Consider the following 59265-nt stretch of genomic DNA (forward strand, 5'->3'; position numbering starts at 1 on the left):
ACATAACACGCTGAGCAGCCTGTTTGCAGCAGAAAACGGCAGCACAAACATTTGTCAGCCGGCATCACACAATTCATCTGGTACATAAGCATGACTGGCAACTTGTGTTAGGCTGCATTTGTGATTGGTGAGTTGTTGCTGATACTGCAAATGAGTTGATGGGTTAACATGGAGTCAGCTTTGTAAAGTCTATATGGATAGGACTTACTCAATCTGCCCTGTTGTGTGTTTGCTTTCTTTGTCTTTCAGTGCTTAGATCTTCTTAGCAATGATAAAGCCGTTACATTACACACTTGCATTACACTATTTGCACTGCTGCTTTAGGCTGATGTTGGCCATATCTTTGTTCTCTTACAGCGTCTGAAGGCTGCGCTGTCCCAGCAGAGCCCATCAGGAAATGCTATGGGGCTCATGGCCATGGGCAGCAGCCCCATGGTACCTCAGAAGGCAGAGCAGAGCCAGCTGCTTGTCCAACAGCCAGACGCTCCATCACCTGCACAACCTCAGGTACGCTGTGTTGTCTATACTCGAGGACCTGACTGTGACAGTGTCACTTAAATGTAGAAAATCTAGGAAAAGACCAAAAGCAATGAGCTAAAGTATGTTTAACACATGGCATAATCACCTGTTTCAGTTACAGAAAACTGGGGCTGTACTTTTTGTAGTGAGATGACTATAATGTGGTCTGACTGAAATAATGAAACTATGACTCAAACTTCCCTTTTCTCTCTCGTCTCTCTTCTGCTCCCCTCCCATCCCCTGTCTGCTTCCTTCTCACCCGTTCCCCTGCTCTCCCTCTAGGTATCTCCAGCACAGCCTACAGGTGGGCGTCGGCGGCGGACGGTAGATGATGACCCAGATGAGCGAAGGCAGCGCTTCCTCGAGAGGAATCGGGCCGCGGCATCGCGCTGCAGACAGAAACGCAAACTGTGGGTCAGTTCCTTAGAGAAGAAGGCTGAGGAGCTCTGCACCCTGAACGTCTCACTGTCGGTGAGTAGGTTTGGAGTGGGTGGGCAGGGATGAAACGTGGCCTGTGGGAGGCGTGTGTTATTGTGACGATAGTCACACTGACTGCGATTGGTTGGCAGACTTTCAACTAGTTGTGGAAGTTTGTGAGGTGTTTTCCAGATAAGGAGTTTCAGGTTAATTTCAAAAAGTGGGTCAGGTTACATGACTTGTAACCATGGAACTCATTATAACTCGTTTCACATCTTGATTGTGTTTTTTGGTGGTTTCAGGTTATTTTTACATCATATGACCACTTTTCCACTGCCAGCTGTACTGTAGTGGAAGCCAGACTGTTCCCCCTTTGGAACATTTCTTAGTTGAAATCATTTTAAAAAAATCATTAGGGCAAAACATTTGGTCTCCCTGTTTTGAGTTATATGATGATTTTTAATTTTGGTGTACTGCATGTCTATACTAACTATGATATGAAATTCTCTATGCATTATTGAAAAATGTCCTTATTTTCTGATCCTTCAGAATGAAGTGTCTCTGTTGCGAAACGAGGTGGCTCATTTGAAGCAGCTGCTTCTGGCCCACAAGGACTGTCCTGTGACCACCCTACAAAAGAAAACTGCCTACTTAGGTAAGCATTTTAGAATTATGTCATGTCACCCACCTCCTATGTTTGTTTTCTCATTCATAATTATTCGGGACAGAATTGAGACACTGCTAAAACAACTGCTAAACAATGAAGATAACGTTCGTGAAAGGCTGAAGTGTGTTCAAGGTTAAAAGTGAAATGTTTTTGCCAGAGCAGGTATAAGTCTGTATTTGTATCATCTTTTTTTCTGTGTAGCTGCAGAAGAGAGCATGAAAGACACCTCAGAGACCACAGGTTCCCCTGCCCCGGTGATCCAGCACAGCTCTTTGGCGCCCAGCCCCTCTGCGGGCCAGAACGGCCTGAGCTCAAGGGCAGCAGCTGAAGCCATGGCTATGTCTGTGCTGGCAGGGATGGGCCAGCAGCAGAGGGCTGAGAGCGGACCCTCTCACATTATCATGGCTGCACAGTCTCAATCTGCTGCCAGATGATGAGCGATTCCACCACGGCCCAGAATTGGCTCACACTTGTCACCCAGGAGTGAAAAAGAGCAGCGGACCCCCACTCCAACTTCCCCAATCTAGAAGTCAAAATTTCTTATCTTCCTCTTCCCCATTCGCCATGTTCCTCTGCTCTCTCTGACCCTCCTGTAGAGCCATCGTGCTGTGGCCTGGAGCTCAGCAGCAGCCTTCTGGGAATGGACTGAGACTTTTGAGAGCGCTTCCTGTTCACTTTGCCATAGACTACAGGGGCTGGACTCCAACCTCCCATCCTCGTTTCCCCTCTGCTTCCCCGCTCATCTCTCCCCACCCTCAGACAAAACGACTTTTCACTGGACTGTAGGACTGCATTGCTCTGAGTGTACTGCCGCAATGAACCAGACACGTGCACAGTTTCTAACACGCAGGTGTTGCATAAATGTTCTTGATCAAATCATATACCAAACAACACGCAGGGCTTCACACTGTTTTCAGCAGGGAATAGTGCCTTGTGCTCCTCGACTTTTTAGCCATGCACACACCCACACACGCCATCACAGCACACGTCCCTATACATCCTTAGCTCCAAAGATGCAGTCGTTGTCTAGACGTCAGTGAGTCAGATCTCAAATATTCACCCAGAACCTTTTGTAAATGGCTCAACCTCAAGGTGATCTCAACATGGACCCAAAAACCTTACCTCATTTACACCCCTTTATGATAAGATTGATAACTGTGTGTGTGATTGGCTCTGTGTGTATATATTTATGTACATCAGAACATAGCAGTTTGCTTACTCCTGATCTGATACGTTAATAGCTGGATTGTTAGCATGTGACTTTTTCCGTTAGAGTGTTATGTTCTTGATACAGTATGTGCAGCTATATTTTTTTTATTAATTGGCACATCCTCCCTGATTAGTCCACAGAACCAAAATGCGTTGGATTGAGAGAGTTTTACCTTAAAATTAGTTTGTTTGAGCAATAGCTTTTTCTGACCTGAAGGGAATTGAACGTCTCCCCTCCTCCTCACTTCTCTCCTCTAAAACAGACAGTTTTGCTGTTTATTGGTTTGTAAGTGGATGCCTTTTCCATTTTACACGAAACTATTCTTGTGACTATTTTTCTTTGTGTGGGCTCTGGACTTACTGTAACTGTTATTTTCACACTTCTCAGGATGGTTGCACATCCTTGCTGCTCGTTGGAAGTGCGATGAACCCCTTGGTCTGTTTGCTCTTTACCAAACCTAAAGTAAGCCATAATGACAACAAATCAGATCTCTGAATCTCCAAAGACCACCTGGTACTTGTTCTTGGACAGGAAGTAAACAGCCTGACTGTTATTTAGTGATTCAGAGATCACGGTGACACAATCTACAGTTTATCACTGCTTGTTACTTGCACTCGCTTGTCACACACAGTCTCACACACAATGTCTGATAATTTTGCCTTAAGATCACATTGGTGCCTCCGGTATCCCAACTTAAATATACGCAGATATGCTCATGTGAAAAACAGAGGAGCCTTAGAAAAATACATTTGTCTTTCATCAAATAAACACAACCAATGAGGAACAAAAGGTTACTGGTTCCTCAAAGCCTTTAAAATGAATGGTTAATTGAACGTTAGTGTCTCTTCAGTCACATAGAATGATACAACACTTGTCTGTCATCTGGTGGAGAGACACAGCAAAGACATCTTCACTGGCGAGGGAGGAAAAAGTAAAGATGTCTTGTAACTGTTTCTGAATGACTCCAGCTTCTTTAGAAATCCCACCAAGGTATTTTACCAAGATAGCAGTATATTTGTACACCTTAACAAGCAGTTTGCTTTTCTTATTTTTCCCGTAAATCCCGCCCCCCTTGTCCCATGTGAGCAGATATTTGCAAGATGTGACATTTCAAAAACAAGATATCTGTCCATTAACACAAGGGCATGTCTTTATGCACTAAAATAATGCAAGTTTATTGTTGCTTTGTATTTCTGTTCATTTTTAGTTTGTGCAGTTCTCATGGTCTTTTTTCAGAGATATCAGATCCTTTTTTAAAAAATATTTTCTCTTATCTGTACTGTATACATGAATGGGAATTTTCTCAGCAACTTTAATACCTTTCACCTTTGACTGAACCTCTTGTCCTACAGTCCCAATGGCGACCCCAGCATTTAGTTGTACTTTGGAGCTGGCGCTATATTAGGCTGGCAGTCCCTTATAGACGATTGTTCGTATGAAATGAAAATTCAAACTATATTTAGCTTTCATGTCTTCATGTAATTCATGTCATTGGCACCTTTTCTGTCACTTCTTATTCTCTTTTGTTGTGTGCTATTTTCAGCACTACACAACCTTTTGTCATAACCTTTCTGACTGTACTGATTAATATAGAAACTAATTTCTTTAACTCACAGATTTCTTTTTTGTTTGTTCTCTCTACATAAAAATGCCATTAGTCCTTTTTCAAGAAGAGATTATATCCCATGTTATATCTTTCAAGATGAAAATTGCGATGTGTTTTGACTGCCCTTGTCTAACTTATTTTTTTTAATTGGTCAACTAACAATCGTTGTTATGGTCTTTGGCATATTAATGTTACCTAGAACTGTTGTGAAAAGAGCAATTTGATGAAAAATGCAACAATGTGAAAGTTGCACATAGTGTATTAATGGTTTTTCACACTCCCATTGTTGGACTGATGATTTCAAAAATTGTCCTTGTACTGTACATATCTGTACTATATGAATATATTTACTTTTCCATGCATGTCCAAGTGGAATACTATGAACACTTACAGTGCTGCAGTTTTAATTAAAGAAACTACATCTTAATGGACATTTATAAAGTTTTTGTGTGTTAGTTTTTATCTTAGAAGGATATGTTCTGTAAACTTGCTGTAATCTTAACAACTGAAGATTTGTGGTCAGTGGGTTCTTGGTAAAATGTCATATGAAATGCAGTGTATTGTACTCTGTTGCTAGTTGTCTATACCCAGTGTCCCCCCTCCCTTCAGTCAGTTGTGCTGTTACTAATGACCATGCAGACTGGACCAAAATTAACTAATTATAAGTACTCCAGTTCCTGTACTTAAATGTCTTTTTCACATACTTTTTAAGTACATTCCAAAACTTTGAAGCTGGGCCGTAGTTACTTTTGAGGACACTGAGGTCAGGTCCTCTGTATTTTTCTGGGCACATAGCAAGCTGAGGTTACATCCCACAATTAAAAATGTACACATCGTGAGCATTTTATAGACTGATTACTACTTTTGGATCAAAACAGACATAGATATATAATTCCATATCTTAAATTTAATTCCTGGTATTTTTAGACGAAGGCTTTGAAACAGCATTTAGACCCTTATATTGCGAAATAACATTTACAGAAGATATAATCAAACATTTAACCTTACTAAGTGCAACAGTTATATGCATTTAAGTACCTTCTGTTTGGTGTGATTTTCTGAGGAGGTGTGGTGCACATTGAGAGGCTGGACTCACGACCTCAGTATTTCAAAAATCCTTGCTGCGGCCCTGCTTTTAAGTCGATGTTTTTGTGCTACACGTTTGGAAAGACAAAAAGTGGCATAGTAGCCTACAATTATGTTGTTAAGTTTGCTTTGAAGCTCATTTTCTTGTGAGACAATGTCCATGTTTCTCATAAGGAAAACATGATCGTAACTTTTTGTAAGCGGCTTTAATTGCAGAGAGTGGTTGGAAGGATATATTTGTTTTTATGATGGTTACAGTCAGGATGTCACATTGGCCCTTTGAAGATGACCATGAGTAATGTGTTCAAAGGAGCATTTTGAAGTTATTCTAGAACAGCACAAGCATTTTACAGTATTATCCAAAATCAAGTACTTCATCTCAAGTAGTGTTGGGCCTGAATTAACCTACTATCCTGGGGTAAAAATGAGCTGGGGGTCCCTGCAGAGCCCCCATTCTTCCAAAATGCAATTAATTGAGAGTTAATAGGCAACTATTTTAATAATCGTTTTCATTTAGATCCTTTTTTAAGAATAAACTACAATCGTTGACTGAGTCCAGCTTCTCCGATGTGAGGCTGCTGTGTTCCTTTGTTTTATATAATTGTAAATTGAATATATTTGGCATTTGAACCATTGATTGGACACAATGAAGACAGTTGATGACATCGCCCTGATCATTATGGTCTTATGATGGACATTCCTCACTATTTTACACATTTCATTGTTCAAACGTTTAAATAAGAAATTCATTAAATTGTTCGTTGCAGCTCTCCACTTTATACATGCCAGTTTCATTATGTTGTTTTTGCCCTCAGCGGGCCTATTCCTATACTGTTATAAAACCCTGCTCCAGTTTTAATGGTGTCAATTGGTTTGTATGATCGCTTGTGTAGCTCACATTTATTTACACATTAATGTGCGATTAATCAAATTACCACACGGTGAACCTTTTGGGGCCCCTGGGCAGTTGCCTGCTCTGCCCTGTTCCTAATCCAGCTTTAAGTAGGATATCCTGCCACTTTTTTCCACCCTTCCCAGCCACAGTTAAGCTTTAGGTGAAAAGTCCTCAGACACACTCTCGCCTTGCCAAATAACAAAGCTCCTGGGATTCCCTGAAGGGCCCACTGGAAGTTTAATGTGTGTGCTTTGCTGGAAAATGACATGATGAAAGTGAACAGCGCTGTCCTCTGGTTTTAACAGGGTATGTGTGCGGTTCCTGCGGTCAGACGCCAGAGGGAGCAACAGTTCCGGTGAGCTCCTCGGCTGGGACGCGCTGAATTAACGTACAGGCGAGGTAAATGCAGTCACGTGACCGCTCGTTGCCGTTGGTGAGTTTTTCCCATTATGGCGGAGGGGCCAGCCGTGCGGATGGTCTGTCTCTCCCACTCTGATGCTTGTTTTGTGTCTTGAGGGAGGGCGTTTTATTTTTAAATTTTTTTAACATATCCGCGCGACAGCCTGGTTTCTTTTCAGCTAGACTGCACTCGCGTTTCTCGGCGAAGTCATGGCAGACCGCGGCGTGGATTTGTCCGCCCTGCCAAAAGAGGTTAGAGACCAATTGGCGGAGTTGGATCTGGAGCTGTCTGAAGGTAAAGGAGGGGAGGGGGCTGATGGGGAGCGGGTGGTGGGGGGGATGCTATAGCAGATTTTCAAGCTAGCTAGGTGTCTCAGCTGTCTGGGCTAACCAGCATTGGTTAAACCGGCAGTTTCCCTTCTGCTCTTCTACTTTACGTGTGTAATGAATTGAATGAGAGCACACCGGTGCTCAAGCTGTGCCAGCTAGTTAGCTTATTTTGTGCTAATACAGGATGTGGGCACGCGAGCTAGCAGTGCAAGACAGGCAGCAGCAGGAAGAGAAAGGCTTTCATCCAATTCTTCGTGTCTGCATTAACCATTTCAAACAAAACGTCGATTTAAAGACGTGTTTCTGGGACAAATCTCCCTGTTTGCTGTGTGATTGAATACCAAAGCCATAGCTCAGTATGTGTGTGTGTCTGTGTGTAGCTGTTTGACAGACTGGGATGGCCAGAGGCAAGGTCTGGCTATCAGGCTTTGACCCTTCTCCTGTCATCTTTGTTACACTACTTCTTGTGGCTGGACTTTAATTGGTCAGTGACCACATGGTTTTCCAGCATAGCATCATAGAAGCCTCGGACTTGGCATCTGCTTTTCAGGTTTCATCTAAAAAATGTTTTATTGCTGTCGAGTTGTGAGTCACTGTGACCAGTGTTGAGCTGTACTGGCAAGGCCCACGGTCATCATCTGCTCTGGTGTCATATGAAAATCCAGTCTGTCATGAATGTCAGTAATTATCAGACGTGGTACATGACCTCAGTGACGTTCACTGGGGCGGTCAGCAAGATGTGCACAGGGCCTTACACACCTGTGTAAACCTGCTTTTACTGGGAATTATAGGTTTACATACCTGTGCTGCTCACTGTGGGTTACACCACCCTGAGATCTGTGTCAGGTGGATGCATCCATGTGCATGTTTGTTCTCTTCTTGCGGATGTAGGTTGGTGATGGATGTGTCTGTTTATTGCAGTTTACAAATATCTCAACCATTCATTCATCCAAAGCATAGTGCAAATCAACCCCTCCCCCAGAGCAGCTGTGAGCCCCTTTACTGCTCTACACCCATTGACACACACTGTCACATCCCTGACAGTGAGTGACACACACACACACACTATCACATCCCTGACAGTGTCCCCGTCCCATGCCTCATGGGACCCAGGCTACATTCTTCCAGCTGAGGTGACTGAATCCATTTGTGCTGTGCAGTGACCACTCTCTGCCAACTTATCCATGCTGATTGACATTCGGTTTTTATAGGGGTGTGATATAGTTTTTGTAACTGATAACCAGTATTTGATCCTTGTGTTAGGCTGACACCAGTTTTTATAAGCCCTTTTGCAAGACTCTTAATACAAATGCCATCAATCATGCCTGTGATAAAGAAACATGATATCATAAAAGACTTTGACAATATGTTTCATTTGCATTTGGCAGTTATATTATGATATTACAATAAAAAAAATACAAATGCATACACACAAGCTAATGACTGTTAGTTATGAGAATCTTGATTTAGGACTGTCTGTGCCTTTTTATACCTCATATCGGCCAGTATTGAAAGTAAGCTGATATATTAGTGCATCTGCAGGTATTTTCAATGCTGACTGACCTCAAACGTTAATGTGCTAAACTTTCATACCAATAGAGCTTTTTGAATTTAGACTTCTTAAGTTGAATGGCCTGACATGTTAAAGGGCTAGACTGGTGGTTTTGAATGTTTTTGCCCATTCCTTACAAAAGGTTCATACTACACACTACATGCTAGCAATTAACCACAGTTACAGGTCATTTTGAGGGGTGGGTGATATGATGTTACATATACATGATTTGGATAGATAGATAGATAGATAGATAGATAGATAGATAGATAGATAGATAGATAGATAGATAGATGATATACATTTGTCATCTGTGATCTTGCCATATTATTTATCGATCATTTGTTCTGTGGTAACTATTCCTTCAGCATCTCTCAGTGTATTGTGGACAATCAATGATCAGGACTGGTTTATGGAATCTTTATATGATTTTTGCATCACTGTGATGACAGGGTACTTTCATATGTGTGTAAGGTATGGTAAGGTTTCCTTTGCTGAATTACCCAGAAATAAAAAAATAACATTATTTTGCACATTAATAATTTATTTCCAAGTAAATGTATTTCATCACAATCTACATAAATACAATGATATAAAATGACATCATGGATTTTGTCCATATGGCCGATCCCTTTGTCTTTTAGTTTATTTCAGATACCAGTCACTCATGCATTTTACTTCATATCAGAATCTAAATCACCTTTTCAAAACTCAAGACCTGCTCATGGTGACAGATTAAGGTGCGAAACATGTCACCTTTATTTTTGGTCAGTTACATGCGGTAATGCAGTTTCGAACAGTGGCTGTTCTTTCTGTTTGTGCACTAAGGTGCTGGAGAGAAACGTGAGACTTGAGATTTGGTTGGTGAACAATACAATTTCTTATTAAAGAAACAACCATAGTCACATGATCCTGATGGCCATGTTTGCTTATTGTATGTTTTCCACATGTTGACTGTCTGACAACATGTAGTGCGAGAATGTAGTGGGAGTAAAAAGAGGGAGTAAAATGTTTTCTCGATCAGACCTGATAGCTAAATATTTGAATGTCTGCAGTATTGTAGGTTCATGTGGATGCAAGCCAACTAGACTCATAATGACTGCATGCATGCGGCATGTCATCACCTTAAAGGCTATTTTTCTTGACTCCATTACAAGCCCTCCTCTGGACCAAGTGGAAATGCCTGTTCCTGCGTTGCTCGGATAAGAACACGGGCCTGCCAAATGGCCTCTTAAAAAACAACCCATTTCTGCTCGCCCCCTGTGACCATGGGGACACAATGAGGACCATTCAGCTGGTCTGAGCTGCCGTGGCCAGGAGTTTTGCTGCCATTTAGGCCATTCAGCTAAACCCAGCTTTTGTGTGCACGTTGGAATGAGCTGCCTCCATAGGAAGAGAAGGGAGGGGCTGGTGACTGGTCATACTTGAGGAGATGATGTAGTGTGTACTACTGAGGGGAGTGGTTCACCCCCTCTCACCCTACCATCTCTCAGCTGGGGCAGGGTTAAAAGGTCATGTCTGGTTCTTTCCTGCAACTAGCCTACCTGGTTGACGTCCCCCACCAACTGTCAAGCGTGTTTATTCTGATGTTGCTGACTCCACACAAATTCCACTCAGCTTAGTTTTTCGTCTGTGAATTGGTCCATGTGGAGGTGTCGTTTTGACATTTAAATACAACTTGAAATGATTGTTTTTAAACCAAGGGTGCTTATTGTCCACAGTCTTGTGTCTGTGTTTGTGTGGAGATATTCTTTCTCCCCATTTGCATCTGTGATCAGTATGTGCAGACAGAGACTCCAGATTATTGCCAGTTGCTTCCTTTCTAGGCCAATCATCCAGCTAACCAGCCAGCCAGCATTCAGATGCAGCCTTGGCGCGTTGTTGTATTGAGAGTGAGGGCCCTCAGCAGAGGATGACGGTGCTGATATGGGCCCAGTCTTTATCAGCCATCAGTGACTATGTGTAGGGCAAAGCTTGATGGATCATTGAGGAAGACTCCTCAACTGAGGAGGAGGTCTGTGAAAACAGATCTCTTTTCTCTATATATTATTTATGAATGGGATATGCAGCAAACTGTTGTTTTTGTAAGTAGTCAGGCAGATGGCTTATTTTGAGACGGATAACAGACGCGTGATAGACACTTCCTCAAACTCAAGCACATGTGGCGCAGAGCTCTTGTTTTTAAGGTGGAGGTCTGTGCTGGCAAACCAAAAGAGGAATAAGGGCCTCTCACACAATTGTAAAGCTGAAATCTCTCCCCAAAATCAAATCATTTCACAGCTTTTGTTTGCAGGCCTGATAACAACATGCTTTGTTAACGCTTCTACCAAATGTTAGTGCACTTGTCCTGCAAATAGGAGTCGACAGTATGTTCAGAATTGATAATGTTGTAATTGTCGCAGCTCTATTATTATGTCTTCAATATTTACTTTTCTTGTCTTTTTAGATACTATTAATTTGACTTTTTATTTTTTTAATTTTTGCACAAATGACAGTCTAGAGTGCCTGTGGGGGAGGGAGAGAGGGCATGATGACATGAAACAAATGTCCTCAGCCAAAATACACCAGGAACATTGCAATTACAGACTACTCCACTACCTCTCCCGATGCTATTTACAGTGCTCAAAATCACATGTTAAAAAGTTAAACTTGTCTTTATCTTATTGGGTCGAATGGTTTTAAAGTGTTTTTCTAGAATATAATACTATCATTTACAAAATAATATGTTCTTAGAGCTCCTGCTGTGACAGATTATGGTGAAATTTAACTGAGTAATGGCTGTGAACCATGATACCTTATAGTGATGGTTGTGTTGCCCATAAAGATGATGATTAATGCTTAAATTGATTTATTGCCCAGTCCTACTCGCAGAACAACTTCAAATCTGGAAACTAAAGAGTTTTCATACGAAGTGCTGTTTTCCTGTTTGGGTACTATATGCTTCTGTTAGCGCCCAATATGTCAGAATCCAAAAAGCACATCTTATCTTCCTCGTAGCATCAGAGCCAAGGCCTCAGGTCCAAGCAGATGGTTGGATACTCTTGGCAAAGGTCTTTCTTTATGTGTGTCAGAGTGTGTATGCAGTATGTTTGCACATCCAAATGTGTGTGTGCATGTGTCATAATACTGTTATAGTGTGAATAGTTAATGATGGCTTAAGTCCCTTTTCCTCCTCCAGACCTGTTGTAGGCTGAATTATTCACATGCTCTCATTAAATACCAGGACACCCTCACAGAGTGGTGTAGGTGTGGGTGGGTGTGTTGGTGTGTGTGGTTAGTGAGCGTGACTTCTTTGTGCTCCCTGAGGTAGAGGTTGAGGCATGCATAGAAAAAAAAAGCCAACCTGACTCCTTTGAGTTAGTGCCAGGAGTTATATTGACAACCCACTCGTCAGCCCTCCAGACCTGTACATCTCTGGTGTGGGAAACAGCAGAAGATGCTTAACTTGTTGAACAAGCTCACATGAGATGTCAGGTAGGGCTGGGCAAAATGGTGGAAATCCACAATATAAGTAAGAGTTGTTTTTTCTTATACATGATCACAGTGTGGTAAATGTATGGAGTTTTACATACAAAACATTTAGACTGACGTTCCATGTATTAATCTTCCAATACAAAAAAGCTGTTTAAAGCAATAACAACAGAATGCAGTCATTTGAAAATGAACTGTGTTGACCAACAACAGTTTGGTGTTTACAAAGTGGTGAACCTCGCTCCATCCTTGCTTGTGAACGACTGAACCTTTCGAGGATGCCCCCGTCATACCCAATCATGATATCACCTGTTACCAATCAACCTGTTTACCTGTGGAAGGATCCAAACAGGTGTTTTTGGAGCATTCCACAACTTTCCCAGTCTTTTGTTGCTCCTGTCCCAATTTGTTTGAAACATGTTGCTGGCATCAAATCCTGAATAAGTATATATTTACAGCAATGATGTTCATGATGATATGTTTAATTTCAAAAAGAATGAGCAAGTTATCACATTCTGGAATCATGTTTGTATGATCATATTGAATTACTACTGAGCCACAGTGTGTCACTGTGCAGTGTAAGTCTGAGACAACACACAGTATGGCAGCCTTGAATAGTGGAATAGTGTGTATAGAGTGTCATGAAGGACCCTGGTTGAAGTGCCTGTGCTAGCAAGCATCCTCTCCTCTGAGGTACCCTTAAGCAGGACTCACTGAAACTGTGCTCTTCTCTGTCTGACCTTGTGCTCTGGCCTTCCTTTGGAGGCAGGCGAGTTAATACACAAGTTCCCTTAAATTCCACAGTGAATTAAACTCTCATGTTCACTCATTGATGGGATACATATGGAGCCTTTATGTATCTCACAGTTCACAGAAACACAACAGCCTCCTGCTTGTCGCGAACCCTTGACTCACTGCAATTAGGCGTGTCCTCTTCTCTGGGGCACAACCATGAACCGCTGCAAAGTGAGAGAACCTGTTTCAGGCTTCTGTCTCACTGATCTGTTTACTGAGGTGATAGACGTGATGCCACTTATGACTCACCATATGGAAAGAATGAATGGGGATTTTGTGATATTGGACCCTTTTTCTCCCAGCCTGCAGAACACCCACCTTCATTCATTGCTTGACCAACCTGTAATCTCAACTGGGCTGAGGCGACAGTGAAGCACCTCTCTGACGTTGACGTTGCACAACCTTCCCACTCAGTGCTTTTTGCCTACAGTCATTCAATCAGGGGCCCAGGCTGTGACACACCAGACTATGTTGACTGATCTGATTTATACCTCATAGGCTAAATGAAGAACTCGTTAATGACAAAACAGAAATCAAGTCTGCTTGTGTTTTTTTGGTGTTGTTAGACTGAGGGAGCTGATGCAGAGCCCCTCCAATGTATCGCAAGGCCATATCCACTGCCCGGCGGGCCATGTGACTGTGCTAATGCTGAAGAATGCTCTTGTGAATATAAATAGACCTGGCTGGCAAGACAAATTCGCTTTCATGCCTGAGGAGGAGAAAACAAGCATCTCTTTGACACAAAAGCTCCGCCATTATTGCAGTAGAGGCCACCCTCTCAAAGTCCCAAGGAGTCAGTCCTAATTGTGTGTATTTCTTTCTCGCTGAGGCTAATGTTCCTGGCTAGTAGGCAAACACCTCCGCATCCAACCAGCTGGCTGGTTGGCTGCTACATGTGGGTCACTGTCACGCCCATGGGTTGTGTGTGAAATACCGCGGCCTGTTGAGAACTGCCCTTCTCAGGCATATCAGCCTGCTGTCTGACCCATCGAAGAAGGTTGCTATAGGTATGCTAATTGTTAAAGCATCATACCAGTGCTTTTAGCTGTTTGTAGCATGTTACCTCCAAACTGTGTGTACTCAACATTATTGCTGAGGAAGTTTAGACTGATTTCCTACCTTACAGGCAGCTATTGGTTTCGCTTTATGCCGATATGCCATAAAACATAACATAAAAGCTTCATCACAGTGAATATTTGGTCGACTTTATTAGTTGTCAAAGTCGTGTTATTATCATGTGACACAGGTGCTAGCAGGGAGGGGTTACAACCTTACCTGCAGGTGTGTCCAACTGTTTGAGAGAAACAAAGATCTGAGCAGCAGCTGTTGTGACGCAAGAAGCTACCAAATTTACGTTGTTCCTTTCACTTTGTTCATGTTTGCTTAATGGTGGGCTTCCAGATTTCACTTTTCAGGGAGCCTGTGGCCCCCGACAACATGGGAGATATCAGAGCGTCCTCTGATTCTTCCTGTCAAAACTTCCTTTAACAGATCTTGAAGGAATAGTTTCAAAATCAGTCCCATTTTATATTGGTTGGTCTGAGAAAGGCACCCTCTATATGTGCATATATCAGTAGGCATGCAGTCAAAATTATTTGATATACTGACAAACTGACAGCAGAACAGAAAGCACTAGTTTATGGTATATAGTCATAGATAAATATATAATAATGTGATCATTTTCCCTTCTTGTCTACTGTCATGGACACGTATCTTGTACTGCACCTTGGCTTGCTCGACAAACTTGGAAAGAAGCATCCATGACAGACAAGTCCTTCCACTAATGTCATTTTGCTGGTTAGATGGCTTGTTAACTGTCAGCAGCAGCGGTTTGAACAGTTCAAACATTGCTGCAAATGTCAGCATCGTTTGTATTACATTTAAAAGGGTGAGGTCCTTTTCTCCACACAATCCCCTAAGACTCAGAGGCCGAGGAGATATTTCTGATATTTGGATCCTTAAGACATTGTTTCTCCTTTTAGTAATAAGATAATGTTAACAATGAATTTAGAAATTGCTTCCATGTGGTTGTTTACTGCAAAAAGGGATAACATTTGTTATATGTCTCTCTGTCTCACTCTCTCTGTCTCTGTCTCTCTCTCTGGCTCTTCAGCTGATCAGCCACAGCTGATCACTACAGCCTTTGAAGAGGGTGTGGAGAACATGGGGTATTTTCTCAGCAGCTGGTCAGTTTCTATATATGAAAGGACAGGCCTGCGTCACAGGAAGGGCTGATGGGAAACCAGAGCTCAGGGGTAAAGCAGTCCTGCTGTATAATGTACAATGAAAATTTCCAAAAGGTCAACGGCTTTCTCTGCCGGTCACTCATTGGGTCATTTTTTGTTTTTGTTTTTTTTCCTTTTGGACTCGAGCCTTGCATTTGTGAAGGGTTATCGAAAATGTTCGGTGAGTAGAAGTCCTCAGGAAACCCCCTCAACAAGCTGATCTGTATCTCCCCTCTTGGCCCCTCAGAACACAATGTGCTAGAGCTTGGCTTTTAGACATGAACCCCTTTAATTCAACTCCCCAGAGAAATAGGTAAAACAAAGAACATGAAAACACATTGAATGGGTGGGGCTTCAACCTCTTAATCCTCAGCTGTCAATAACACAGGCTACAGGCTTCTAGGCTGGCGCGGGCCCACATATTGGATGCTCATTGTCTTGAATGGAAGCACTAGGTTAATATTTTGACACTACCGCCACAGGTCTGGCCAGGTTGGCCTATGTCATTTCTTGGAGATTAACTCAGAAAGCTATGCCACATACCACTGTGAGTAGTGCCAGTACATCAACACAGTATTTCTCACACTCCTGTACCAGTAGGAGGCCCTCATTCTGCAGCAGGTTTGTGACGTGCTACATGCTCCCACAGACAGTGACGGCACACCGATGACTGTAGTCTGGATGTTTTTCACATCAGTCAGCTGTGATTGTGGTGAAACAGCTACTAGAGTTAAAGTTATATCCCAAGATTATCCATCCGAACTTTCTCATGAGACTCAGACCATGTGCACTTGTTGAAATGTGCTGTACATCCACTTGGCAGGGAGTTTGTGAAAAGATAGGTCTTTGGTGGCTAACCTCTAGCCGTGTGGATTTCAAATGTGCCTGCATTAGCGTTTAAGCTGTCATCAGGATCAAACCAGTTATAATTGTCTCTCACCTTTCCTTCAGTCACTCCTTTCATCTAATTCCCTACCTGCCTGTGTTGTAGTGAGTAGCATGTTGCTCTCATTGCCTCACTACCACTCCCCTGTGACCTTGCACCTTCAGTTCCGCATGAGGTGAAATGTTTTCGCTGATGCAATTGTTTGTGTATTTTAAAACTTGACAGGCATTTATACAGCCTGGTTTCACGATGGTACATTTTTCTTTTACACTTTCCTCCAGTTGCACTTTCTTGAACGTCCCCACAGATTCAGAGCTATCGTTTTCAGACCAGCGATAGATTCCCATCCTGATGACAGGCTGTTTAATGACTGTGAGCAGTGGGTGGTGGGAGGTCAGGACCATGAGCTGTCCAGAGAGTGGAACGTAGGCAGGAAGGCCTGTGAGGTTTCAATGTTAGCTGTAGACTCAACACCAGGCATGTGAGTGTTTCTCAAAGGCCACTCATGGCTTGTTATGAGCTTATAATATTGATTTAATGAGTCAGCTGCCTGGTTAACATTCCTCCCTCTACATTAATGGCCGCTTTTAACCAATTATCCATGAGCATTTCAGCAGAGTCAGGGATCATCATTTATAAATATTGTCATCTAGGGATGGAACATGGGGACATTACAAGGTAAGTTCAGGCTCATATGGCTGGTGTCTGGCAATATTTTGTCTTGTGTACCCACTGACCCCATTTGTGTGTTGAAACTAATGGGAAAACGAAGCAGACAGATGACAGTTCAGTTGATGTACAGGGCTCAGTGAACCTCAGGTCAAGTCTGTCTCACACTTCTGACCCCTGTATCTCTTACCTACGACATCAGCACAGTGAAATCCGATGCCTTTCGCTCACTTTCTCTGCTCAATGCACTCTGGTTGCCCAGCAATGCTGAAACACGGCTCTGTCATGTTGTTAACAGGCCAGAATGACTTTGTTTTTAGCATTTCTTTACTGAGTGTGTGCTGAGTTCAGTCAGAGTCAACCTACTGACCTGGTTACACGGTTCAAATAAAAAGGGCTAGATGAGCAAGTGACAAGCAAACTCACGCAGGTCTATTTATACTGCGTAACAGACCTTTTTCTCTGCAGACATTTTAACATTTGACATTTAACATTTCAATATTTGAAGTCACAATACAAAAAAGCACTATGTTACTAACAGCGTAATGATGGCTCTTTTAACTGTGAGCTGTGACAGTGACAACATGAACAACACTACGGGCCAGTTTCAACCAATCATTGTGCATTTGCTCTTAGATTAATGTAAGACAGTTCCCCAAAACAAGAACTGATTTATTTTAATCCTAAATGGTTATCCACCCTACCACAAGCTTAACTCAGAGCCATGTTTTCATGGAAAAAGTCAGTTACACCTGGAAAAAAAGATGACACATGATTTGCAGGTTGTTAACAATGTTGTGGAGCGAGCAGCGAGAGTGGAAAGTGGCTTATTTGCCCAAGGAAACAAACCTGAGCTCGACTGACGAGTTAGTAGAAGTACTAAGCTCTACAGGTCTGCACTGCACTGAGATTTTATGCTTCTGAAAGATTTTTGTATTGTTACATGCGCAGCTGAACTTAAAATGTCCTTTAACTGTTGAATTCTTCCAGATGGAGCTCCTGTGAAAGGAGCTCAGCAGATTGACGCATGATGCAGTTGCTTGGTCAACCATTTTTTAAAGATCTTACGTAAAAAAATGTACCCAGAATTTGAATTAGTCCTACTTATGGTAGTCAAGAATAAGACATCTTTGTGCAACAGATGGATTTAGATGTCTGTCTGAAATTGGGTGGTTAATTAGATTTAAGACATCAGAGTCTACCCTGAAGACAAAGCTACATGGCATTTGATGGCTGCATCATTAATGTTAATATTTACACATGTGCTTTGCTGCTGTCACATGTGAAACTGTACAGTAAAGACCAATTGAGACATAAAAAAACATACTGCATACTGTAGCAGTAGTGTCCAGATTTGACTCATTACAGAAGATATTATTGACAACTGCTGCTCAAGTTATCATGTGTTTCGGCTTAGAGTTCTGTATTCATTGAAGGCTGGCAGCCTGCATACACCCAACACATTCTTGGTAATGACTAATCACTGATCCTTGGTCCAGTGTTTTTCTTTTCATTGCAATGCCACCATGTGTCTTGTGCTCCTGCTGCCTTAAGGCAGGTTTTGTTTTGTGTGGAAAAAGTTGAAACTTGTTTGGATGATGATTCTTAGTTAGGCTTATAAAAAAAAAAATAGTACAGTGAATAATGCTGATTCACTGTCTTGCCGAGGGTAAGGTGAGAAGATGGATACCGCTCGCATGTCTGTGTGTATCTGTATGTTAGGCTTAGCTAACTGCCTCCTGGCTGTGGGCAGGGAGAGAGAGCAGTATCGTTCTTCTCATCTAATTCTCAGCATTAGAACTAAAAAAGAGCATTTCCCAGAATGAAGTATTCCTTCAAGTTTAAAGAATGTAAGATGCAATCTTTTGTCACAGAAACAAATATATGTGTAGTAATTTGAACTGGCTTTCTGTCTGCATTCGTTGGCACCTTACAGACCTTATGACAGCACATATTTTGTCTCAACATAGCAGGGAAATAATAACATTAGCGATGGCTAACACGTAAACCTTTGACTCCACAAGCAGTGACTCTCTGGAACTGGCTGACATAAATTGAATGCAGCCATTAAAGCATTAATTAATAAGATTAATTACACCTGTGCTTTAACTACTATGACAAGTCAAAATGTCTCCTCAAAAAATGGTCTGTTAATAAATCATCTAATTGGTGTGATGCAGTAGCTCAAGGTGGCAGGTAATCCAGTACGTGGCAGGGTTGCTAACTAACCTCACCATAATTCAATCTGGGGTTTGGCCTCTCACCTCAGGTGGTCTCTCTCATCTGTGCACCTAATCCTGCGAAATCAGCTCGCTAGTTACCTAGCAGCCTGTTTCAGTAATGGCGTGCTTCAGGGCAGCCTGACATGAACAGCAAACTGCAATAACCTTGCTGCTTACTAACATGCAACCCACTTGTGCCTGTGTGACGTCAGTCGTCTGACTCAGCACTGAACCAGCTACAGTTGTTCACCCGCCTTATCGCTCTGATGAAGAAACGGGCTGACTTTACGAAACAGCTTGTCACTGCCAGGATTGTACAACATGCCTGTTACTGTCTTCGGGGGAAAATACTGCGAGCCACATTACTGAGTGAAAGCATATTAACAGAAGCGTAGATGAGAGGGGAGCAGGACATTTAGATGAAAGGTTAGTTAAGTCGGGGATCTGTGATATGGCTGATATTTTAGCTGTTTAAGTTGTCGACTTCTGGGTTGGTGAATGCACCCTCTCATTCAGTTTGGCTTTCTCAATGAGCCAAAAGTAGAAATAAGCTGTCAGTGCTGTAACTATCCCCGGCTTAAAACTCCACTGTACCCACACAGCTGGCTCAAGAGTGCTGCCTCTGCCAATATAAAATGCACAATGTAATAGAAGTAATGGAGGAAGTAGGGCAACACTTTGTCTGCACTCAGACAGAATCTGAATGCTTTAAAAGCTTCGAAGGAACATTAGTTTTATTCCTTTTGCAAAAATAACTTCAGGATGCTGATCATCCAGTGTGATTTCAATCTCAGTGGGGTCAACACCATCGAGCTCAAGTGTTTTTCGCCCGTACAGGAAGGCCTGATTGGACGGAACGGTTAGGTGGGGGTGGTTTAGTTGACAATTGGCCCGCATGTTTACGCGTGTGTAGGTGCGTTTGCTCATATGTGTGCACATGACTTGGATGTGAACATCATGAGTTGCCGCGTCTTTGTCTTTTTTGTGCGTCACTTTAGTTTCATTAGTTTCACTTTCATTTTCAATGCAACTGACACCTTACATTACGTCCCCTGTGCTGCTCACTCCCTTTGAGCACAGTATCTACACTTGTTTCCTTCCGTATGTTCCGCATATATCTTTGACCATAACCTGTAAGACCACATCAACAGTAAATAGAGTGATAAGATGAAGAGAAACAAGTTGTCTTGTCTTGATGACATACTGTACAACTGAATGTTAATCAGAATCAACTGGGACGTCACTGCCAGCCTCTTTATCAAGTACTTGAAGTATTTTTTTTAGAGAAAAGACTGCGATGAACCATTTTTTATACTGTTAAACAGAAACACACACATATTCTACAATGCTTGCACTTCTTATTGGCTGAAACTTAACCTTGGCCGTCCTATAAAATTTCAAAAAGAGCTTGATCAGTGTTGAGTTTTTATTGATTGACCTGCTATAGGGTCTGATTGAAGAGACCAAACTGAAATCTTACAGGCGATTACAATGAGAAATGATAACTAACCATCTTTTGACCCTGCCCTACTCAGGCGTGATTTGACGGTTCAGTTAACTGTCAAGACCTGCTGGTTCCACCCTTAAAGCAACCAAATGCAAACCGAGCCTCTGTTTCCAATGGAGATTCTGTGGAGAGAAACTACACTCCCCCAGCCTGTTTCTCAGCTGGCTGGCAGATTTCTTTAGTCATCCAGAGATCACTTCATCCTCCCTGTCTGCCTGAAAACCCCCACATGGAATAGCTGGCTCCCAGAGGAATTGTAGGCCTGCTTTTGGAGTGGAAAACATTGGCCCTGGAGGTGGGAGCCCTTTTGTACAAATGTTTCAATCACTCTCCAGACATGAACAAAATACTCCCTGAGTGTAATTCACTTATTATTATTATCTCTGATAATCAATTGTTTGGTCTATACTAAAATGTAAGTGTTGCAAAAAATGCCCACAGTTTAGTTCTAGTAGCTTGCTTGACTCCAAAACGCAAAGATTTACGATGAGATAAGACAAAGATGAGCAGCGAATCCTCACAATCTATAAGATGGAACAAGGGAATGTTTGACATTTTCTTCAAAAATTACTTCAACGACGAACCAATTTTCAAAATAGCTCCCATTTATTTTTCTGCCAGTTGACTAATTGGGTTAGACATTTTTTTAGCTCTAATTCACAGTATCAAAATGAAAAATGAAAGAATAAATCATACACCAGCATAGTTTCCTATTTGTCTTATCTAACTGCTTCCATTTTAGAGCGTGAACTTTGGAAATAAACTTCTAACATCTACTTAAAGTGGCGACCAGGTGGCATCAAATGGCCTTGGTGTCACACGCATTCATTTGCATTTCCTGTTGAGAGCTATTTACCCATGTTCTCAGCACAGTCCGCCTGTTGTTTTTGTGTTTCTGCTCAGAGTCTCTATAAATAAGATCCTGTGGGTGACGTTAGTTCCTCTCTCAGCCCCTGTGTTTATGTGTGTGTTTGCATGTAAATGTGCGTACTGTGGCTGTTTGTGCGAGTTTGGGCTCCGTGTGTCATCTGCTCACCAAGCCCCTACGGGAGACTATCTTTATTTTGTCCGTGTCTATTTCTTGGGAGATTGAGTTGTAAGAGTGTTGTGCGTTCGCACCGCATTTATCACAGACAATGAACCACTGATAAACAAAGACATCTCTGTGCGGATCTAACCAGCATCGCTGGCGAGAAGCCCGGCCATGATCTCACATGGTTAGAGGACAGTCCTAGACTACAGGCTAGCACAGTTCAGACATTTTTTGTCATCTATGTGTCCAGACGGAGCGATGTAATCTGTTAGGTTAGATGTAATCTCAGATTACAGATTAGGATAGAGCCAAAAATGCAAACGCTGGATGATTCTCATGATGTGAAAGCGAGGTTTTATTTATCACTATCTTCGTAAACTAGGCAGTTATACTGTTGAAGTGTGTGTGTCTGTGTATGGTCATGTAACCTGTGACATGTAGGTGCCTGTGTGCAAGCAGGGAGAGGAACCGATACTATGAGGTAAGAGGAAATTGTGGGCGGCAGAAACTGTCATGTCACTTCCTCCCAGAGCTGGATACGACCAGGCTAATCTGCCCACAGTAATTACAGGGCTATACCAGTGGGGGGGCTAAATACATGTGTGTGTGTGAGTAAGGGGGTCGCAGTGGTCTGTACATAGTAGGGATGTGTTACTGCAATCCCAACAGAAATTGACACACGCCGTATTTAATGAGGTGACATCGGTGTTGTTGCCACATCCTCGACTGAGAAGTGAAAAATGCCTTTTTGTTCATTTAACATGAAAATGGGTAAAGCCTGTTCATACGTGATGTTCGTGTCCTTGTGGTAAACTGGGAGTGCTGAGAAGCTAATCAGCTGATTCCCAAAGCCAATCAGTACCCCCACCAACACAAATCTTGTACCTCTGCCCTGTACTTTACTGACTTTAATCTTATTGTCCCCGTGTGTGTACTGCAGTCCAGACTCTCCTGTCTGCTAGCATCAACCATTAGCTCATCATTCAGTCTTGAGAGGAGACGTTAGCCCAGCAGTGACCTCTGACTGTTATTAATACCACCCAGAAACTGTACTGGCTCTGTGTTTTTATTGCTTTGCTACACTGTTGGTTCTGCTTGAGTGTTTTCATCATCTGATCCCATGTTCATGTACTATCAAATTCATCTCTAACCCAGGGTGCTTCCTCTATACTTTAAGAACAACTAAAGTCACTTTCACGCTCACTTTTTCAAATTGCCAGTGGCCTTTTCATTAAGAAAATGCGCTCTCACCACAAAACGGATGGAAAACTTTGGCATTTAAAAAGTGCTTCACTAAGCCTCTCAGGCAGAGAGGACCGTTTTCCAAAATTATGAACAGTTTTTCACGGGCCAGCCGACATCAATGAAGAAGAAGACAGTGTTGAAGTTGTTATTCTGATTGAAAGAATAGCCTGAGAGCACGCTAGCTTTGCTGCTGCAGTTTTATGGAAACGTCTGAGACTTGCACCAAAGTGCTGTTTGCTGTTTGCGGAAGCTGGAGTTAACCTGCTCGTTCAGACGAACGGAAAAAAAAAATCCTTTCAAGTCCTCTATTAATTCCAGTATTAATTTCACCCGTTGCTGAATGAGCTGCAGTCTTGCATAAGTTTTGGGTGCTTCCCGGTTCATTTGTGTTTCATTGTGCACCCCCCCCACTCAGTGTTCGCTTATAACCATAGCACACCTTTGTTTCCCAGCCCTCTCTGACTGTGTGCTGTTCTCATACCACCGTTTACTTACATTATTACTCATGTGGTATTAGTGTTCCTCTTTCAGTTTGTTTTAGAAACCAAATATTTAGTCCATTGTTGATAATGACCCAAGAAACAAGTGTCAGTTACAGTCAGATGACTCATTGTTTCAGATGCTTTGAAAACCAGATGGTAATGACTATCAAGGCATCATTGTTTAGTACTCTAAGCACTGTGGCATCTGGACATCTCGTGTTTTTCTTGGAGTCCTTTGGTGTAGACCATAATCTGAAAGTTGTTGGTTATTAGACCATTCCTCAAGAAGGATGCAAGAGCTAGAAATCTACTTCACGAAGCCACAGATATTAGAGGTCCATCACTCTGGACACCAAACACATCAGTTCACTGTATCATCTCAAAACCTTTTTACAAATTTGCAAAGTTTGGAAATTTAAGGCAAAGTTCAGATTTTATTTATTTATTTATTTAGTGTGTCAGCTCACACATAACTAATTGCAAATTGTTTAACCAGCATTTGGCAGTCTTGTACAAATCTGAAGACGTGTATTTGATGAATTCAATCATCATGGTGTGCATGAAATGATGCACAGCACACGGATGAGCTGCACAAACACAAAAGGCTCTCATGTGCTCAGTCAGACTGGAGAATGCCAGCGCAGATTAAAACTGAAGTGGTCACTAATGCCTGGATGCATGACTTGTACTGTAAAATCCCTTTATGTCCGAAAGCGCTTTAGCTCGCTATAATTATTGGTGTAACCGGGAATGCTGTTGGTGTGCGTGTCGATCCTCCCTGTGTGAACGTGCGCCGTCAGCTGTGAGAGGATCAGGCCCTCTATCTGACCCGCCCGTCGTCAGGTCGGAGGTCAACAGCAGCAGTTCAGAGGAAGCGTTAGAGAGGTCGCTGTCATCTCTTCTTGAATGAGATCTGAAGCAGCCGCAGTGGTCAGCCTGTTTACGCAAGCAGCTTGATGAAGACAAACTTAAAAAGCCTGGATGACTGGAGGAAGGATTATGATGATTGCTTACAGAAATTACACGACCTTTGTCACTGAATTTAAGAGACATTTTTACACACCTTCCACCAGGGCAGAACAGTTAATCAAAATGTTATCAAAATTGCAATATCCAAGTTGCAGGGGTTTTTTGTGATAAATGTAAATTTATCACAACATATTACCGGTAATATAAATGAAGCATTGTGATTCCACAGGGATGCCCCGACCCACAAATGAAGTTTCTCCAGACTTAAGGGAACAGGTTTGCAAATCACAGTAAAATTTTTTATTTTATTTTATTTTATTTTATGGGGGGGCATGTCCTTCAGCCCTACTTTCCACTAAACTATATAGGGCAGGTCCAGCATATGCCTGGACAACCAAACACACCTGGTCCTGGTTTGACACACTGACACACATCTCGCAGAGAAGTCCTGTAATGCCCACTCAGCTCCGGGCTCAGTCAGCATTCATTCCTCTGTGTACTGTAGCACCAGTTAACCTGCACCAGCTGTGTACACACACACACACACACACATACATTAACTTCCTGCACCTCCAGGGACTTTTTGGCCAGTGAGCTAGCTCTGCTGGCCAGTTGGCCCTCTCTGTTAGCGCCGTGTTCTCCAATCAGCACATTCCTCATTCTCTAGACAGACACAGGGAGACGATTTTGGCAGCACACACACAGGGTGGGGTAACGCTCATATCCTGTCCCCTGACCTCAGATTACACACGCATGCACACACAGTCACTGTACTGTTTGGTCATTCTCACAGTCAAAAAAAAAAAAAAAAACACATTCTTGCTCTCAAAATGTACAGCTTCTGCTCTGTTTTGAAACAGCTGTCACAGTCACCCTTTCAATCCAGAGCCCTCGGTGTCCCTCTGCCCACTGCCAGCCACAGAGCCAGTGTGGTCGTGCCAGTCCACGCCTGTTGTTATGCCCCCACACCAACACAGACTCTCCTCTGTCTGTGTTAATGACTGCCCTCCCTCCATCTTTCCATCCCTCCATTCCTCCCTCCGGGCACCACTCGGGTACCGGCGCTAGGCTCGACAGAACTCTGTCTCCAACAACAATGACGCTCCAGTCCACTACAATCAATTTGCTGCTGATTGCTGCGCTTGCATGTCTGTCTGTGAGTGTTTTCCTCTACATAAACAAGCCCGTGGCATGCCTGAGAGAGGGGGAAACAAAGAAAAAGAGACTGTTACGCGTATTTGCTGCTGCTGTATTTTTCATCCCAAGTAGATTTCGGGCCGCTGTGTGTACCCAGGCATGAAGTCAGAGCTGAATGCTGGCCGCCCCATTTGAGCTGTTTTACGCAGTGACTGACAAAGCGCTCGGCACTCAATCACACACTCTCTCTCACTAAAACAGTCTCTGACTTTGTTTTGCACTGTTTTTTTCCTCTGCAAATGCTGTGCACTCACTCTGCTCCCTCCTCCTTCCCTCATTTGTCAGGATTTCACAGTGTTGTGAAGCCTCAAGAGTTTTCTGCATGCGAAGGATCAGAAATCTGCACAACTCAAAATCAGCCCATACCAGCAATCTATGCACTCAGTCCTGAGGGGCACTGGCTTTCTCATTCTGTTGTTTTTTTTATATGCCACACACATGGGGATAGTGACCAGAGTGTGAGAAAGTTTAAAGACACAACATGCAGAATCTGAGTCTCACATGGGACCCCCCCTCCCACTGCCAGCTTATCCAGCCCACCACCCCTCAATCTACTGTTGAACCTTGGCTCCCTCTCTCCTCATTTTCTTTCCATTGTTGTTTCATACGCACACCGGGCTGTTCTTCCCTCTCGCCTCTGCCGGTGACTCTCACCATGTGTTTATCGCCTCACCCGGTCACAACCCTCTCCTCTCTGTTATCTTTGATTTTCTCCTTTTTTCTCCTCCTCTCAGTGGGTGACTTGTTGTCACCGGTTAGAGTAGGGAGGAGGTGTCGGGATTGAGGCTAAGCAGTCCTTTGGCAAGCCGCACTTGACGGTGTTATCACTGGACACAGAGGAAGGGGAATAACAGAGAGTTTGCAGTAGTGGGATTGTTTGTGTGTACAAAGCAAGTGTGTATATATGTTAGTTTACTGGATGGGGTGTGTCTTGCATGCATGTTTGCTACACAAGCAGACTGTGTGTTTTGGGGTCCCAGTGAAGTGGACTTTGTCACGCCTCCGTCGCTCTCCAGCAAACTCTGGAAGCGGTGGGAGTCCTGCCAGTCCAAGGCCGAATGAGGAAGGGAAGGGGTGGGGCTGGGTGTACAGTGGGAAAAGGGGAGGAGGGGGGTGAGATAAATCGTTTAGTCCCATGTGAAACTGGCTCACATGGCTTCCTTTTTTGCTCTGCTTACTATCCCAACTGTTCCAGATAGCCTTCAGTTTTTGCCATTGTTCTCTGCCTGGCGCAGTTATCTGCTAGTTGCCGTAATCATATTTGGGTTTCTTAGCCCAGAGGAGGTTTTTGTGCTCTCATCATGTTTGTTCACCGGGGCTGATGTAAGGCCAAACAATGGTGTTATCTCCTGGCCTGGTTGTAAATGGACGGGGCTGTCAACATGTGGAGTTCAGTTTAAAGAGGATTATTATGACTCAACCACTGCAAATGTATTAGCTAAAGCAGAGGCTGTGCGTTTGTGTGTACTTTATCTGGTTTATGTGCGTGTTTGTGTGCGCAGTTGTCTGGCGTTTGTGTGGTAACTCTGACTAACATGACAGTGTGGTGTCGCTGTCCTCTCTCCTAGGTGACATCACGCAGAAGGGCTATGAGAAGAAGAAAGCCAAGCTGCTGGCCTCCTACATCCAACATTTGCCAAGTGAGACACCTCTTCTTCTGATCTTTGTGTTTTCACTTCCAAGCACTGCTTCTCTCTTTCCCGCATAACTTTCACATAATCTCTCAGCATTCTTGTTGCTGGTCAGATGTCAGAGATGCAGAAAAAAAGTAACTTCACTGGCCACTGTGTTCACATGTCCAGTGTGACTGTAATTCTTTGTCCAAGCTGGCCAAAAGAATTTCTAGCTTTTTGTGGCACTCTAGTGGCCAAAGTATGAATTGCACAGAAGATAACCAAACACACAGTAACGTCCAACAACTTCTCTCATAACTGCATAGAAATAACAAAACCACTGCGCGCCTCAGAGTTTGTTCTGTCGGCTGTGAGTCTATGAGTGCAATTTGCATAAACCACAGTCGGTTTACAAGCAGTTGCAGAAATAGGGAAGTACCAGAGTTTCACTGTGCTACTATAAGCCAGTTACCTCTGTCCTCGCTGGTAAGCCGATCTGTTCAGTTTTTCTCCCTCAGCTGACTCGTATGAGGGTGTGGTGTTTCCTCAGGAAAAATTGCACCACATTAGCATTGGCATGAAAAATCCTTCCTGATGTGTCACTGTAAGCTAATTTAAAAAGCGGAATACCTAACTTCCTTCCCTGTTAGTTTAACCTTGGCCTGTTTTGGCTGGAGTACACAGGAAATTGAAAAGAACTGTAAGAATCTAAATCTCATATGAATAATTTCCATATATGATACTCAAAGTCCCATGGTTGTTAGTGGGTTCTGTTTTCAGTCGTGTTATAGGCAGCTTGGCCTGGATGTCAAAGCAGGAACTGGGAGGCTCCCTTCCTGCTCCTGCACCCATCACCTCAGTTCTTAGCCCTCAGAACCATCGTCTCCTCAGAGGCTCTGTTGCCGAGGCCCTCTGGGAGGAGAGGACAGTTGACTAAAAATATATTTGCTCAAATCTAGCCTAGTTTCATGTACTGTGTTAACAGGATAAGTTACATCAGTCAAGTTCATGTCCTTATTTCACTTCATGCACAGAGGCTCTGTAGTGAGGGTAAATTTAGAGAGCTTCTGGGATGTCATATAATATTTATGCCTACATAGCTACATAGCTGTAATGGCATTATGTAATGCAAATGCATGCAATGTTACAAAAGATCATGTCTGTTGTTGTTTAGAAATGTTGCCATACACATGTTTTTTTTATTGACTTTACATAAACCTGTTTCTGTTCTATAGATGTGGACCTGTCTCTGCCAGATGTGCAGCTTTCCCCGGGCCACAGTGCTGACCCTAGCCCCAGTCCTGAGGCCCCGGGCCCCTCCACATCTTCTGCCTCCAGACACCACCGTGCACATCGCAGTGGAGGGGCCAGGGATGAGCGCTACAGATCAGGTATGCAGCATATATATGATGTATATGTATATAAAAAAAAAATTAAACACACATGATGTGTTATTGCTAAATATCATTCAGCAATAACACATCATCAGCCTGCCCAGCTTACTTTTTAAATATATATTTTTTCTTTCTTTTCATTTACCTCACTTGTTTGTCTCACTCTGTCTATTCTTACCGTCTATGTAGACATCCACACGGAGGCTGTGCAGGCAGCACTGGCCAAACACAAAGAAGAGAAGATGGCACTGCCCATGCCAACCAAGAGACGCTCAGCCTTTGTTCAGTCTCCCATAGATACCTGCACACCTCCAGGTAAACGATTTCTCACGCTCAGTGGGCAGCTGAGCAAATGGTTTCCAATCAGAAACCCTTTGATGCCCTGTTTAAGGAGGTCAAACAAAATTATAACTGTTTCTCTTTCCTTCAGACACATCTTCTGCATCAGAGGATGAGGGCTCACTGCGCAGAAAGGCAGCTCTCAGTGCAGTGCTAGCCCAGAGCCTGCAGAGCCCAGATTACTGGATCAACCGCTCCGTCCAAAGCTCCTCCACTTCCTCGTCTGCTTCCTCCACCCTCTCCCATGGAGAGCCCAAGACCCAGCCACAGCTCCAACCCGCTGCTTCCCTGTTGGCTGACGTACTGGCCCACACACGCATAGGTAATCTTCACATTAATAGCTCTAATATCAACGGGTACATAACAGCGATGGTTGGCTGTTGTCCTCAGATATGACGATCAGCTTCTCTTCTCCAGAAAACAGCGTTCCCCCAGATGTGACATCCTCCACTCCCCAGGAGAGAGGGTCCAGGGTGGACCTGCCTCCGGCGGTCAGGGGTATGAGCCGTGGACAGAGCCGCTCCAGCATGCTGGACACAGCTGACGGTACACTCACACAAGCCAAGACGTCAATAAGCGTCTGTCGGTGGTATAAATGTGTATGTCAGAGTGTCTGCTAACACGAGGAGAAAAATCACATTCATTTTCTTTTCTTGAAAAGTGGTTACTGTTGTCTATATTCTTCAGGCTGGGAGGTTAAACCATTTCCATGCTCTAATCACAGCAGTTGAGTGACGTTGTCTGTTTTGCATTGACCATGTGCAGTGATGAACTGATTGGAGAGCGTCCAAATCAATGGACAATCTGCCCTTATTCCACCATCTTCAACATCATCCTCATTTCAGTGTGTGGTGAATGCTGCTAATGACAGATATTTTGTGTTCTTTCTTTTGGGTCCATTAATCCTGTCCCTGTCTTGCCTTTCATTAAAAAAAGGAAAAAGAAAAGGTAATATAAATCGAACCCGGGGAAGGGGAGGGATGAGGGATGCTGAAGAGGCCCAGATCAGCTTGCTTTCCAACCTGATATCTCTCTATCTGTCTTCATGTGCGTCTTGTGTCATAGGTTTAGACGTAGAGAACCTCCTGTATTTGTTTTCCTAAAGATCGTCCAATCTGTGTCTCCTCAAGTACCAATTTCCCTTTTGAATTCTTCCTGCTGCTGATTCTGAACCTGACTGTGTGCTAGTGCGTAGGGTTCTGCCTGTGTGAGAATGGTTGATAAAGTAGAGATTTGTGTTAGAATAGAAATGCATGTGTGGGTGTGCGCGTGTCCTTTCGGTTGTATGTTTGCATATGTTTGTGACGGTGTTTTGTCCTTGGTGTTTGTCCAGGCGTGCCAGTCAACAGCAGGGTGTCCACTAAGATCCAGCAGCTGTTAAACACACTCAAACGGCCGAAGAGACCACCGCTCAGTGAATTCTTCGTTGATGACTCTGAGGAGATCGTAGAAGGTGAGGCTCATTGTGTGTTCATGTGCAGTCACGTTCTGTTGTTCCCTTTGTTGGAAAACAGAGCAAAAGGTTGGACTGAATAGCAGATGTATGCCCTCACATGAGCACATTTATCATGCATGAATTTCACCATCCCTCATAGTTTGTTGAAAAATATCTCACAATTTGTTGGATGGGTTTCTTCATTCAGATTGGGGTTGGGTTTTTTTTACTGCTTTTGAGTCTTTGCTTTTAAGGCTCCTAGACTTTGGAATGACCAGTCTGAGGCGATCAGGGCTGCAAACTCGAGTTTTTTAAATCACTTAAAAAAAACAACACTTTTTAGAAGTAAATTTTCTGTCATTACATTTGTTTTATGACATTTTAGTTTGTTTTACTCTCGTTGTGTTTAATAGTGTGTTTAGTTTTTGCTGTAAAGCACTTTGTATCCGTGTTTTGAAAGGTGCTGTATAAATAAATTGTATTGTTATTATATCACCTTGGTAATAGATTTTTTTGATTGCTTATGCAGCTATTGGCTAACATTATTGGGAAATGCTACATAGTATGTGTACTTAATGGAAGCTCAACAGAGCTGTTGAATGGCTCAAACCTTCTCATTGTTCACACATTATAAACCACCATCATTTTTAGACATATCCGATGCGTTGCCCATAGGGTTACTGCAGTGTTACATTCTTACTCACGGCTTTTCCTAATCATCCACCCCCTCCCCTCTCATTCCTCCTTCTGCTGTCATCCAGTGCCCCAGCCGGACCCCAACACCCCAAAGCCAGAGGGACGTCAAATCATCCCGGTGAAGGGGGAGCCCCTCGGAGTGGTCAGCAACTGGCCTCCTGCTCTGCAGGCTGCTCTGGCCCGCTGGGGGGCCACCCAGGCCAAGAGCCCTGCCCTCACTGCTCTGGATATTACTGGCAAACCCCTCTACACACTCACATATGGTGAGTGTGATGACAACCCCAACTCATAGAAATGTTAATGTAGACAATAAACAGCAGAGGTTTTTGTTCAGCTTCTCGGTTTGTGAAGTGTGTGATGTTTTGTCCACCAAATGTAAATATGACACATCTCTTACATATGAGCTGGCTCAACTGAATAAATACTTGTTGGCGTGAGCAGAATAACACCTACATTTCCTCTAGTGTGGAGCTATAGTGGGTTGTGAAGTTCAACTGTCCTGGATCAGTTATACAACATTAATACATGGATACATGGATACAAACAGGACATCGCAAACTCATCATTCGCTTTTCTTCTCCACAGGCAAACTGTGGAGCCGCAGCCTGAAACTGGCGTATACACTGCTGAATAAACTGGGCACCAAGACAGAGCCCGTCCTACAAGCTGGAGATCGGGTAAGAGTCTTCTCATACACCTCTCTGTGCGTGAAGTACAAAGGAACGCGACATGGAAAATGAGCTTTGCTGTTCTCCTTTCCTAGGTGGCGCTGGTGTATCCAAACAGTGACCCTGGCATGTTCTGGGTGGCTTTCTATGGCTGCCTGTTAGCTGAGGTCATCCCTGTGCCCATTGAGGTACCGCTGTCACGACAGGTAACTACATTGCGGTCAGGTCAATTCCTCTGTGGTGATCACTGAGAAATACGAAATCAGATGGAATTCTTTAAAACATGCATGGATTGAGAATGATGGAAGGGAACACTTCATGGTTCAGACAGGTCTCAGTTCTAGGTCTTGCGATTAATGATCCAGTGTGTAGGATTTTGTAGCATCTAGCAGTAAGGTTGCAGATCACCCCTCAACTCACCCTCCCCTTTTAAGTGTGTAGGAGAAAAATGCAAAAAACACGAAAGTTGCTCTCCAGATTCAGTGTTTGGTATGTCCGTTCTGGGCTACTGTAGAAACATGGCGGACTCCATGGTAGAGGGCCCACTCCCCCTGTAGATGAGCTCATTCTCAGGTAATGAGAGCGCAACCGTTCTTCTTTTCAGGTGATTACGCACTAATGAACACATAATTCTGAATGTTACAGTCCTTTTCTGCCAATAGACCATCCTAAATCCTACACACTGGACCTTTAACAAATGCTAAAGTTGTTCAATTGTAAGTGAGCAGCTTTTGTATTTAGTAGCTTATAAAAGCACCAAAGCCATTTAATGCCAGGTATATGCCTCCAATCATCACCATGCCTATGGTATATATATGATGCCTCGTTACTCATATGGTCACATAAAAAATATCGATATATTTGATAAAATATTGACAGCTGGAGTGTATGTGTGGTTTTTAATTGTCACACCTTTGTGTACAGGCCTCTCCTTGTGTGTCAAAGTCTCCTGACCCTTGTCTCTCTCCGTAGGATGCAGGCAGCCAGCAGATTGGCTTCCTGTTGGGCAGCTGTGGTGTTAGTCTGGCACTGACCAGTGAGGTGTGTCTCAAAGGGCTGCCCAAGACACCAAACGGAGAGATCATCCAGTTCAAAGGTCAGTCTCTTTGGGAGCTATTAGACAGACTGATGAATGGAATGTACAGTGTGATGTTCACTGGCCAATTTGGGGCCCCAGTGTGTGAGTGGGTGGCACTGAGGTCGCTCTGCTTGTTAAGTATTGGCTGTTCACCTTTGGCCTTGAAACCTGGAGGTTGCAAGGTGAATATTGTCAGTTTAGCTCTAAATTAGTTAAGCTAAACACACTTACTTTTTTGCTTTGTGTCAGCTAAAATATTTCTCTATGTTTCTTTGTGCTGTTGTGATTAATCTTTACCAGGATGGCCAAGGATGAAATGGGTAGTGACAGACACCAAGTACCTGACCAAACCATCCAAAGACTGGCAGCCTCACATCCCTACCGCCAACACAGACACCGCCTACATAGAGGTACAACCAGTAAATCCACATTTTTGCATTTCTGCTTTGGTTAACAATCAAACTTGAATAGATTTTACTTATATTGAATAAATTATATAAAGATGTAGCTGTTTATATTGCACTTAAATCCTTAAGTAGGGCTCATCTGACTCACGGTGAGCCTTTGCCATTGCTGCCCCAGAACTGCTAAATATCCTGCATGACAAACTTTGGGAAGCAAATTAAAAGTTATCTGTTAAACAGTTTAGGAAAACATATAATAATCCTTACTTGTTTTATTGTGTGCTTATTATCAGCTATTGTTATTTTTTGACTCTTATGTTTTAAATTTCCATGGTATGATTTCTTCTGTTTATGCCTTGTAAAGAAATGACTTTTTAAATGTAACTCTCAGACCAGTGGTAAACATGTACTTCATATATGAAATGTATTTATGATTATTATTATTGGCTTCAGGTAACTTGTGCTCTCATTTAACTTTGTCGATGTTTGTGTGTGTTTCTTCCATCAAAGTACAAAGCCAGTAAGGAGGGGACAGTGATGGGAGTTGCTGTGTCCAAGATCTCCATGCTGACCCACTGTCAAGCCCTGACGCAGGCCTGTAACTACTGTGAAGGTCAGCGCCTTATATAACTTAGAGCTATCCTGCATCTCTGTCTCTCTTTGTGTGCAAGTGTGAGATACATTATAAACTAAGCCTTATAAATTATTTTGACAAGTTCAGCAGTGCTCTTCAGCAGCTCATTTCCCCGGCGCTTGCCCCATAATTTATTTTCACTCTCTCCTGCTCAAAGACGGCCACCTCAGAGAAGATTAGCGGAGGATCAGCGTTAAAGAGAATATACACTCTAATGGACCACAAAATGACATTTTAGTGGTACCTTAATGATGCTTCTTTTACACACAGGTGATTGGATACACCATCGCTTATGTTTTTTTGTGTGTTCTGTTTTAGGGGAGACGCTGGTCAATGTGTTGGACTGCAAGAAGGATATGGGCATGTGGCATGGCGTCCTAACGGTGAGAGTGAATGCAACTGTTTGTACTGCATATGCAGACTGGTTGACCTTTTTAACTTTGGTATGCAGCACAATGTGACATCGACAATATGTGTATTTTTTTCCCCAGAGTGTCATGAACAGAATCCACACCATCACTGTGCCATATGCGGTCATGAAAGCATGTCCCATGTCGTGGGTGCAGAGGGTCCACATTCACAAAGGTTCAGCCAATGTCCACCCTTACTTTTATATTCCATGTTTATAAAGTTGTATCATTTTATTGTTTCCTTGCAACATAGATGAAGCAAAATTTAAAAATATAGATTTTATTTCAAATGATAAAAGTAAACAGTGAAGCATGGTCGCTACCTGTACGACCACCATATGTAACTTGTTTCCTTCCCCCCCTTATAGCACGTGTGGCCTTGGTAAAGTGCCGTGACCTCCACTGGGCCATGATGGCCCACAAGGACCAGAGAGACACCAACCTGTCCTCCATACGCATGCTTATTGTGGCTGATGGAGCAAACCCATGTGAGTCACTTCTGCACAAACATAGTCTCTTTGTGATGAGGAACAACTATGTACAGGCGTGTTTTATTTCTACCTTGTTTTGATAACATTTTTATCTACTGTTATCAGGGTCTGTGTCGTCGTGTGATGCCTTCCTGAATGTGTTCCAGTCTCATGGTCTGAAGCCTGAGGTGATCTGTCCATGTGCCACCTCTCCTGAGGCACTGACTGTGGCCATACGCAGGTACCACATCTGCATACTCACATGCTCTGGGAAGAGACACTCTGATACTAGGGAGTTCAAAATTAGTTTTTTTTTTTGCCTGTCAACAAGAGTAGCTTGCACATGATGCTCCTTATTAAGTCACTTACATTTAGTGCATGTTTAGGATTCAATGGTACCTATTGGCAGAAATTGAATATAATATTCATAGTTATGTGATTATTAGTTAGTTAGTTATGGGATTGGGTCCTCTTCCATGGAGTCCGCCGTATTGCACCACCCTGTTTCTATAGCAGCCCAGAACAGACATACCAAACACTGATGCTGGGTATTCAGTTGGTTGCACTCTGCAACCTTAATGCTAGATGCCACTAAATCCTACACACTGGACCTTTAAAACCTTTGTTGTGTTTGTATTGACATGTAAAAAACCATTTGGTAGCACCTGACTTGTAGGAAAGAGGAAGTAAGAAGGAAATAAGGGGAACAGAGACAGAGACTTGTGGTTTTGACACCAACTGGTATAACATAGTCACTTAGAATTTCACAGCTCTAGTTCAAGTTAAAAATGATATCTAGGCTGAAGTAATTTTACTACTTTATGAGTAATTAAGTCAAAGCAAAAACCAAACCAAACATGTGATTTATTTTTTTTATTTCTTCTGTCTTGTTCAAGATAAATACTCTGAAACCACTGCACTTATTTTGTGCATCGGCAAGCATCAAGCATCAACAGTATGTTACCTCTCTGTTGCCCTCCTGTCTGACAGGTGCACATCTCTTTTTACCTTCTCTGCAGGCCTGGTGCACGAGGAGCTCCACTACCAGCCCGGGCCATCCTGTCCATGGCTGGCCTGAGCCACGGCGTGATCAGGGTGAACACAGAGGACAAGAACTCTGCTCTCACTGTTCAGGATGTGGGCCACATCATGCCTGGAGGTTAGCAGTTCGCTTTAATTTTAATAACTTTAATAATTGCATTTTAATCAGAATTCAGGTATGCAAACATGGCTAATGTTAATGTTGGGACTTGTTTGTGTGTTTCAGCTCTGATGTGCATTGTTAAACCAGACGGGCCTCCTCAGCTGTGCAAGACAGATGAAATAGGAGAGATTGTGATCAACTCTCGGGCTGGAGGCACCATGTACTATGGCCTGCCTGGTGTCACCAAGAACACATTCGAGGTCTGTCAAAGTTAAAAAGCCATGTTTAAGAACCATATGACTCATTCCACATCTGCTCTTGATGCACTGCAGTACAGCAATATGCTGTGGCTGTGTAAATACCAAATATTTGGTATGAACCTGGCAACCTCAGCTGGTTTAGGAAATGGATGGATTGACAAAGAAGTGCAGATTTCATCCACTAGATGGAGCCACAGTTTATTCTCTCATTTATTGATAACAGGCCTCATAAGAACCTGTTCCCAGTCAGACCCTAAGTGTGTTTTTGTCCAATACATTTTTTCATTATAAAAATTTCAAGCAATATACCTCCTCTAAACTAAATTTTAACTGCAGTATCACAACTCTACTGTATGTATTTTAGTCCAATCTTCTCTGTTGAATCTGTAGGTGATCCCCGTCAACCAAGCCGGAGCACCCATAGGAGAAATTCCCTTCAGTCGGACAGGTCTGCTTGGATTTGTAGGACCGGTAAGACACACACATACACACAAATAAAGATTTAGCTCACTGAAACTTGATGAGGTGGTGAGACGGACGTTTTCCTTGCTGAGTGAAACTGTCTGCTCCACAGGGCAGTCTGGTGTTTGTTGTGGGGAAGATCGAGGGGCTGCTGATGGTGAGCGGGCGCCGCCACAACGCCGACGACCTGGTGGCCACCGCGCTAGCTGTGGAGCCTGTCAAAACAGTTTACAGGGGGAGGTGAGACTGGCTGCTTAAAGCAACACCACAGAAGACCATTTCAGCAATACATGTGGCCATATGTGCTGGTCTGAAGTGTGTGAGAGCTCATTTCGCTGTTGTCATCACGCAGGATTGCTGTGTTCTCGGTGACAGTGTTTTATGATGAGAGGATAGTGATTGTGGCAGAGCAGAGGCCTGACGCCAGTGAGGAGGACAGCTTCCAGTGGATGAGTCGAGTTCTGCAGGTAAATCACATGTTTAATGTCACTCAGTGTAAATATTCCATCAGTAGTCTTATTTTTTATGTTTTAGGGGTACTAACTCTTGCTATGTCACAGATTCTCCTTTAAATGTCTTCAGTTCTGTTTGAAAGAGTTGTGTGCCTTTCAAAATGAAAGTTCCAATGACTCAACAACACTCAGCCTTTTCCTAGAAGGACATTTTACAATCCACTGTCTTACTTTTGCATTTGTTGAACTTTATTAAGTGATGCCTATCTTCTGCCCAGGCCATCGACAGTATCCACCAGGTTGGCCTGTACTGCCTTGCGCTCGTCCCAGCCAACACCCTCCCAAAGACGCCCCTTGGAGGCATCCACATCTGTGAAACCAAGCAGAACTTTCTGGAGGGCAACCTGCACCCCTGTAATATCCTCATGTGCCCACACACCTGTGTTACCAACCTGCCCAAACCCCGGCAGAAACAGCCAGGTAGGCCGCCTCAGACCGCATCCACTGATGCTCGTTATATAAAATGACGGCACAGAAGGAAAGATGATATGTGATGATGTGGTCCGTGCTGTTGGTATCATGACTCTGATTTGTCTTTGATCTGTTCAGTGGATGTCGGTCCTGCTTCTATGCTGGTTGGCAACTTGGTGGCAGGGAAACGGATCGCCCAGGCTACAGGCAGAGAGCTGGGTGTGGTGGAGGACCAGGATCTGATCCGCAAGGTACTGTTTGACACACAGACCCTGAACCAAGCACTGCATACTGTTTTAGTCACTGTACATGTTACACAGTATATGGAGCTGCAATGATTAGTCGATAAATAATCTGTTTCAGCTATTTTGTTAAACAATTAAGCAATTTATCAAGCAAAAATGCCCAATATGTGATGGTTCCAGCTTCTGAAAAGTTGTCTTAGCATTATTGTAAACTGAATATTTTTATGTTTTGTACTGTTACACCCCATTTACACCTGGTATTAAAATGCAGTCTGTATCCAGACACATTATCTGGATCAGGGAAAATACTTGTTAATGTTAGGTGTAAATGTGTCGGGAGTGGAATGTGATCAGATCTGCCTGACCGCACCTGGAGGTAGTGTTCAGATCATAGGTAGGTGTAAATGCAGTCCGTACAGCAGAACACTGATACAGATATTTGTTTCTAGTTAACAGAACATACAGGTTGCTGTTCAAATTTAGATAGCGAGCAAGCAAGATGGCTGAAAGAGAAATCTACCTCTCAACCTCTAATTACTGAGTATACGTTTATTCTGTGCCATTAAAACACTAAAAGATGCATTATTCAACAGACCTGCATGCAAAAAAAAAAGAAATTGGCAATAATAAATAACTGTGTGTGTGACACTGTGCAGCTGATGTGCTCTTAAGAAGAATCTATTCACAGAGTAGCTTACACATCAGCACTGCAACACACCACACAAACTATCACAATTCACCAAATTTACAAGTGGGGGTACATAATGAAGAACATCACCTAACTCACAAAGCTGTGATTTGTGAGTCTGAGGCTGATTTGCTGCCACCTAAAATTACTTACATGCAGGTTTTGCTCCGGAGGACAGAGATCTGATCTTAATGGAGATGACAAGAACACATTCAAAATACCAGGTGTAAACACAAAGGCAAGATCGGATCGTTCATTCAGATAGTGCATCCAGATACAGATCCCACCGGGTGTAAATGGGGTGCAGGTCGGACAAAACAAAGACCTTTTACGACATCAGTTTGGGCTCTAGGAAATTGTCATTACAATATATACAAAACACATCTCCATTCAGATGAAACTGATGTGTAAACTGGACATGCTCTGAATGTGTTTACCAGATTGCAGATCATCTTGTCACAGTCAGTAGAAAATGGATACTGATGTCTTACCCTAAATATCCTGTTGTTCTGCCTTTACTTTGCTTGGGTTGGGCCGTAGCTCTGTATGTGGCCCACCATGATGGTAAGGCTCTAGCCGGGCCCCCACCCGTCTTTGCTTCTGCCGCTTTTGTCAGTCAGATGTGCTTTTGCAGCCGTTCTACCCTGACGGCCACCAGCAACAGCTTCGGGCCGACGCAAAGAGATGACTGTCCTGGCTGACTCCTTGGCCAGCAGGGGTCCACACACTTTAACTAACATACAGTGATACATTAAGACGGAAGTCAAGTACCGTTCTCCATTTATCAGTGTCCAATATCTGACTCTCTGCCATCACCTTTTAAGATGGGAGTTGGCCAGCAGCCTTCTAGCTTTGCCAAAGCGAAAGCTCAGCAGTAAATCATTAAGTCATCTACTCTAAGTGAATTCAAGTTTCCTTTCTTACTTCAAGGAGGTAATGCAGACTTTGCAGGCTAGTCTCCTTGCATATTGCAGACCATGTAATCATACACTGTGATGCATTATGCTCATGTCTTGAAATAAACCCCCAAAATAAAAGTATTAATTAGGAACATTCTGGTGTGCACCTCTGCTCGCTGCGTTCACTGTGATGCTCCCACGTGTAGCATGGCTTGATGAGTGGTCAGGGCAGCCGGTCTGCATGATGTGACTCCTGATTCGTTGTTGACCAGAGCACGACCTGTCGTCTGACTGGGAGAGAGAGAGTGGCTCGAAGGATGACTCCGGCCAGTGATTTTAACATGGCCGCCTATGTGACACTGCTGTGTTTTATATTTGTTTGTCCAGAGAACATCATGGGTTAACTTTATTTTGTTGTTATTTTGCTTGTTGCCTAATGTTCACTTGGCTTCTGCCTTTTAAAGGTCGCCTTTGCTTTCCTGTCTTGTCTTCTTTGGCCCTGTGCACCGGTCAGCTAATGATGTCTTTAACGTTGCCCTTGTATTTCATTGTAAAAAGCTAGTGGGTTGTCCCTTTGCTTAAGAAATAGTACACTCATTCACAAATATTTTGTGGAAACCTCAAAATTGTCATGACCCTTTGTTTGAAAGGTCCATAGCTTGTTAGTATTTGACAGTGCTCCTATTTGCCCCCTACCAGGTGCAGATGGTCGCAGCATGACCCTGCACTTGGCAAGGAAATATTCTCTGGACACTCCTATACTCCTGTTGTGTGTCTCTGTGTGAGAGGTCAGAAGCGTCCCAGAATATCTTTACTCATTCTTTAAAACGTGTTCTGGTCTTTATCCCACATACAGTCTGTTTGAAATGAACGTCTCTGTTGTCACTGAGAGGATAGTTTATTTTTGGCTGGAGGCTTTTATGTGTTTCCATCTGTCGATCATTTTTAAATGGATTATTATTTGCCACTGATGCAGCTTTGTGGTTTCTTTAAATCATACAACGCACAAATTGAGTCAGTCCACCATTAATATCCATGTGATGACACACTCTCTCTGCAGCACCAGTTCTTGTCTGAAGCTCTGCAATGGAGAGCTCAAACCGACCCAGACCATGTCCTGTATGTGCTGCTCAATGCCAAGGTAGAGGACACACTCACACACACACAAACATACTCAATAAATATGGGAAATCAGCTAATATTAAGAATCAAGGTATCAGAGAAACATACTGACACAAATAAGACTTTCTTCTCCCTTTGGTTTTGGTGCTAATGGTGATCCATTTTGTTGGGTGTGAGTTCAGCTGTACTTCCTCTCTTTTTGCTGCAGGGGGTGGCAGTGTGCACAGCCACCTGTGCTCAGCTGCACAAGAGAGCAGAGAAAATCACAGCCACCTTGATGGAGAGAGGAGGCCTCAACACAGGAGACAATGTGGTGCTGCTTTATCCGCCAGGTAAACACACACCCCTCCTCATTGTGGACGGCCATCTTTCTTAATTTTTCCTTCTACTAAACAGTGAAAATGTGCCACTGTTTAGTTTTAGTTCACGATGTTCCCATCTGTCTCTTCTTTTTGCAGGTATTGACCTGATAGCTGCCTTCTACGGCTGCCTCTATGCGGGGGTCATCCCTGTGACGGTGAGGCCGCCCCACCCACAGAACCTGGCTGCTACTCTCCCCACTGTCCGCATGATCATCGATGTGAGTGCACACCACCGGGACTGTGTCATGACAATCGAAAAACTCATTTCCTGATTAATGGTGCTTCTGTTACATTTTCAGTGAAGCTTTACCGAAGCATAATAGAGTCATTAATGAGAAGTTTATTCAAGCATAACAAATAGTGCTTAGACCATGTTTGCATGAATCCATCTTTTAAGGGTCATTAATGGGTCATTGCACAACAAAGGTAGAATGTGCTTTTTGGGATTTTAAAAAATAAGTTTTTAAAGAAACTATTTTTGCTTCATTGGATCTTTAAGCATATTTTAACAATTCAATATTAGCTCATTTTCAGGCACCAAAGTCTGTTTCATATCCATCAAAAGGAGTCTGGGCTTTACTTTCACTTTTTCTGCACCACTCGAGAAATCTGTTCTAATTATTGAATCGCCCTAAAGCAAATAACCAAATCCCTCCCAGATTCAGTGAAGTAGTTCTGCTGTTGACCCCAGTAACTGATTTCCCTGGAGAGAAGCAAATAAAATTGAATTTCACCTCAGGGATCAATAAAGTGCAACAATAATGAAATGCTTTTATTTGAGTCTGTCCTCAGATGGAGGATTTTTACCAGATGTCACTGTTAAAGTGTAGTCGTGTGTGTGTGTCTTTGAATGAAGTTACTTAATGTTTGCTGGGTGTTACAGGTGAGCAAAGCAGCCTGCATCCTCACCACTCAGCCCCTCATGAGGATCCTCAGGTCCAGGGAGGCAGCTGCCAGCGTCAACGTGAAGACCTGGCCGACTATCATCGATACAGGTGCTGGACTCTTTTGAGATCTGTTGCTTAGAGGCAAAATAAAATCTGTTCCCCTTCTGGCCACAAGGTGTCCTGTTTGCTCTTTACCTAGGGGAAACCTAATGGAGAGTAAAAGCTACTCTCTGTAGTCTTAAATATGTTCAGCAAACATTCGGCCATTTCTTGAAATAATAGTGCAGTGTGGTACCTCATATGATGTGGGTGTGATGAGTTGAAAACTAATTTACAGCTTTTGAAATGTGCAGTGAAACGGCACATTTGCAGCTGAAGTGATACCATCCTCCCACTCAACAAAAAAACGCTGACCAATTATCAGGTTGTAGCAAACAATAACACTGACAGTAGGACAGCGAAAGCGTGTGATTTAGTTTGTCGAGGAAGAGAATAACCAAAACCCACTCGCCTCCTCTCCCAGATGATCTCCCCAGAAAGCGGCCTCCGCACATTTATAAGCCCCCTACCGCTGAGATGCTGGCCTACCTGGACTTCAGCGTGTCCACCACAGGCATGTTGACTGGAGTCAAGGTAAATTACTCACTCACTCAATAATCATGCATCTCGTATAGAACATGAAGCGATCTGTTTGACTCATTAAAAATGTAATTTGCTTTAGCCAGAGGGACATAAAGTCCCCCTCCACTCAAAAATGTGTTGAGCCCGTGCTTAACTGTTGCTCTTAGCTGATTTGGCTGTTTGATTTGAACTGTGCAGAACGATGTTCGTGAGACGTGTACGTGTGAGCATGTTTTACTTTGAAAGGCAGTCATGGTGCAATACGCAGCTTCAGAATTAGTAGACATCTTGTGTCCAACACTGAAGCTTTTGTAATGAAAAACAGTTGCATATTCATAGATTGTTTCTTTGCAGCAGCAGATGACTTTGCTTCATTACTGTGAATGTTTGAAGACAATACACAACGTTTCTTTAAGGTTTTTGTGTCTGTTTCCTGTCAGATGTCTCATGCTGCAGTCAGTACTCTGTGCCGCTCCATTAAGCTGCAGTGTGAGCTCTACTCCTCTCGCCAAATAGCCATCTGCCTAGACCCGTACTGTGGCCTGGGCTTCGTCCTGTGGTGCCTCTCCAGGTAACACACACACACACACACACAGACTGAATATCATATTTGAACATAAATATAAATGAGGCGCGTTGCTGTAATGACTGTGTTTTTTGTTTTTTTTTTGTGGCCCAGTGTTTACTCAGGTCACCAGTCCATCCTCATCCCTCCCCTGGAGCTGGAGAGCTCGCTGCCTCTGTGGCTGAGCACGCTCAGTCAGTACAAGATCAGAGACACCTTCTGCTCCTACTCTGTCATGGAGCTCTGCACCAAGGGCCTGGGCACCCAGACAGAGATGCTGAAGGTCAGAACCACACTCATGCGCACCCAAAATACATCTGCCACATGTGGTTCCCCTCTGAAATGACTGCTCTGTCATTACTCGAATGATAGCAATGCAGGGATAAATGGGCTGCAGAGGAATCTTATCTACATCGAAGGAAACTAATAAACACGTGTCTGATTTAATTGTTTAGAAATTAATGTTTGTATTTATTTTTTGGGCACTTTATATTAATGAGGTGGTGATAGAGAGATGACAGGAAATAAGGAGGGAGGGGGGGTGACAATGACTGATGAATAGAGAAAGTATGGCCACAGAGGAAGTGTTTACAGCATGTGGAAGTTTATCTCTCTTAAAGTCTTCTTGTGCATCAGTGTAGCTCAATAACTTTGGATGAAAATGTCCAGTCACGCTGAGTCCACACTGAACTGTCGACAGTGTGAATAACCTTTAGCCGTGCGTGTGTCCAGGCGCGGGGTCTGAACCTGTCGTGCGTGCGGAGCTGCGTGGTGATAGCAGAGGAGCGTCCTCGCCTCGCTCTCACGCAGTCCTTCTCCAAGCTCTTCAAAGATCTCGGCCTGTCATCGCGCGCCGTCAGCACCGCCTTTGGCTCCAGGGTCAACCTGGCCATCTGCCTGCAGGTTGGTTTCATACAGACGAACTCTCATGAGTTCATGCTGCTTATTTTTACTTTCGCTAATTCAACTCATTCGTGTGTGTCGGACGCATGTTTTAGTCTACAGTGTTTAATCTTGAACAGTTTTAGTCATTCACAGGTTAATTTTTCTTTATTGCTCTTGAAAGAAATGTTTTTCCAGGGCAACTTTAAGGATTACTGAACGATAGTTACTTATCGATCATCTAAATGGGCCAAAAAGCTTCAGGTTCAGTTGGATTTCTCATATTTCAACATCTTTAATTTCCTCTCTGTGTCCTCAGGGCACCGCTGGGCCAGACCCCTCCACCGTCTACGTCGACATGAAGTCTCTGCGCCACGACAGGTAAGACTGGAAACTCGTGTAACCAGAACAAAGACCACTACAGCTGTCACATGATCCGTTCAGCTCGAACAGAATGATTCACAGGCCGTCTTTTGTGCGTGTCCCTCAGAGTGAGGCTGGTGGAACGAGGAGCACCACAGAGTCTTCCACTCATGGAGTCGGGCACCGTAAGTATTAATTATTGACTTAAGAGACTGAGTGGTTATAGAAGTTGTATAGAAGACGCTGTATTATCCTTAAAGCTAAACTCTCTTCTCATGTTCTCCTCTCAGATCCTTCCAGGGGTGAGGGTCATCATAGTCAACCCAGAGACCAGAGGCCCACTGGGAGATTCGCATCTTGGGGAGGTGAGTGAGCACAAAGGATCATGGAATGCTGAGATTAAGACATTACACCTCTTAATTTTTTAATTTAATCAAACAAAGCCTCATTCACCTCTTTGTTTTGTCCCTGTCAGATCTGGGTAAGCAGCCCTCACAGTGCCAGTGGCTACTACACCATCTACGGGGAGGAGAGTCTGCAGGCGGATCATTTCAACACCAGGCTCAGCTTTGGGGAGCCCCATACTCTGTGGGCCAGAACGGGCTACCTGGGCTTCATCAAGAGGACTGAGCTGCTGGATGCAAGCGGAGGTGAGAGGACGTTCATGGCTCGTTGCTGATTGATTTGCAACAGTGCCCTCTAAGTCAAAATCCGACCTAAAAAAGGGATAGATACCACAGCACGTATTTGTTTCACAGTATATATTCTCATATCTCCCAACACCAGTTAAATCCATGACTAAAAATGATCCATGTCAAATACTTTTGTTCTTTTCTGCTGCAGATCGTCATGATGCCTTGTTTGTGGTCGGCTCCCTCGATGAAACGTTGGAGTTGAGGGGCTTACGCTATCACCCCATCGACATCGAGACATCTGTATCCCGAGCCCACCGCAGTATTGCAGAAAGGTGAGCTTTTTCACTTAGTGCAGGTTAATTTCATGATGTATGTGTTTGTTTACACACTGAGAAAGCCATGCAGCTCACACAGCAATACAGAAAACATTACTGAACTCTGTCCGGCTCCACCCTCCTCCCTGCTCCTCAGTGCCGTGTTCACATGGACCAACCTGCTGGTGGTGGTGGCGGAGCTGAGCGGCTCGGAGCAAGAGGCCTTGGACCTGGTTCCCCTCGTCACCAACGTGGTCCTAGAGGAGCACCACCTCATCGTCGGGGTGGTGGTCATCGTGGACCCTGGGGTGATTCCCATCAACTCCAGGGGAGAGAAGCAGAGGATGCACCTGCGGGACTCCTTCCTGGCCGACCAACTGGACCCCATCTATGTGGCCTACAACATGTAATCGCCCGTCGCCAGCTGATGAAAATGCAGAAAACTGAGCCAGGCTCTGACATGAGGGAGAAGGAATGTGGGGTGCGTTCAGTAGCAACCCCAAGGCTAAGCCTCAGACGCTCATTCAAAACACCAAACAGCGTGGGAAAGCGAGTACTGCAATGAGAACGTGCTTCCCTCTTCTTTGCTTCCACCTGCTCAATCGCTGCAGTCCAGGTTCACTTAAAATTTCGACTGAGGGGGAAGGATATTTTCTCTCCTCATGAAAGTAGATCCATCCGTCAGCTGGAGGAAATCCGCTCTTCATCCTCTCCATGCATCCCACTTCTCCCCCATTGCTCCAATTCATGTTTTTTAAAGACATTTTAGTGACGTACTTTAATCAAAGAAAGAAACCCTCCCCTCCTTCCATTCCTTGGTTTTTATCCTGAACATTCATCCTCGTGTGCTTGTTTTCCTTCTTTTTTTTTTTTTTTTTTATTTAACCCCCTCCATTCTTGAAGGCAGGATGGCGCACTGGAACTGCTTAGAGGAGCTGGAACTTTCCCCTCTTGCACTTTAAGTCCTCGCACCTCTGAGTCCACTTCCTGTCTCGCCTGCCTCAAGGGGACACCCCCCCCCCCCTCCCTGTGTTTGCTGCTTTCACAAGAGCAAATCCACATCAGTATTAAAAAAGTGCCACCAGCAAGTGCAGCCCACAGGGCCAGTCCTGACATGTTACCCTCCTACCAGGTGCACCGTGGCTTCCACCTCCCGTCACATTCTGTAAGTTTGCCAGCAGACGTGCGGTCGGCGCTCACACGTTACAAAATGTCACTTGAATTCTTTGTTGGTGTGGGAAAAGAAAGACTTGCTTCATAATCACACAAACCTGGATATTAAAGATGACGATTTCGGTGTGAGTAGGAGTCGGTCCGTTAGATAGTTCTTAAGATCGTTAAGTACTAATCGTTTTTTATCAAAGCACCGATTTTCAGAAGCTGAAAGTTGAGTTGAAGCTGTGCCTGGTGTTTAGGTGTGCATGCTAATTTGGAGTGCCGTCAATGTCAACATGCAAAAAAAAAAAACAAGGAAAAAAAAAAACACTGTAACAAGCCAAGGAGTCACACAGCCGTGGATCAGTTAGTTCAGCAGTGCGAATGCTGAGTATTTAGGTGGAGCTCAGCCCCAGTTTGTGCCTCTCATGAGTTCATGTTACATTCAAGTCACAGTGCTGAAAGACTCTTATTCTAACCATTTGAATGTCAAAATACTCTGTCTACTGTGTGATTTAAGAAAAAGTTCTGATTGTAGTTTCTAATCCAGTTACCCGGAAATGACAGATGGCGTTGATTTATTTTTTTGTTTAACTTTGTTAAACTGCACCAGAAAGAACATTTTCTTCATCACATGGTTACAAGAGTCTTTGAGGATTCTGTTGTTAGAGGACCTTCTGGTTTTTCTAAAGATCACCAGGTTGTTATTTTTCATGATGGTCAGTACTGTGAGTTGACTGTAACAGCACTAACAGGGAGAGGCACAGCTGACTGATTTAAGCTTGACATGAGTTGAAAAAAAAAAACCTCAACCTAAGGTCCCTTGTTCCAGAGCTTTCCTGCATATCACTCAGTCTTCATTAGCAGATAGAGTTTGCTCAGTTGTCACAGACTCCTCAGAAAAGTGCCCTGAACAGAGGAAGGATTTGAGTGCAGTTCATGATGAGCAAACCGTCTGCTGGTGATGACCATGCCGTACAACTGAAAGCTCCAGAACCAGCCAGTAAGTGGACTTTGAGCTGAGATTTTTTTGTGCAGAGTTTATCAGGATAAAAGTCACTTTTTTCCTGGCTTGAACTGAAGTGAGCCGCTAGCTTTCAGCCTGTGTGTAGTTTCCCTTGTTAAAGCAAAGAGCATCTTTCATTTAATGCACCGTCGATTAGATAAACGTAGATCATCAGAAGGCAAGTCAGTGCCTTTTTACTGCACCGTTGTGACATTTCCGATCATGGACTGTTGAATTTCTACAACAACAAAAAAAATCAAGAATGAGGACAAAACTTTGCCTTACTAAACCTGTGGAACTTCAGTACTTTTTACGCTTAATCCCTCATTTCTAGCTGTATTATTACTGTATTTAAAGAACTTTTCCACCATTTTTCACTCGTGGAATCAGATGCCGGTTTGTAACTCGCAACAAACTCATATCACATTTTTTAGGAGGGGGAAGGGCAGTCTCGTTCTTTTGCGAAGACGTTTGCAGTCACGCCTTTCTCATTTCACCATTACCATTTAAACCAATTCTTTCTGAATGTCTGTAACACTGAAAAAAATATTAGGAATGAACAACAATCAGTAACCAACCCGCGATTTAAAAATGGCAGAATCCTCCCTGTTTAAGAGGCTGGAGGTAATAAATGAGGGTAAGGATGTTGTCTGTATACTGTATTTTAGAGGTCAAATACTGTATTACTGGTGTTAACGTGTACATGGATATGAACTATGTCGATAAAAACTTGACTGATCTTTCATACTTGACAGCATTTTTCTGCATTGTTAATTTATCACATTGCAAAAGAGAAAGGTTTCAGATTATTTTGGCAGGAACAATGTGCACTTTCCCAATATCATTTTACGTGCGTGTGTGTATGTGTGTCCACGAGGGTGTGTGTGTGTGAGTGTGTCCAGTTTAACAGTGATATTTGGCTTTTCTGGTGCAACAAGGTTTGTCTTTTGTAAGAAAATTATCCCAGAATATTGAACTTTTTTTTAATTCTTGTTTTTTTTAAATGTCGCCTCCACTGTATTTTAACCCTTTCCATTCAAAATTGGAATCAAATATATTTTATAGGGGTTTCATCAATATTTTCCTGATGTAATCTTTTCTTTAAAACTGCACAACTTCTGCAAACAGCTGGTTTGATTTGGAAGCGGCTTGACATACTGTACAGTGCAACGCACCATAAACCACTTTTCATTCAGTGACGGACACTGAGGATATGTATGCGAGCCAGTATCTGGGTTAGAGTTACTTGTGAATAACAAAGTGAAGCTTCTGAGCTACTGTGTGATAATTGCTTTGTTGCTACTGTTTCACTCCGACAAATTTTAATAAAGTTTTATAATTTCATGTTGGCCTTCAAGCCTTTTCAGTAGACATTGGTGCTATTAAATAAGGGAAAGTTTGACAGACTTTTGTCCTCCAATGTCATAACAAAGGTGGTTTCTTCCTGGATGCCCTCATTGTGTGAAAATAAGTCATTCTTTTTCCATGCCAACATTTTCAAAGATTTCACTCACTGCTCGGTTCTAGAACTGTTCATCATCACCAGGTTTCATCAGCTCTGATGAAAACCTCAACAGGTAACTCAACATGGACAACTTGACATATCCACCATTTCCATTTTAATATTTATTTCAGATCATGTTGTCGTGTTGTGAGGAATGGCGTGCGTTTCAAACCTCCAAAGTTGTTCTAAGCACAAAATGTACATGTGAGGAAATGAAATTAGGATCTTTCACACAAAACAACTCAAGGGCCCACAATGTATACCTCAATGACTGTCTGTTCACTATGCATTGTCGAGCTGCAGCAAAGACATTCTGAATTAGTCAATGGTGCGATAACTTCTAACAACATGTCTTACTTGACAAAAACACTGTCACACTGTCATTGGATGTGTTTCATGTCAAATAAAAAAAAATCCTTTGTCAGAATTTCTGGTGCTTTTTTTTCTTGTTTTCCTTCCAAACATTTCTGGAAGCTTCAGCTGCTGCATTGAAAGAGAATAGCATCATCCTTCCACCAGGGGTCAGTCTAACTACTTCATCTGAAAGCAGGAAACCCGCTCCCACTGTGATGTCCTCGCAGTGCACTTTCAGTCAATGGTAATCAGAAATATTCACATTTTAAACATCATTTCCACTTGATCTTCTCACTCGATATGTTAGGAAAGACAGAAAATAGTTCTTATGTAATAGTAAAAGGCAGCATTTCCTAAGCTTATTGCTGTTCCATGGTTTATTTGTCGTATTTACTTCAAATCACAGACTTTGCGTTGAAACTAACCATTGTGCAAACCTTGCTGCCGTGTTTCAAATATTTTGATGCAACATTGATGTTGCATGGTAATGGTCATAAACGTTGATGATCCATAAATAGATGTTCATGGGCATCTAACTTTCTAATAAGCCATCCAGCCTGCTGATGTAAATGCTGAAAAGTTGTTAACAGATGGATTTTGGTCCAGAAAACCTTTCCCAGAAGGTGAGGGGTCTAACAGTCCACTCCTTCCTGACTAATGAAAAGCTTGCTTAAAAGACAAAGTGCCAGCTGGAGGAGGATAAACACCTGAAAGTTATTCTGATTAACAGCTTATAACGGATCTATAAAGCATTAGTAAATTATTAACCGCTGATAAAGGCCAAAGTTAAAACCTATTAAATATTCAAGACTAAATAATGTTACATAATTTAAGTTTACTCAGCAAATCTGCTTTATCAAGACTGTGAGAGTTTGATCAGATTTGATGGACAGTGGCGTCTCCCTGGCAACAAAAGCAAACAGTACCTGATGTGCTCTGTGCACCTCCTTAAGCAGAATATACTGTATTCATGTTGAGCACCATCACTCAAAGTAAGACGCTGATTGAGAAACGTAGTTTTCAAGGCCATTACACAAGCTCTCGTAGATCTAACAGGCTAATCGCAATAACCAGTAATGATGTTACACTAAAAAATAATCAAAAAGAAATGATTCATGATAAAAGTTACATTTCTTCTCTAATCCAGATGGCTGCATTTAAACATTTTGATGTGTGGCAGTGATGTCTGGACAGTCTGGATGTTTCAGAGCAGCACTGAGCAGAGCTGAGATCAGTCTTGTGCTCGGTCCGTGTGTGGCAGACACTGATGCTCTCTGACTCGGCTTCAGTCAGCCTGTAAACCTGATGGTTCTGGCGTACACCCCCGGGCTGCGAGGAAGTCCGCACTCGCCTCCGAAGCTTGTCACTCTGACCACATAAAAACTCTCGTCATGGTCGCTGTAAAGCTGCAGGGGGCCTCCACTGTCACCCTGAGACACACACACACAGCAGCCATCTCTTGTTGAAATCTGCAGCCTGTAGTGAGTTTAAAATGGTCCAAAAATCATTACCTGACGGGTGTCAGCCGCCCCGCTCTCAGTCCAGCACAGGTCATGTTCTCAGTGATGAGGCCGTTGTACCAGCTGATCAGGTTACAATGAGCTCCACCTCAGCTTCCTGCAATCTGTTCATCAGCCTGCCTACAGTGTACGTCAAAATGGTATTTACTTATAAAGGGATGTTAAATAGTCACTAATATCTTTATAAATGGTCAATAAGACATGTATTAATATTTTACAGAGTGATACGCAGCTACATATGAGACATTCAAAAAACAAAGGGAAAAAAGGCAGCACTTCACTTTACCATGACACTTTAATGTAGTTGTAAGCAGATCCAAGTGTTCATTAACGTACATTTCAACAGATAACTCCTCCCAAGGACATCCATAGGTGGAGGCTGGTGTGTAAACAGATAATAAATGACAATATAACAAAACACAGGTGTAGTAATAAAAGTCTTCATGGGAGGAGTTATAGCTGATGAAAGTACATTAATAGCTTTTAAGATGTTCTCATATCTGCCTACAACTACATTATAATGTGTCAGAAACTATTCAGTAAAAGTTTCTGCATCGAGAGGCTTAAAGCAAAATTTATTGAGAATGACATCATTAAAATGGAATAAAATGAAATAAAACACATATAGTCAAACAAAGCTAGATGGTTATAAGAGGGCTACTTGACCAGTAGCTGAAGGTGGCTAATGTAAGCTAATGTTAGAATACTGTAGATACTGCTGCATGCTTGACATTACATTGACCTACTGAGTCCTCCCTCAGAAACGTCTGTAAAATGCCTTTTAAGTGGAGCTGCAAATGTTGGTAAGTCATTAAAAGAGTCGCAGGTTTTACGTCCTAAAATAGGCTGTCAAGCTTGCAGCTTTTAAGCCCTCTTAAAGAAGAAGGATGCATTTTAATTTATATTACAATTTATTACTAGTATACAAAACATCAATAAATGATTAATGAAGCATTGATAAACGGCATCAGACATCTGGCATCAGAAGATTGGTATTGCTTTTCTGAAGATATTTTTTAACATATGCCTGCAGTCCTCACTGAATGTTCACTTTGATTTTATAATTATGGTATATATATATGTATATATTTGTAACCGTGCTACTCTTTGCCATTTCTCCCTGAAAGGAGGAATCTACTGATGAAGTCTGTTTACAGGTCTTGGGGAGTATTACTGCATATGTGGAAAAAGCTGTATAAAGCCTTTTGTGGCTCCAAAGGGAGCTGTGTGAAGTCTGAAGAAAATTTGGAGCTGAAGACCACAAGTCTGAAAATGAAATAAATTAGGGGGTGTGGGGTTAGAAAGAAGTGAGCTCATCAGACCTCTGCAGCCTGCTGGTCACCTCTGCTTGAGGATAGAGGATACATTAGCTGCTGCTATCATAATACACCCAAATCTGTTGAGTTGAGTGAACTGAGTGGAGTTGCACTGTAATGCAGGTGCGATGTTTGGACAAGGAGGAAGAATGTGTGGAATAAAAAGACTATATCTTTGGTTATGCTGCATTGATTTTGATTTATTTAGTCCATCATGAGTCTGACAATGTTTTGAAAGCACTTAAAATGTTTTAAAGGACTTCTTGGTTAAATAAAGGTTAACGTATCTTGGTGTAAAGTGGTACCTCCTCCCTCCCCAGTGAGTCTGAGTTCATCAGAGACACTGGCAGAGACTCAGTGCCTCGCTCACTTCAACATAAAAGGTCATCATCACGCTGCACAATCAATGCGTTTTTATACCGACCTTTGAAATACAGGATGGAGCAGTGGCTGGAGTTGAGGACAAACTCATGAGTCACATTATGAGGAGTGCAGATAGGTTGGACGTGGTCAGTGAAGTTGAAGGGAGAGCTGAGGAGCACGAGCGTCACGTCGCTGTCGGACGTCATCGTAGTCCTCGTGCATTTTGACTTGGCTGATGGAGCGGATCTGGGCTCAATCACCTGCAGCGGATAACACACAAAGTCCTGCCACCACACGGAAATGCTGTCTGCCAATCCTCCTGGACACAAAACAGAGTAACTGACTCTGACTGCTTTGTTTCTTGTCCACTCTCATCCACCAATGCCCTTCTCCTTCACAGGCCAGCTGTCCGTTTCCCCATCTCTTTCCCTGTCCCTGAACTGGTATCATTTTTTGTACAAATAAATAATAATGCACATATTGTATAAGCACTGCATAGGTCTGTTCTTGTTCATATGTGTGAGGAGATTAAAAAAAAACACCTGATATTTGGCAATCCCTATATGACTTTAACATCCTGATGAACATATCTTTACAGATAAGCACACAGCGTACACGCACTTACACCCTGTAACATGCACACCGAGAGAAATGGTAAACATTAACACTTCTGGAACAAGAGAAAGTAAATGAATCAGCAGCTCAGAGGTGAGATCACACCGCTACAACGCTGGGTCAAACTGGGCTGAATCACAGCAGCGTTTCTCAGCCTAAACTCATGGTTGTTTCATCTCCAAGGGTCCCTAAACGGCAACCGCGCTGTTTGTTACAGACAAAGTGTGCTTTGTGTGTTATTAGACATCTGCTCATGTCAAGCTCACAACCAATCACAGCTTTTGCTTTTCGTAAAAATTATTGTGTGGGTTGTGAAATGTGACTTGTCTCATGCTGGACATGCTGGACCTCCGGTTGCGTCCAGGACATGCTGATGGTAAATCCAGGTGCACTTTTATATGTGTGACATACATATACTGTGCGTATTTCACATCTCTGTTACTTTGCTTCTTGAAAATTTGTCTGTGTTTAGCATTTGTTGTCATGACCTTCATGATCTTCACATATTAAATAGATGTGCAAGTTTTCTTAAAACCACCATGCCAGACATTATAGCTGGAAAATGCTCCTAACTGGCATTTAACCTAAGTCCCAACACCTTTGCATAAGTCTTTTGCATCTGTTTTTACATTTTATTATTTCACTTCAGAATCAAAGATTTTTCACAACATTATTTTGTCTGGTTTTTGAGCACCAACAATGCAATGCAATGCAAACAATGCATGGCAGAGAGCACCCAGAGACTGTTGATGATCGTTCCGCCACAGCGGTACCTGGACAGGATCTGGATGCTAACCTGCCAGGGCCACGCCCCCTCAGGAGCTTCCGAACCCCCAACTATACAAGACATGCCTTGGGGGCTGACCAGGGTCCGCTTCCCGCAGGCTCACAAACACAATCAAATAAAGTTTCCATGTAATTTTTGAAATGACATCCTGTTATTGACATTGTTGGAGGCAGGAGTGTGACCCTGCTATGTTATACATGAACAAAAAATGAATCTAAAGTTCTGAAACAATTAGTCAATTAATCAAATAGTCAATCGGCAGAAAAATAGTCAACAACTATGTAGATTGTATAAATCTGAAAAAAAAAATCTGTTTGGGACTGTTGTGGGACATAACAAGGAAATTTGAATTTGAATAACAATTTAGACAAAGTGAACTTGTAATGATGTGATTAAGAAGTGTGTGGATATAGCAGAAACCCACAGGCACTGCTAAGGTGCTCAGGTGAGGTCTTCAGACAGGCTGCTGAACAGCACGTTTAATGAGCGACTGTGTCCTGTCAAAGAAGCTAACAGTCGCTTGCCTGGAGGGGGCGCCAGGAACATGTTTGGGTACGATGCGCTTACTTCTTGTTTTACTTTTGGGCTAACACCAGTCAAATGTTTATTGGTTAGCATTAAATACTCAAGTGTAACGTTAGCGTAACAGTTACTCAAGTACAGTCAGCAAACTGAATAATGTCAATTAACGACGCAACGATACGGAGGCTACAGCTACATTTGCTAACGTTAGCTATCATAAGCTAACAGACAATTGAAGGGTGTGAAAGCGAGGATAGGTTTTATTGCTAATAAATGCTAACTTTCATTAGCATTTGAAGATATTTCATCTTCAGAAATGTCACTTTGAATACCACTAGGTGGAAGAAATAGTTGCTATATGTAACGTTACCTTTAAACGTTCCAACTACACGGGAGTAATTACCAAAAAATAACTTTTTTGACGGCATTTGTGAGCGAAATTTAGTAACTTGTATGGTCACACATATTAACTAGCCTCATACATATTTACTGCACATACTCTGGCTAGCTAGCAGTTAGCTAGTTTGAGGATTGCCGCTATTGGTAAACACTTCCCATTAAAAGGAGCTCAGTATTTCATGTAAAAGTTAAGCTGCAAGAATCAGCAATTTGCTAAAAAATACTGTTAAAGAAACGGCTGCATGAGCTTTCAGTTGTTTGCTGGCCCTGGTTTAACTCACTGTCCTGTGATGAAGTTAGTGCAGTCAAATACAAAACACTCATAATCAGCAGAAGTGTCTTCATCTCTATTTAGTTTAAACTCCTGAACACATTTTTAACCGCAAACGAAACAACTTCACGCACTTCACGTACTAGTGACGTCATACGCACGTTCAGCCCGTTCGCCCTGCGTCAAAAGTGAAATGAGCTCATGATAATTATGCTAATAATTATTATGGCAATAATTATTATGCTAATAATTATTATGCTAGTAATAATGACAATAATATTGCACTTAGATGTCGCAAAAGACAGAACGTCTGCAGAAATGAAATGGTTTGTTGTATTCATTCACACACACACAAATATGTGCTATTAAAGAGCAGAGTGCAGGAGGAGGGCAGCAGTCTGGTGCACAGGCTGTAAATGAAATAGTTTGAGAATAGGTGCTCCATGTTTCAAAATATGTCCGTGTCACTGTCATTAGTGGAGTTACACGGCCAGAATAAATCCTACAGCCTACCTGAATGTAAAAAAGCATGTTTTTAAGCATGCGACGTAGGAAAAGTTATTTTCATGTGAAGTAAATGGGCTTTTTTTTTTTTTTTTGCACGATCTGAAACATGCAATATTTTTTATTCCCTTTTCTGTGTCTCAGGGGCCTTCTGGAAGCTTTCTGTGACTGAATGACAGCCAGTAAATTCCTGCACTACAAGCTCCCCGCACTGAGCCCACAGTGAGTCAATGCGTTTTGTCAGAAAAAGCTTGCGCGTGTTTTCTGTGCACGGTCTCACCCAGGCTCCTCTCTGAGCCCAGGGAGCTGTATGTCGTGAACAGCACACCGAGGCGTGGAGGCTGCAGGCCTAAATGACCTTTACGATTTTACGAACCGCACTTGCCGACACTCCCTTACATTCTGCTGAGAGTCATCAATTATGCAGGGAAACTGCTCGCACTGAGGGGGAAGATAGCAGCAACAATATGGCGACAACCGCAGTTTCTCCCCAATCTCTTCCACATCTGCAGTCCTGCAACGGCTCTCTGGATTCATTGTAACGATTACAAAGTGAGTACCCTTCATTTCTAATCGTTTGAGAAAGCGGTGCGTGTGTTGTTGGGCGAAGGCAGATTTTCCTCTCTGTCGGTATCCTTGCGTAAATGTCGCAGAGCTGCACACTGCCCCGCACCTTTTTTTGGAGCGGGATGGAAGAGGGTGTCTGCGTTTGCTGAGCATCCATCGGCTGGACCAGAGCAGGGAAGGGGAAAAAAGGAAGAAATTATCAATCAGTTGATGTCGATCGCGAGGAATTTATCGGATTAACTATTTCGTCGAGCATTCGAGGCATTGATTAGACCTTTGCGAGAGAAAATGCCTCGTAGGGTAGGCTTCAGGTAGGGCGCCGTCTGACTGCTCCAGCCCAAAAACGCCAAAAAACTAGCGATTTTGTCACATTTTATTATCTATTTTTGGTTTTGTTTACCCTCCGGACTGCAGGATGATACACTTGAAACACCATACGGCTTCGAAAAAGGGGCTGATGCTATGTGAGTAGCATGATCCTCCTTCTATCATCAATAGCCAAGAAATGCACATTCCTCCAGGTGATTTTGGTGTGGCAGCATCATAACTGCTGTCTAATCGTCTCATTTCTTATGTTTCATCTCATATCCTTGACTGTGTGTGTTTTTTATTCCGCTGTCTAGCTTCATACTCCGGGCTATCTTGTGCACAGATAGAGCCCTTATTGATTTGGCACTCGACATGGCTTCACGGGTGTGGTGCAGATCCTTCAAGGCAACGCGCAAAAACGCACAGAATATCCCCGAAAAAAAGACAAATCAACCGTGCTTGGCTTTTTGCAGAAACAAGCGGGACATACTGATTTGGTTTATCATCATACATCGACATCACGCTTTTGACTTTGACAAATCTATGGTTGCTTTTACCAGCGTGACATTTTCAACATACAAACCACCCACTGCAGCAGCAGTGCTTTGGCCAATTTGGTTGTAGCGGGGCCACTTCTCTGCGCAACATACAGCCTCCTGCTTCTCTCTGTGGCCGAGCAGGACTTTTCTATTCACTGAAATATATCGGGGGGGCTGCGCATAATGGCGCCCACAGGCCCTCCTTAATTAACAGGTTTGGTAAACAAGCCTCCGTTTCTGACCGCGTCAGAAAATGACTGAGAAAGATGCCCAAAATGGGCCCGTTTTCTCCCTGAAAATGAGAGCGTGGCCGAGCCTGGATGTAAGCAATGTGCATCCCACGAACCTGAGACACAACAGGACGAGTGCTGTCACCGTGAGTTAGCCTAATAACATAGAATCGAACTGAAGGATAAACTGCAGGCCTGCAGGCGTCGAGCAGAAAGCCCAGCAAGGAGGGCCGGTGCGCAATCGAGACGATTTCAGCAGACAGATCGGTTATGTTTTTCTTTCTCTATCCACCCTGCACGTATGCATTCGTGCACGTGTGTGTGTGCGTGCGTGTGCGCTCGTGCGGTGCTGAAGCGGACAGCGCCAGCAGAGCAGCAGAAGGCTCAGTGACTGCGAGGTTCCGGGGTCCATTTTAAAACAGACGTCTTGGCTCACAGGCTGCATGTTTTCATGTGTTTTCCCCCTCCTCTCACACCAGATCACAGTTTTTTTTTTCTGTGGAGCGTTGTTAATTGGACTGTGTTATGCAAGAGGGGAGCGGGGAAGTGACAGGCCTTGTGATTCAGATATGGTCGACGTGGTGTTCTCCTTATTTAGGCTGCATCCACCTTTCCCTCCACCAGTTTAGGCTGAACAACGAAACGTGTGTGTGTGTGTGTGTGTGTATTGTCAGTTGGATTAGGGGTGAAGTATAATGCTGAAACTGTACCACAAAATCATCATCAGTGTCTCAGCTCAGGTGTGGCTGTGTTTCCTCTCAGCCCCCTCCTCTTCCCATCAGCACTGCCTCACATTAGTATATTGACCCTGAAATGCCCTGCAGCTTAAGCAGTTGTCATGTAACCATCATACCTTTTTTTTCTTTTTTTTTAACATCTAAGTGTGTTGGGAAAGAGGCTCCACTGAGTCATGTAGCCGTGAAGTGCGTTAGGATTTCCGTTAGTGTCTCAAAAAAATCGCAAGGGGTGAAATTCTTGAATGGCTCTGGTCTTTAAACTGGTGTTGCCCGAACATAAAGCTTGGCACAACTGACCAAAAACGTATCTCAGCTATGTCAATTACAGTATTTTGGTCTTTTTTGTCTCTGTAGGCTCTTGAGATTCACGACAAAACCAAATACTTTACAAGGAAAAAAATACAGCAACAAAATACATCAAATTACAATATAATACTTCCTACATATCATAGAATCCTTACGTTATCAAATATTAAATATGATTGCTGAATAATTGTTTATTGGTTATTGTTCAGGGATTGCATTTAATATAGAGTTTCATATCAACCTCTATAAATGACCAACAGTACATTTTGTGTTGTGTAAACATAGACAAAATATATGTGACATCATTAAATCTGATGTCATGTATTATCAAAATTCTGTTTCTTTATAATGTTTTACTTCTAAAATAATCAAAAGTGACAGAAACGCTGTCGTGTATGCATATTTGGCGATGCAGAATACATAAAAAACCAGCCCACCTTTGGTACCTGAGACTCCACTGGCCACCACCTCAGTATAACCATACGCCTAACTGATCTGTTGATGTTAATCAGCCACTGAGCGACTTTTAAGGGACCAGTTAGATTCACAGAATATATGATTACTCCAGTGACATTAAAGGATCGCAGAGCACAAGTCTGCTCTTGCTTCTGTTCGTCTTATCTCCTTAACTGAGATAAAGGCAACAGGAAGGAGAGACTGTAGTATAACTGAACCTAATATCTTAATATCATTAAATGGACAATTGATTTTCCTATAATTACTGTAAACTGTAGCTTTTAGCTTTTGGCAGCTATCTGCTTTTGTAGGTACACGAATGATGTCATCTATTTAAGCTATTCTTGACTGTTTTAATTCAATACCTGTGTACACAACAGAAAAGGTGTTGCATAAGATAAACTGTATCTTTTTATACCTTATAGTTCTTGAGAAAAGAAAAGAGCGAGAGAGAAAACAAAACATTATAAATACTTGTGCAAAGGCAGTGAGTGTTAAGAGACACAGACTACTAAAAAGTTGCTTGAAGTAAACATTCCTGCATCTCATTGGCTCTCGGCACTTCTCCCTGAGTGTGGATTGACAGTTGTACAAACATTGTAGAGAACATGGTTCAGGTGTACCTGGTTACCCTTTACAATCAGGATGTCTCATAGTTTTCTGCTCTGGGGCTGTTATTTATGGCTTGTTCTTTATCAAACTGATCTTATTTACACTCATTTGGATCAAGTAAAACCAGCAATTTGTAAAATGGGGACTGTAAATAAATAATGAAACAAGGATGCAGAATTCATGCAGCCATTTTTGTAGCACGTCATGCTTTCTATTGCCATTTTTTGTGACCTTATGCATTTTGTCACTTGTTCCGAACCTCTTATTCCCTACTCACAATGAAGTAGTCATTATTGCT

General features: G+C 42.9%; 3 protein-coding genes across 4 annotated transcripts in view; 2 read left to right on the forward strand and 1 right to left on the reverse strand.

Annotated features, from left to right (window-relative positions):
- Window positions 1-4850, forward strand: part of atf7a (activating transcription factor 7a) — a 16898-nt gene extending 12048 nt beyond the window's left edge. The window contains exons 9-12 of the mRNA XM_041946415.1: window positions 358-507; window positions 802-990; window positions 1486-1591; window positions 1805-4850. Of these exons, the coding sequence (XP_041802349.1) occupies window positions 358-507; window positions 802-990; window positions 1486-1591; window positions 1805-2037 (678 nt within the window). The 3' untranslated portion in view covers window positions 2038-4850. The remainder of the gene's footprint in view (window positions 1-357; window positions 508-801; window positions 991-1485; window positions 1592-1804) is intronic.
- A 2008-nt stretch (window positions 4851-6858) lies between these two features.
- Window positions 6859-48979, forward strand: dip2ba (disco-interacting protein 2 homolog Ba). 2 transcript variants are annotated; one of them, XM_041945066.1, is made up of 39 exons: window positions 6859-7094; window positions 26951-27022; window positions 28231-28386; window positions 28579-28704; window positions 28820-29050; window positions 29146-29274; window positions 29665-29676; window positions 30062-30181; window positions 30925-31122; window positions 31445-31536; window positions 31623-31733; window positions 32500-32623; window positions 32906-33015; window positions 33520-33622; window positions 33962-34026; window positions 34135-34228; window positions 34422-34541; window positions 34650-34764; window positions 35543-35682; window positions 35791-35927; window positions 36318-36398; window positions 36502-36629; window positions 36742-36856; window positions 37120-37321; window positions 37451-37563; window positions 40205-40285; window positions 40475-40598; window positions 40725-40846; window positions 41512-41623; window positions 42039-42148; window positions 42577-42707; window positions 42816-42984; window positions 43434-43604; window positions 43903-43964; window positions 44074-44131; window positions 44237-44311; window positions 44422-44596; window positions 44790-44913; window positions 45053-48979. In XM_041945066.1, exons 1-39 carry the CDS (start codon window positions 7010-7012, stop codon window positions 45303-45305), a joined length of 4746 nt encoding a protein of 1581 aa, XP_041801000.1. In that variant the 5' UTR covers window positions 6859-7009; the 3' UTR covers window positions 45306-48979. The 2 variants fall into 2 exon arrangements, with proteins under 2 accessions (XP_041801000.1, XP_041801001.1); XM_041945067.1 differs by lacking the exon at window positions 29665-29676.
- Window positions 48980-50071: 1092 nt separating this feature from the next.
- Window positions 50072-54781, reverse strand: LOC121612172 (transmembrane protease serine 11D). The gene is given in 8 exon segments (XM_041944876.1): window positions 50072-50344; window positions 50426-50451; window positions 50454-50513; window positions 50516-50554; window positions 52175-52314; window positions 52316-52429; window positions 53427-53613; window positions 54718-54781. Coding segments are annotated over 8 exon segments (903 nt in total).
- Between the last annotated feature and the right edge of the window lie 4484 nt (window positions 54782-59265).

Source organism: Chelmon rostratus, chromosome 10 (genome assembly GCF_017976325.1).
Source record: "Chelmon rostratus isolate fCheRos1 chromosome 10, fCheRos1.pri, whole genome shotgun sequence".
NCBI lineage: Eukaryota > Metazoa > Chordata > Actinopteri > Chaetodontiformes > Chaetodontidae > Chelmon > Chelmon rostratus.

Bases quoted from the DNA above. Each gene is read 5' to 3' on its own strand.
- dip2ba (XM_041945066.1), top strand. From the start codon at position 7,010: ATGGCAGACCGCGGCGTGGATTTGTCCGCCCTGCCAAAAGAGGTTAGA. The intron at 28,387-28,578 runs GTATGCAGCATA...CCGTCTATGTAG, and splicing joins GGATGAGCGCTACAGATCAG to ACATCCACACGGAGGCTGTG. The intron at 43,605-43,902 runs GTTGGTTTCATA...CTGTGTCCTCAG, and splicing joins ACCTGGCCATCTGCCTGCAG to GGCACCGCTGGGCCAGACCC.